Raw genomic sequence first — 72,089 nt, 5'->3', positions numbered from 1 at the left:
GGGTTGGTTGAACGTTTCCCTGTTTTTGGACTGCTCTTTGTGCTTGGGGTGGCTATGGTTTCTGTGGAGCCTCAGGAGCAAGGAAGGCCTGAAGGAAAACAGGCGGGTGGGAGTGCTGGGCGTGGTTTCCCAGGGGCCCAGAGCAGGAGATGATCCCTTCTTCCCAGGGCTTAAGCTGATAAGCCTGGCCCCGGAGGACTGTGCTGAAAGGGTGAAGGTCTTGAGATCATATTGTATATAGAGTTTTGAAACAGGAGTGGAGAATGGCCTTGGAGACTTGGAGAATGGCCTTCCTACAGATTTGTCAGGAGGGGCTGGTGAGGAGAAAGAAGAAGCAGACAGTGGCTCCCGAAATATTGATCCAGACGGATCAGGAGACTGTCTGCATGGGAACTTTGGAAAGCTGAAAGCCCTGAGCTGCCTTGGAGCTGACTTCGGTGAGAGGCTTGAAATGGTGGAGAATCGCTTACGTTCCAGAAGACTCCAGGTGAGGCCAGCTGGAGTTGGAACCCAGGAGCTTGGAACTCAGCCCTGGGGCAAGATGGAAACTTTGCAGCAAGAAGCTGAGTGTGCTTCTTCCCTGCCTTCCCCAGCCAGAGCAGAGAACTTTGAGGTGAGCAAAAAGGTGGAGAATCACCTATACTGCAACCCATATTCTGGCAGAAGCCAGGAGAGGCCAGCCGGAACTAGGCACTAGGAAGCCAGAGGCTTGGAAGTCAGCCCTAGGGCAAGATGGAAACTTTGCAGCAAGGCACTAAGTCTGCCTTTTTGGTCCCTTCAGCTTGGGCTGCTTGGGATCCAGGAGGGAGACATGGATTTGTTTTTGTTGGGGTGAGGGAAGTGCCTTGGAGCCCCCGGGGACCCCACTCCATTGGCTTTTATCGTCTAGTCGCCCCTCAGGACTTGGGAACCGGGGACTGGGACATAATGGAGAGAACAGACCCTAAAACAACTTTGGACTCTTCCTTTGAAATTGGGACTTTGGGTGCCACGTGGAAGCCTGCAATGGCAGTTCGGGGAGGAGACATGCCCAAGAGATCTCTTTTTGTTAGTTTGTTTGCTTTAGGACTTTACTAATTAAAGCATGCCTGTGCCTTAGGGTACTGGGGAAAAGCCTGGGATGGCAGTGTGCTGCTGAAGAAGTACTTTCTTTGGACACTTTGTATTAGCTAAAGAGGTTAACTTGTTTTACCTTAGGGGTGGACGTTTGAATTGTTTACAAGTATTTTGGGAATGATTGGTAGAAGAGATTATCTTGCTGGGTACCTGGGGTTGGTCATGTTTGTACTGTAAACAAATATTTGGGAATGTCACTGAATGATATGTTTTGCTTTGTCGTAAACGACATGTTTTAGTTTCCTGCAGAATTGGATCACAATGTATGTTCCAGGATACATGGCTGATTAGATTTATGCATCCTGGAGCATGGGCTGGAGTGTGTTGGTAAGCAAAATGGGCTCCTTAGCACTTAGTTCAACAAGTGCCCTTGAAGAGTTTGGCTTTTATTTTGAGTAATTCAGTGTATTTCATTGAGTCCTACTAAGTGCTAAGCCCCAGGGCCCCAACCCCTATTAGGTGTACAACCTTAGTGGGTGTGGATTGGCAACTAAGGTGGGGCCCAAGCTGGGGCTAACTCCAGGGAAGGCCTAGTTTGCTTGTCTGGGACAGCAGAGGCTTTTAGACCACGTGGGTTTAAGTCACCTCTTTGTGACGATTCTAGGTCACGTGGATGAGTCGCATGTGTGACTCACCCCTGACGCTGAAAAAGATACAAAAAAGGGGGTTGGCCTCCTCCTCCTTGGCGCTCCTCCCTACAGGCGGGTGGGAGTGCTGGGCGTGGCACGCGACTCTGGGCCAGCCCTTGTTCTGAGCTCCTGGGCTGCACCTAGATGTTGGTAACTATGAATTATATTTGGTCTCTCTGTTGATATTTGTAATTTGTTTGTAATTTGCTCTGAAGTTCAGTGCACTGTTCCCTTCCCCTGAACTAAGTGAATGATATTTGTGCCCTCAATTAAAGTAAGCTTGTCCACCCTTTCACCTTGCTTTCCTCAGTTGAGCAGGTCAAAAGAACCTGTGCTGTTGGCAGCTTTCTGGGTGCTGGCTGTGGGTGGATCTTACACCCCCACAGAAGCTGCTAGCCGGATTGTTGAAACAACACGAGACTCGGCAAGATGCTGAAGTCGTCAATGTGAAAACGGTGCCTATCGACTAAGTTGTCATAACAAAGCATCTCTGTAGCACAGGACAGGCTCGACCAACAAGGGTTATCTCCACATTCCATCTTAAAGTCAAATTAAACGGGCTTCTCCATCGATGTCACGCACACGATTCCAGAAGTTCCCCCCCCTCTAAGAAAACTGACTTTATTAAGTCTCTTTTCTTCAAAACAAACCTGGAGGTGTTTCTGACGCAGTTTGAATGAGGAATTGAATAGCAGCTTGATCCCATGAACCGGTGCCCACCTGTACCCAAAGGTGAACATCATTTGGAATCATGGAAGCGTTGGAGTCTTGGCCAGCAAGTTGCCCTATCTCAGTACGCAGTGATGAGGCGGAAGCAAAGATGGTTATAACTCCGATTTATTGGCAGACGTTATCCAGTTTTATAGGGTTTTGCACTACATAAGCAGAAGCAGGTGTTCAGGGGGATGAAAGCATGGGAAAAAAGGGATGTGCTTCAGTGATGTATTGTTGCGCTTCGATTAGATGTAAGTAGCGATATCTGGTGGGAAGAATCTGGATTATTGTAAACTATGCTGCCTACAAGCGTATGGGAAAACTAGGGCTGTGGTAAGGTGGTTTCCATAGGAGTATGGGAACAGGATGGGGTGCTGTCCTACACCATCTACGGAGGCATGGGAAGGCTCAGGCATGTAGCCAGCTGATATCGGAGCTGTGTGAGCTATGTGAGGCATGGGGCAGGATGCCCTTGTAAAGTATCAAAGAAGTTCCCATTAATTAAAGCATGTTTGTGTTAGGCACTGGTTCAAGAGCGTTAGTTATTGGCCAGCTGTGTTCCTCCTACTGGACTTGTGAGTCCATGGTGGATGAACTCTGCCTACATGAGAAAGGACGGCTACCAGAGCGAGCGGGAGGGGGGCTGTTAGGGACGAAAGTCTTTCCTCCGGGCGCCTACCGTTCCAACTCCTCCTAAGCCTGTCTGGATTTACCCAGGAAACAGGCCAAGCGCTAGGGTCCGAGCAGCCCCGGGGTCGGCACTAACTCCCTACAATTCCCCCCTTTCGATCTGCAACGCAGCACCTCTTGAATGAGGCGAGTGCTCAGCATGTAGTCTCCAAGTAGCATGCTTTAGGGTGGTGACGGAGGATGTCAGCACTATCGAGAGCTGACGCAGGAGACAGGGCAGCAGACACAAAAGTAGAGCTATGCAGCCAGTGACTAAGGCAACACTGATTAAGGTATGTTCCAGCCATCCCCAAGGAGACCAGGGATGCCGGAAGAAATTAAGGAACATTTTAGAAAACTTATCAGGGGACATGTCCTGGAAACTAGCCTCACCGAAGCAAGTAGCAAGCTCATAGAGGTCTGTTATATCTAAGGACACATTAGTGTGACTGATGTAACCCATGTAACTGATTTTTGATCTTATCCCAGCCCCATTCAGTGGCATTATGTTTTGGGGGGGGTGACACAATAGGAGGGGTAGTGATAATCACACTTCAACTGTTGGTTAAGTTCTATCAGCTCTATTTCCTCTCCTAGTTTCATGACTGCCCGTCTAAGGGTGTTAATGGCTGATAAAATGTCCTATCTATATGGGCTTGCGTCTCAAAACCTAAGGAGACGTTATGCATCAGATCCTGGAGAGTGTGTGCTTGGGTAACCTGATTCTGTGTGTTGGATGCAGACAGGGCAGGGAAGTGGAAGAAAGAGGGAGGGTTACCAGAAGTGATATGCCTACAAGCGCGCAGGTACTTCAATATTCCACATAATCCCCTTGCCCCCCCTTTTGATTTTTCATTATTATTATAATTATTTATCTATTTTAAACAGTCAACAATCTGCTTCGTTCATAAGCCTTTTGGAGTTGTTTTAGGTGTTTGAGCCTGCTATTTACTTTTATCAGATACGTCCTGGACCCTTTGATTGCAGGAGCTCTCGAAGTACGGGGTTCGGGGGAAGAATCTTGCTCTCATCGGATTTGACCTGAGGAGGGAATAACATACACACTCAATTGGGTATCTTACCCCACAGGAGTGAAGGAGGAAGGAGATAAAAACGGGGGCACAATAGAAGGGAGGGCAGATATGGGGAGGAGGTAACCAAAAACAAACACTTTCGAAAAGGGACAGGGTCAAGGGAGAAAACTGAGTAAAGGCGGATAGGAGAGGAAGGAGCAAAGTATAGTTAATCTTTCACAACATGAGTATTGTGGAAGGATTTTACGTAACGATATGCATGTGGTCTATGTTGAATTGGTTGCCTTCTTAGGGAGGGTGGGTGGGGAGGGAAGAGGGGAGAGAATTTGGAACTCAAAGTTTTAAAAACAGATGTTCAAATAAAAAGTTTTTACAAGCAACTGGGAAATAAGATATACAGGCACTGGAGCATAGAAATTTATCTTGCCCTACAAGAAAGAAGGGGAAAGGGGATGGGGGGCAGTGGGGTGATAGAAGGGAGGGCTGAGTGGGGCACGGGGCAACCAGAATATATACCATCTTGGAGTGGCAGGGAGGGTAGAAATGGGGAGAAAATTTGTAATTCAAACTCTTGTGAAAATCAATGTTGAAAACTAAAAATATTAAATTAATAAATTAAAAAAATGTTGATATAATTTTAAAAAAAGGATAGACTTAGTACATGGAAAGAGTACCAAAGCTACATGAATTAACTGTTATAATAAATAATTATGCTTTATGCTAATGAACAATACACCCAACTACATGATGATGAAGTTAGTTTTGAGAAACGAAAAAAAAAAAAAGAAGAAAAAGGGTCAACCTCTCCTGAGAGAGAGCCAAATACTTTTAGTCCATAGATTCTGCTGAGGCTAACCCTACTAACAAGCCTCAGAGACCTCCAAGCGCCGGCCTGTATCTCTTCTGAGCCTGGTGCTGACTCCCAAGGGGAGGACGAGGATGCTGCTACACCCACCGCTTTTTTTCTTTGAGGAATGTTTAAGGGGCTGTGCCTGGGACCCTGGCCTGCCCAGAGGCAGACCGTTCCGAATGGACAGAAACAAACCCAAATAGGGCTTTCACCTCATTCCCTCCTCTTCCCATACCTCTTCCTATACCCCAAACCAGCTTTAGGTTTCAAGGCTATGTCAGATATGCATTGACAAAGGCCAGGAAACACATCCTCCTGGTGTCCCTGATTGTGATCCATGAGCTCAGTGGCCTGGCCAAGCGGCAGCAGGGAGCCACGAAGGCTGGGTCACGTTCCTTTGAGCCCCAGCAGGCGGCCCAAAAGTCCATCGACTTCCTGGAGCAGCAGTTTAAACTTTCTAACCCTCACCTCAAGGCCCTTAGCAGCCACGGGGAGGAGCTGGAAAGCATTACCTATCACAAGAGCGACATCGTCAGCCAGCAGGGAAACAACGACGACCAGATCCTAGCCTGCTGCCTCAACTACCAGAGAGCTCGGGCCAGGGGCGCCGGGCCTGCCTGTGAGAACGAGTCACCGCAGCTCGATCCCCGTGACGTGGTTCTGCTCACCGACGATCGGACCCTTCGGGTGAAGGCACTGGCCTCCAATGTGGCCGTGTGGGACAACGAAACATTCCTCAAAGAAATGAAGGGAAGGCGGCGGCAGCATCCTTGTCCTCCTCTTGGGAGAGAGCACCAGGCTCAGAAGAGATCCAGGCTGGTACTCGGAGGTCTCTGAATCTTGTTAGCAGGGTGGGCCTCGGCAGATTCACTGAACTAAACGTATTTGGCTATCATTTAGGAGAACCGTTTAGGAGGACCATTCTTAGCTAAGTTATCTAGGGTTATCTGACATAGCCTTAAAACCCAAAGCTGCTTTGGGGTATGGGGAGAGGTATGGGAGGAGGAGGGAATGAGGTGAAAGCCCTATTTGGGTTTGTTTCTGTCCATTCGGAACGGTCTGCCTCTGGGCAGGCCGGGGTCCCAGGCACAGCCCCTTAAACATTCCTCAAAGAAAAAAAGCGGTGGGTGTAGCAGCATCCTCGTCCTCCTCTTGGGAGTCAGCACCAGGCTCAGAAGAGATACAGGCCGGCACTTGGAGGTCTCTGAGGCTTGCTAGTAGGGTTAGCCTCAGCAGAATCTACGGACTAAAAGTATTTGGCTCTCTCTCAGGAGAGGTTGACCCTTCTTCTTTTTTTTTTTTTTTCGTTTCTCAAAACTCACTTCATCATCATGTAGTTGGATGTATTGTTCATTAGCATAAAGCATAATTATTTATTATAACAGTTAATTCATGTAGCTTTGGTACTCTTTCCATGTATTAAGTGTATCCCTGTTTTAAAATTATATCAACATTTTTTTAAATTTATTAATTTATTATTTTTAGTTTTCAACATTGATTTTCACAAGAGTTTGAATTACAAATTTTCTCCCCATTTCTACCCTCCCCGCCACTCCAAGATGGTATATATTCTGGTTGCCCCGTGCCCCACTCAGCCCTCCCTTCTATCACCCCACTGCCCCCCATCCCCTTTCCCCTTCTTTCTTGTAGGGCAAGATAAATTTCTATGCCCCATTGCCTGTATATCTTATTTCCCAGTTGCTCGTAAAAACGTTTTATTTGAACATCTGTTTTTAAAACTTTGAGTTCCAAATTCTCTCCCCTCTTCCCTCCCCACCCACCCTCCCTAAGAAGGCAACCAATTCAACATAGACCACATGCATATCATTATGTAAAATCCTTCCACAATACTCATGTTGTGAAAGATTAACTGTACTTTGCTCCTTCCTATCCTATCCCCCTTTACTCAGTTTTCTCCCTTGACCCTGTCCCTTTTCGAAAGTGTTTGTTTTTGGTTACCTCCTCCCCATATCTGCCCTCCCTTCTATTGTGCCCCCGTTTTTATCTCCTTCCTCCTTCACTCCTGTGGGGTAAGATACCCAATTGAGTGTGTATGTTATTCCCTCCTCAGGTCAAATCCGATGAGAGCAAGATTCTTCCCCCGAACCCCGTACTTCGAGAGCTCCTGCAATCAAAGGGTCCAGGACGTATCTGATAAAAGTAAATAGCAGGCTCAAACACCTAAAACAACTCCAAAAGGCTTATGAACGAAGCAGATTGTTGACTGTTTAAAATAGATAAATAATTATAATAATAATGAAAAATCAAAAGGAGGGGCAAGGGGATTATGTGGAATATTGAAGTACCTGCGCGCTTGTAGGCATATCCCTTCTGGTAACCCTCCCTCTTTCTTCCACTTCCCTGCCCTGTCTGCATCCAACACACAGAATCAGGTTACCCAAGCACACACTCTCCAGGATCTGATGCATAACGTCTCCTTAGGTTTTGAGACGCAAGCCCATATAGATAGGACATTTTATCAGCCATTAACACCCTTAGACGGGCAGTCATGAAACTAGGAGAGGAAATAGAGCTGATAGAATTTAACCAACAGTTGAAGTGTGATTATCACTACCCCTCCTATTGTGTCACCCCCCCAAAACATAATGCCACTGAATGGGGCTGGGATAAGATCAAAAATCAGTTACATGGGTTACATCAGTCACACTAATGTGTCCTTAGATATAACAGACCTCTATGAGCTTGCTACTTGCTTCGGTGAGGCTAGTTTCCAGGACATGTCCCCTGATAAGTTTTCTAAAAAGTTCCTTAATTTCTTCCGGCATCCCTGGTCTCCTTGGGGATGGCTGGAACATACCTTAATCAGTGTTGCCTTAGTCACTGGCTGCATAGCTCTTCTTTTGTGTCTGCTGCCCTGTCTCCTGCGTCAGCTCTCGATAGTGCTGACATCCTCCGTCACCACCCTAAAGCATGCTACTTGGAGACTACATGCTGAGCACTCGCCTCATTCAGGAGGTGCTGCGTTGCAGATCGAAAGGGGGGAATTGTAGGGAGTTAGTGCCGACCCCGGGGCTGCTCGGACCCTAGCGCTTGGCCTGTTTCCTGGGTAAATCCAGACAGGCTTAGTAGGAGTTGGAACGGTAGGCGCCCGGAGGAAAGACTTTCGTCCCTAACAGCCCCCCTCGCGCTCGCTCTGGTAGCCATCCTTTCTCATGCAGGCAGAGTCCATCCACCATGGACTCACAAGTCCAGTAGGAGGAACACAGCTGGCCGCTACCTAATGCTCTTGAACCAGTGCCTAACACAAACATGCTTTAATTAATGGGAACTTCTTTGATACTTTACAAGGGCATCCTGCCCCATGCCTCACATAGCTCATACAGCTCTGATATCAGCTGGCTACATGCATGCCTGAGCCTTCCCATGCCTCCGTAGATGGTGTAGGACAGCACCCCATCCTGTTCCCATACTCCTATGGAAACCACCTTACCACAGCCCTAGTTTTCCCATACGCTTGTAGGCAGCATAGTTTACAATAATCCAGATTCTTCCCACCAGATATCGCTACTTACATCTAATCGAAGCGCAACAATACATCACTGAAGCACATCCCTTTTTTCCCATGCTTTCATCCCCCTGAATACCTGCTTCTGCTTATGTAGTGCAAAACGCTATAAAACTGGATAACGTCTGCCAATAAATCGGAGTTATAACCATCTTTGTTTCCGCCTCGTCATTGCGTACTGAGATAGGGCAACTTGCTGGCCAAGACCCCAACACTTCCATGATTCCAAATGATGTTCACCTTTGGGTGCAAGTGGGCACCGGTTCATGGGATCAAGCTGCTATTCAATTCCTCATTCAAACTGCATCAGAAACACCTCCAGGTTTGTTTTGAAGAAAAGAGACTTAATACAGTCAGTTTTCTTAGAGGGGGGGGGGAACTTCTGGAATCGTGTGCGTGACATCGATGGAGAAGCCCGTTTAATTTGACTTTAAGATGGAATGTGGAGATAACCCTTGTTGGTCGAGCCTGTCCTGTGCTACAGAGATGCTTTGTTATGACAACTTAGTCGATAGGCACCGTTTTCACATTGACGACTTCAGCATCATGCCGAGTCTCGTGTTGTTTCAACAATCCGGCTAGCAGCTTCTGTGGGGGTGTAAGATCCACCCACAGTCAGCATCCAGAAAGCTGCCAACAGCACAGGTTCTTTTGACCTGCTCAACTGAGGAAAGCTAGGTGAAAGGGTGGACAAGCTTACTTTAATTGAGGGCACAAATATCATTCACTTAGTTCAGGGGAAGGGAACAGTGCACTGAACTTCAGAGCAAATTACAAACAAATTACAAACATCAACAGAGAGACCAAATATAATTCATAGTTACCAACATCTAGGTGCAGCCCAGGAGCTCGGAACAAGGGCTGGCCCAGAGTCGAGTGCCACGCCCAGCACTCCCACCCGCCTGTAGGGAGGAGCACCAAGGAGGAGGAGGCCAACCCCCTTTTTTGTATCTTTTTCAGCGTCAGGGGTGAGTCACACGTGCGACTCATCCACGTGACCTAGAATCGTCACAAAGAGGTGACTTAAACCCACGTGGTCTAAAAGCCTCTGCTGTCCCAGACAAGCAAACTAGGCCTTCCCTGGAGTTAGCCCCAGCTTGGGCCCCACCTTAGTTGCCAATCCACACCCACTAAGGTTGTACACCTAATAGGGGTTGGGGCCCTGGGGCTTAGCACTTAGTAGGACTCAATGAAATACACTGAATTACTCAAAATAAAAGCCAAACTCTTCAAGGGCATTTGTTGAACTCAGTGCTAAGGAGCCCATTTTGCTTACCAACACACTCCAGCCCATGCTCCAGGATGCATAAATCTAATCAGCCATGTATCCTGGAACATACATTGTGATCCAATTCTGCAGGAAACTAAAACATGTCGTTTACGACAAAGCAAAACATATCATTCAGTGACATTCCCAAATATTTGTTTACAATACAAACATGACCAACCCCAGGTACCCAGCAAGATAATCTCTTCTACCAATCATTCCCAAAATACTTGTAAACAATTCAAACGTCCACCCCTAAGGTAAAACAAGTTAACCTCTTTAGCTAATACAAAGTGTCCAAAGAAAGTACTTCTTCAGCAGCACACTGCCATCGCAGGCTTTTCCCCAGTACCCTAAGGCACAGGCATGCTTTAATTAGTAAAGTCCTAAAGCAAACAAACTAACAAAAAGAGATCTCTTGGGCATGTCTCCTCCCCGAACTGCCATTGCAGGCTTCCACGTGGCACCCAAAGTCCCAATTTCAAAGGAAGAGTCCAAAGTTGTTTTAGGGTCTGTTCTCCCCATTATGTTCCAGTCCCCGGTTCCCAAGTCCTGAGGGGCGACTAGACGATAAAAGCCAATGGAGTGGAGTCCCGGGGGGCTCCAAGGCACTTCCCTCACCCCAACAAAAACAAATCCATGTCTCCCTCCTGGATCCCAAGCAGCCCAAGCTGAAGGGACCAAAAAGGCAGACTTAGTGCCTTGCTGCAATCTTCCCATCTTGCCCTAGGGCTGAATTCCAAGCCTCTGGCTTCCTAGTGCCTAGTTCCGGCTGGCCTCTCCTGGCTTCTGCCAGAATATGGGTTGCAACATAGGTGATTCTCCACCTTTTTGCTCACCTCAAAGTTCTCTGCTCTGGCTGGGGAAGGCAGGGAAGAAGCACACTCAGCTTCTTGCTGCAAAGTTTCCATCTTGCCCCAGGGCTGAGTTCCAAGCTCCTGGGTTCCAACTCCAGCTGGCCTCACCTGGAGTCTTCTGGAATGTAAGCGATTCTCCACCATTTCAAGCCTCTCACCGAAGTCAGCTCCAAGGCAGCTCAGGGCTTTCAGCTTTCCAAAGTTCCCATGCAGACAGTCTCCTGATCCGTCTGGATCAATATTTCGGGAGCCACTGTCTGCTTCTTCTTTCTCCTCACCAGCCCCTCCTGACAAATCTGTAGGAAGGCCATTCTCCAAGTCTCCAAGGCCATTCTCCACTCCTGTTTCAAAACTCTATATACAATATGATCTCAAGACCTTCACCCTTTCAGCACAGTCCTCCGGGGCCAGGCTTATCAGCTTAAGCCCTGGGAAGAAGGGATCATCTCCTGCTCTGGGCCCCTGGGAAACCACGCCCAGCACTCCCACCCGCCTGTTTTCCTTCAGGCCTTCCTTGCTCCTGAGGCTCCACAGAAACCATAGCCACCCCAAGCACAAAGAGCAGTCCAAAAACAGGGAAACGTTCAACCAACCCAGTACCCCGAAATGCCATGCTTTCCTGTTAAAGGCAGGTCTTGCCGACTACGCCATTTGTTTCAACCATCACAGTTGTGGTGGAAGTTCACTGAGTAACTTTTGGGCAAATTCATTTGTGCATCAGAGGTCATCATCTAGTAAAAAGTGTTCTGGACCCTATGTTTTTGTGTGAGCCTTAGAGCTTTCTCTGTCTCTGCCGCTACCAAGGAGGGCATTGAATAATGGAAGGGAAGTGGAATCCATTTAAATTAAGTGGCATTTACAGTTGGAGGTCCAGGACCATTAAAGGAAAATGGTAAAGGAAACGACTGAGTAAAGATGTTCCGAGAAGAGCAAGATCCAGGACCCATGGAGTTTGGAGGGGACTTTGGCCTATTGCCAGGTGATGTTTGCTGACGGTTGGTGACTTTGGGGATCCGTGGGTGGTGCAGGCATCCACCCTTGGGGGTTGGGTTGGGGGGGAGGGCTTGGGATGGAGTTGTGCAGGGAGCGCCCTTGGTTGTCATTCCGTCTGCTCCAATCCGGTGGCCCCAGGTTGCGTCATTTCCTGGTGGGTGGGTCCTGGGGTCCTAGCCCTTAAAAGGAGGGCAAGTGGGTGGGTGGGAAGGCTGTCGGCCACGGAAACTCCCTCGGAGCAGAAGTGCCGAAGCTCTCCTGATCTGGACTTTCTCTACTTTGGCGTTTTAAGCATAAAGTGACAGAAAGCTCATCTCAGGAAATCACCGACTCGTGGCGACCACTCGTTAGCAGCCATATCTCTGTTTTGAACCTTCCCCTTCTGCTCTTCCTGTCCTCGAGGAACTCTCTTCACCAAAACACATCCAGGAAGGCTCCACAACTCTTGCCTGCATCACTGTCTAGTCATACTGTTTCCACTGCCCATCTTGAAGAGGAACGGATGGAAGGCTGAGAAGAAGTCTAGCAGCATGGCTCCGCTCAGCGAGAGGCAGAGGAAGAAAACCCCATGCCAGCGGGAACTTCGGCCACTTGGCCCTCGAATCTCCCCCCTTCCCGGCCAGGCACAAGCCCCGCCTCCGAACGCAGCAGCACCCCCGGAATCGACGCCCTTGGGATCCTCGACACAGGGCTGGAGCAACGCTGGAACAGAAGACTCTGCCTCGGTGCAGCGACCCCTTTCCCCCCAGAAACCAGAAGAGCGTGGCCGCGACAGCCAGCGGCAGGTCCTTTGCCTGATTCTTTCTTCGGCCAGGGAGCAAGAAGTACAGCTCAGCAGCCTGCTGTCTAAAGACCCAGTCAGTCCGGAGGACCTGGAGAAGGTGGCGCAGCAAAGAGCAGGGCTGCTGGGCCACTACGAAAGAGTCATCCTCTCTGACGTAGGGTTCTCGGAAGTGCAGAACGTGAGCCAGGCCCTGTGGAAGAATGCCTTCCATCAGGTGATTGAGAGGTGGGGGCAAGTCCTTCGGCACCCAAAGACTAGGAATCCAGAGCACGTTCACAACAGGCTCTTGGCTGTCCTCGACGAGGGCACTGCCTTCTTCCAGAGTTTGCTTGATAAACTGCAGAAGCGATACAGGTTTCAGCTGGCCGACCGTACAGATGGATTGACCCTTGGCAACGAGCCATTAGAAGAACCCTTGAAGTATGCCTTGGCCTGTGCCCAGAAGTCTATGATTTGCCTAGGAGATATTGCCCGGTACCGGGAGCAAACCAGGGGCGCAAGAAACTTTGGGCAAGCACGGAGCTGGTACCTCAAAGCCCAGCAGATTGATCCCTCGGACGACCGGCCTTACAACCAGCTGGCACTTTTGGCAGTGTACACCAAGAGGAAGCTGGAGGCAGTGAGTTACTTCATGAGAAGCTTAGCTGCCGCAAGCCCGAGTGTCTCCAGCGAGAAGAACCTCACGAAGCTGTTTGAAGCAAGCAGACGCAAGGCAGAAGAGAGAGTCGAGCTGGCGACCAGCAGCAGTCTCGGCGCCGGGGATCTTCAGCAAAGTTTCATCCGCGGTTTTCTCCAAGTTCACGGGCAGCTGTTTACGGGGATCGGAATGGAGACATTTCCCGCAGTGGCCGTTGAGGTGCTCACGGCGTTCCAGCTCCTCCTCCAACAAAGTCCCGCTTCGCTGGGAAATCAGCAGATGCTATGCCTCGTGACCATCAGCATCTTCGCAGTGCACTACTCCCAGAGGCAGGAGGCTTCCTCAGAGCCACGGTGTCCTTCGGCCCACGGAGCAGCTGCCGCAGCGCTGGGACTGGCCATGTTTGACGTGCTGGCGAGGTGCTGCACCTACTGGCTTCAGCAGGGCCCTAGAGCTCCTGTGTCCCCTGCGGAAGATGAGGGCAAATCTCGTCGAATCATGGCTTCCTCCTTCAGCCCCGCCCTCAAGGCACTGTTCCCCAGTGTGAAAATTTGGTCAGAATGGATGCTCATCTCTCGGTCCACCTGGAACCCTCCTCCCGAGACCCTGAAGCCTTACCCAGAGGTTTCCAGGGACGTGCGGGGGACTCTAGACCATCTGCGTCAAGCACTGATGACGGTGGATGCTTCGGAGGTGCCCCTGTACACGAAGCCGGGGAAGGAACGCAGCCTTCTCATCCTGGAAGAGGATCGGTTCTTCTCGGGCTTCTCGCCCTTCAGGGCTGCTCCCCGAGCCCCCTGCTATCTGAAGACAAACTCAGACGAGGTGGTCGCGGGTAACTGCAGGAGAGTGAAGGTCCTGAAGGATTTGCTAGAGGCCCTCTGCGGGCAAGAGGAGCCCCTCCGGGAATCCGAGGATGGGCGTTGCAAGGGCGGGGCAGCCCCTGCGGACTCGGCCAAGAGCGAAATGCGAAGACAACAGCAGAGAAGACCCGGAGGTCCGGAAGATCGGAAAGAATTCGCAGAAGACTTGCTCGTGGAAGGTGCGGGAGCGCTGGCCTGTGACATCAGGGAGCTGGAGGCCAAGAAGCGGGTCCTGGCCGCAAAGATAGCAGACGAGCGGCATCGTCAAGGGAGAATCGAGGCCATTCTGCAGGCCGCGACTCAGGACAGGCAGAGGGAGGGAGAGGTCAGAGCCAGCTTCCTGGTACTAGACACCAACAGCTTCATTCAGCACCTAGAGAACCTGAGCCAACTGTTGAAGGCCAGGAAGCACATCCTCCTGGTGCCCCTGATTGTGATCCATGAGCTCAGTGGCCTGGCCAAGCGGCAGCAGGGAGCCACGAAGGCTGGGTCACGTTCCTTTGAGCCCCAGCAGGCGGCCCAAAAGTCCATCGACTTCCTGGAGCAGCAGTTTAAACTTTCTAACCCTCACCTCAAGGCCCTTAGCAGCCACGGGGAGGAGCTGGAAAGCATTGCCTATCACAAGAGCGACATCGTCAGCCAGCAGGGAAACAACGACGACCAGATCCTAGCCTGCTGCCTCAACTACCAGAGAGCTCGGGCCAGGGGCGCCGGGCCGGCCTGTGAGAACGAGTCAGCGCAGCTCGATCCCCGTGACGTGGTTCTGCTCACCGACGATCGGACCCTTCGGGTGAAGGCACTGGCCTCCAATGTGGCCGTGTGGGACAACGAAACATTCCTCAAAGAAACGAAGGGAAGGTGGCGGCAGCATCCTCGTCCTTCTCTTGGGAGAGAGCACCAGGCTCAGAAGAGATCCAGGCTGGTACTCGGAGGTCTCTGAATCTTGTTAGCAGGGTGGGCCTCGGCAGATTCACTGAACTAAACGTATTGGGCTATCATTTAAGAGAACCGTTTAGGAGGACCATTCTTAGCTAAGTTATCTAGGGTTATCTGACATAGCCTTAAAACCCAAAGCTGCTTTGGGGTATGGGGAGAGGTATGGGAGGAGGAGGGAATGAGGTGAAAGCCCTATTTGGGTTTGTTTCTGTCCATTCGGAACGGTCTGCCTCTGGGCAGGCCGGGGTCCCAGGCACAGCCCCTTAAACATTCCTCAAAGAAAAAAAGCGGTGGGTGTAGCAGCATCCTCGTCCTCCCCTTGGGTGTCAGCACCAGGCTCAGAAGAGATACAGGCCGGCACTTGGAGGTCTCTGAGGCTTGTTAGTAGGGTTAGCCTCACCAGAATCTATCGACCAAAAGTACTTGACTCTATCTCAGGAGAGGTTGACCCTTCTTCTTTTTTTTTTTTTCGTTTCTCAAAACTCACTTCATCATCATGTAGTTGGATGTATTGTTCATTAGCATAAAGCATAATTATTTATTATAACAGTTAATTCATGTAGCTTTGGTACTCTTTCCATGTACTAAGTCTATCCTTTTTTTAAAATTATATCAACATTTTTTTAAATTTATTAATTTATTATTTTTAGTTTTCAACATTGATTTTCACAAGAGTTTGAATTACAAATTTTCTCCCCATTTCTACCCTCCCCGCCACTCCAAGATGGTATATATTCTGGTTGCCCCGTGCCCCACTCAGCCCTCCCTTCTATCACCCCACTGCCCCCCATCCCCTTTCCCCTTCTTTCTTGTAGGGCAAGATAAATTTCTATGCCCCATTGCCTGTATATCTTATTTCCCAGTTGCTCGTAAAAACGTTTTATTTGAACATCTGTTTTTAAAACTTTGAGTTCCAAATTCTCTCCCCTCTTCCCTCCCCACCCACCCTCCCTAAGAAGGCAACCAATTCAACATAGACCACATGCATATCATTATGTAAAATCCTTCCACAATACTCATGTTGTGAAAGATTAACTGTACTTTGCTCCTTCCTATCCTATCCCCCTTTACTCAGTTTTCTCCCTTGACCCTGTCCCTTTTCGAAAGTGTTTGTTTTTGGTTACCTCCTCCCCATATCTGCCCTCCCTTCTATTGTGCCCCCGTTTTTATCTCCTTCCTCCTTCACTCCTGTGGGGTAAGATACCCAATTGAGTGTGTATGTTATTCCCTCCTCAGGTCAAATCCGATGAGAGCAAGATTCTTCCCCCGAACCCCGTACTTCGAGAGCTCCTGCAATCAAAGGGTCCAGGACGTATCTGATAAAAGTAAATAGCAGGCTCAAACACCTAAAACAACTCCAAAAGGCTTATGAACGAAGCAGATTGTTGACTGTTTAAAATAGATAAATAATTATAATAATAATGAAAAATCAAAAGGAGGGGCAAGGGGATTATGTGGAATATTGAAGTACCTGCGCGCTTGTAGGCATATCACTTCTGGTAACCCTCCCTCTTTCTTCCACTTCCCTGCCCTGTCTGCATCCAACACACAGAATCAGGTTACCCAAGCACACACTCTCCAGGATCTGATGCATAACGTCTCCTTAGGTTTTGAGACGCAAGCCCATATAGATAGGACATTTTATCAGCCATTAACACCCTTAGACGGGCAGTCATGAAACTAGGAGAGGAAATAGAGCTGATAGAATTTAACCAACAGTTGAAGTGTGATTATCACTACCCCTCCTATTGTGTCACCCCCCCAAAACATAATGCCACTGAATGGGGCTGGGATAAGATCAAAAATCAGTTACATGGGTTACATCAGTTACACTAATGTGTCCTTAGATATAACAGACCTCTATGAGCTTGCTACTTGCTTCGGTGAGGCTAGTTTCCAGGACATGTCCCCTGATAAGTTTTCTAAAAAGTTCCTTAATTTCTTCCGGCATCCCTGGTCTCCTTGGGGATGGCTGGAACATACCTTAATCAGTGTTGCCTTAGTCACTGGCTGCATAGCTCTTCTTTTGTGTCTGCTGCCCTGTCTCCTGCGTCAGCTCTCGATAGTGCTGACATCCTCCGTCACCACCCTAAAGCATGCTACTTGGAGACTACATGCTGAGCACTCGCCTCATTCAGGAGGTGCTGCGTTGCAGATCGAAAGGGGGGAATTGTAGGGAGTTAGTGCCGACCCCGGGGCTGCTCGGACCCTAGCGCTTGGCCTGTTTCCTGGGTAAATCCAGACAGGCTTAGTAGGAGTTGGAACGGTAGGCGCCCGGAGGAAAGACTTTCGTCCCTAACAGCCCCCCTCGCGCTCGCTCTGGTAGCCATCCTTTCTCATGCAGGCAGAGTCCATCCACCATGGACTCACAAGTCCAGTAGGAGGAACACAGCTGGCCGCTACCTAATGCTCTTGAACCAGTGCCTAACACAAACATGCTTTAATTAATGGGAACTTCTTTGATACTTTACAAGGGCATCCTGCCCCATGCCTCACATAGCTCATACAGCTCTGATATCAGCTGGCTACATGCATGCCTGAGCCTTCCCATGCCTCCGTAGATGGTGTAGGACAGCACCCCATCCTGTTCCCATACTCCTATGGAAACCACCTTACCACAGCCCTAGTTTTCCCATACGCTTGTAGGCAGCATAGTTTACAATAATCCAGATTCTTCCCACCAGATATCGCTACTTACATCTAATCGAAGCGCAACAATACATCACTGAAGCACATCCCTTTTTTCCCATGCTTTCATCCCCCTGAATACCTGCTTCTGCTTATGTAGTGCAAAACGCTATAAAACTGGATAACGTCTGCCAATAAATCGGAGTTATAACCATCTTTGCTTCCGCCTCGTCATTGCGTACTGAGATAGGGCAACTTGCTGGCCAAGACCCCAACACTTCCATGATTCCAAATGATGTTCACCTTTGGGTGCAAGTGGGCACCGGTTCATGGGATCAAGCTGCTATTCAATTCCTCATTCAAACTGCATCAGAAACACCTCCAGGTTTGTTTTGAAGAAAAGAGACTTAATACAGTCAGTTTTCTTAGAGGGGGGGGAACTTCTGGAATCGTGTGCGTGACATCGATGGAGAAGCCCGTTTAATTTGACTTTAAGATGGAATGTGGAGATAACCCTTGTTGGTCGAGCCTGTCCTGTGCTACAGAGATGCTTTGTTATGACAACTTAGTCGATAGGCACCGTTTTCACATTGACGACTTCAGCATCATGCCGAGTCTCGTGTTGTTTCAACAATCCGGCTAGCAGCTTCTGTGGGGTGTAAGATCCACCCACAGCCAGCATCCAGAAAGCTGCCAACAGCACAGGTTCTTTTGACCTGCTCAACTGAGGAAAGCTAGGTGAAAGGGTGGACAAGCTTACTTTAATTGAGGGCACAAATATCATTCACTTAGTTCAGGGGAAGGGAACAGTGCACTGAACTTCAGAGCAAATTACAAACAAATTACAAACATCAACAGAGAGACCAAATATAATTCATAGTTACCAACATCTAGGTGCAGCCCAGGAGCTCGGAACAAGGGCTGGCCCAGAGTCGAGTGCCACGCCCAGCACTCCCACCCGCCTGTAGGGAGGAGCGCCAAGGAGGAGGAGGCCAACCCCCTTTTTTGTATCTTTTTCAGCGTCAGGGGTGAGTCACACGTGCGACTCATCCACGTGACCTAGAATCGTCACAAAGAGGTGACTTAAACCCACGTGGTCTAAAAGCCTCTGCTGTCCCAGACAAGCAAACTAGGCCTTCCCTGGAGTTAGCCCCAGCTTGGGCCCCACCTTAGTTGCCAATCCACACCCACTAAGGTTGTACACCTAATAGGGGTTGGGGCCCTGGGGCTTAGCACTTAGTAGGACTCAATGAAATACACTGAATTACTCAAAATAAAAGCCAAACTCTTCAAGGGCATTTGTTGAACTCAGTGCTAAGGAGCCCATTTTGCTTACCAACACACTCCAGCCCATGCTCCAGGATGCATAAATCTAATCAGCCATGTATCCTGGAACATACATTGTGATCCAATTCTGCAGGAAACTAAAACATGTCGTTTACGACAAAGCAAAACATATCATTCAGTGACATTCCCAAATATTTGTTTACAATACAAACATGACCAACCCCAGGTACCCAGCAAGATAATCTCTTCTACCAATCATTCCCAAAATACTTGTAAACAATTCAAACGTCCACCCCTAAGGTAAAACAAGTTAACCTCTTTAGCTAATACAAAGTGTCCAAAGAAAGTACTTCTTCAGCAGCACACTGCCATCGCAGGCTTTTCCCCAGTACCCTAAGGCACAGGCATGCTTTAATTAGTAAAGTCCTAAAGCAAACAAACTAACAAAAAGAGATCTCTTGGGCATGTCTCCTCCCCGAACTGCCATTGCAGGCTTCCACGTGGCACCCAAAGTCCCAATTTCAAAGGAAGAGTCCAAAGTTGTTTTAGGGTCTGTTCTCCCCATTATGTTCCAGTCCCCGGTTCCCAAGTCCTGAGGGGCGACTAGACGATAAAGCCAATGGAGTGGAGTCCCGGGGGGCTCCAAGGCACTTCCCTCACCCCAACAAAAACAAATCCATGTCTCCCTCCTGGATCCCAAGCAGCCCAAGCTGAAGGGACCAAAAAGGCAGACTTAGTGCCTTGCTGCAATCTTCCCATCTTGCCCTAGGGCTGAATTCCAAGCCTCTGGCTTCCTAGTGCCTAGTTCCGGCTGGCCTCTCCTGGCTTCTGCCAGAATATGGGTTGCAACATAGGTGATTCTCCACCTTTTTGCTCACCTCAAAGTTCTCTGCTCTGGCTGGGGAAGGCAGGGAAGAAGCACACTCAGCTTCTTGCTGCAAAGTTTCCATCTTGCCCCAGGGCTGAGTTCCAAGCTCCTGGGTTCCAACTCCAGCTGGCCTCACCTGGAGTCTTCTGGAATGTAAGCGATTCTCCACCATTTCAAGCCTCTCACCGAAGTCAGCTCCAAGGCAGCTCAGGGCTTTCAGCTTTCCAAAGTTCCCATGCAGACAGTCTCCTGATCCGTCTGGATCAATATTTCGGGAGCCACTGTCTGCTTCTTCTTTCTCCTCACCAGCCCCTCCTGACAAATCTGTAGGAAGGCCATTCTCCAAGTCTCCAAGGCCATTCTCCACTCCTGTTTCAAAACTCTATATACAATATGATCTCAAGACCTTCACCCTTTCAGCACAGTCCTCCGGGGCCAGGCTTATCAGCTTAAGCCCTGGGAAGAAGGGATCATCTCCTGCTCTGGGCCCCTGGGAAACCACGCCCAGCACTCCCACCCGCCTGTTTTCCTTCAGGCCTTCCTTGCTCCTGAGGCTCCACAGAAACCATAGCCACCCCAAGCACAAAGAGCAGTCCAAAAACAGGGAAACGTTCAACCAACCCAGTACCCCGAAATGCCATGCTTTCCTGTTAAAGGCAGGTCTTGCCGACTACGCCATTTGTTTCAACCATCACAGTTGTGGTGGAAGTTCACTGAGTAACTTTGGGCAAATTCATTTGTGCATCAGAGGTCATCATCTAGTAAAAAGTGTTCTGGACCCTATGTTTTTGTGTGAGCCTTAGAGCTTTCTCTGTCTCTGCCGCTACCAAGGAGGGCATTGAATAATGGAAGGGAAGTGGAATCCATTTAAATTAAGTGGCATTTACAGTTGGAGGTCCAGGACCATTAAAGGAAAATGGTAAAGGAAACGACTGAGTAAAGATGTTCCGAGAAGAGCAAGATCCAGGACCCATGGAGTTTGGAGGGGACTTTGGCCTATTGCCAGGTGATGTTTGCTGACGGTTGGTGACTTTGGGGATCCGTGGGTGGTGCAGGCATCCACCCTTGGGGGTTGGGTTGGGGGGGAGGGCTTGGGATGGAGTTGTGCAGGGAGCGCCCTTGGTTGTCATTCCGTCTGCTCCAATCCGGTGGCCCCAGGTTGCGTCATTTCCTGGTGGGTGGGTCCTGGGGTCCTAGCCCTTAAAAGGAGGGCAAGTGGGTGGGTGGGAAGGCTGTCGGCCACGGAAACTCCCTCGGAGCAGAAGTGCCGAAGCTCTCCTGATCTGGACTTTCTCTACTTTGGCGTTTTAAGCATAAAGTGACAGAAAGCTCATCTCAGGAAATCACCGACTCGTGGCGACCACTCGTTAGCAGCCATATCTCTGTTTTGAACCTTCCCCTTCTGCTCTTCCTGTCCTCGAGGAACTCTCTTCACCAAAACACATCCAGGAAGGCTCCACAACTCTTGCCTGCATCACTGTCTAGTCATACTGTTTCCACTGCCCATCTTGAAGAGGAACGGATGGAAGGCTGAGAAGAAGTCTAGCAGCATGGCTCCGCTCAGCGAGAGGCAGAGGAAGAAAACCCCATGCCAGCGGGAACTTCGGCCACTTGGCCCTCGAATCTCCCCCCTTCCCGGCCAGGCACAAGCCCCGCCTCCGAACGCAGCAGCACCCCCGGAATCGACGCCCTTGGGATCCTCGACACAGGGCTGGAGCAACGCTGGAACAGAAGACTCTGCCTCGGTGCAGCGACCCCTTTCCCCCCAGAAACCAGAAGAGCGTGGCCGCGACAGCCAGCGGCAGGTCCTTTGCCTGATTCTTTCTTCGGCCAGGGAGCAAGAAGTACAGCTCAGCAGCCTGCTGTCTAAAGACCCAGTCAGTCCGGAGGACCTGGAGAAGGTGGCGCAGCAAAGAGCAGGGCTGCTGGGCCACTACGAAAGAGTCATCCTCTCTGACGTAGGGTTCTCGGAAGTGCAGAACGTGAGCCAGGCCCTGTGGAAGAATGCCTTCCATCAGGTGATTGAGAGGTGGGGGCAAGTCCTTCGGCACCCAAAGACTAGGAATCCAGAGCACGTTCACAACAGGCTCTTGGCTGTCCTCGACGAGGGCACTGCCTTCTTCCAGAGTTTGCTTGATAAACTGCAGAAGCGATACAGGTTTCAGCTGGCCGACCGTACAGATGGATTGACCCTTGGCAACGAGCCATTAGAAGAACCCTTGAAGTATGCCTTGGCCTGTGCCCAGAAGTCTATGATTTGCCTAGGAGATATTGCCCGGTACCGGGAGCAAACCAGGGGCGCAAGAAACTTTGGGCAAGCACGGAGCTGGTACCTCAAAGCCCAGCAGATTGATCCCTCGGACGACCGGCCTTACAACCAGCTGGCACTTTTGGCAGTGTACACCAAGAGGAAGCTGGAGGCAGTGAGTTACTTCATGAGAAGCTTAGCTGCCGCAAGCCCGAGTGTCTCCAGCGAGAAGAACCTCACGAAGCTGTTTGAAGCAAGCAGACGCAAGGCAGAAGAGAGAGTCGAGCTGGCGACCAGCAGCAGTCTCGGCGCCGGGGATCTTCAGCAAAGTTTCATCCGCGGTTTTCTCCAAGTTCACGGGCAGCTGTTTACGGGGATCGGAATGGAGACATTTCCCGCAGTGGCCGTTGAGGTGCTCACGGCGTTCCAGCTCCTCCTCCAACAAAGTCCCGCTTCGCTGGGAAATCAGCAGATGCTATGCCTCGTGACCATCAGCATCTTCGCAGTGCACTACTCCCAGAGGCAGGAGGCTTCCTCAGAGCCACGGTGTCCTTCGGCCCACGGAGCAGCTGCCGCAGCGCTGGGATTGGCCATGTTTGACGTGCTGGCGAGGTGCTGCACCTACTGGCTTCAGCAGGGCCCTAGAGCTCCTGTGTCCCCTGCGGAAGATGAGGGCAAATCTCGTCGAATCATGGCTTCCTCCTTCAGCCCCGCCCTCAAGGCACTGTTCCCCAGTGTGAAAATTTGGTCAGAATGGATGCTCATCTCTCGGTCCACCTGGAACCCTCCTCCCGAGACCCTGAAGCCTTACCCAGAGGTTTCCAGGGACGTGCGGGGGACTCTAGACCATCTGCGTCAAGCACTGATGACGGTGGATGCTTCGGAGGTGCCCCTGTACACGAAGCCGGGGAAGGAACGCAGCCTTCTCATCCTGGAAGAGGATCGGTTCTTCTCGGGCTTCTCGCCCTTCAGGGCTGCTCCCCGAGCCCCCTGCTATCTGAAGACAAACTCAGACGAGGTGGTCGCGGGTAACTGCAGGAGAGTGAAGGTCCTGAAGGATTTGCTAGAGGCCCTCTGCGGGCAAGAGGAGCCCCTCCGGGAATCCGAGGATGGGCGTTGCAAGGGCGGGGCAGCCCCTGCGGACTCGGCCAAGAGCGAAATGCGAAGACAACAGCAGAGAAGACCCGGAGGTCCGGAAGATCGGAAAGAATTCGCAGAAGACTTGCTCGTGGAAGGTGCGGGAGCGCTGGCCTGTGACATCAGGGAGCTGGAGGCCAAGAAGCGGGTCCTGGCCGCAAAGATAGCAGACGAGCGGCATCGTCAAGGGAGAATCGAGGCCATTCTGCAGGCCGCGACTCAGGACAGGCAGAGGGAGGGAGAGGTCAGAGCCAGCTTCCTGGTACTAGACACCAACAGCTTCATTCAGCACCTAGAGAACCTGAGCCAACTGTTGAAGGCCAGGAAGCACATCCTCCTGGTGCCCCTGATTGTGATCCATGAGCTCAGTGGCCTGGCCAAGCGGCAGCAGGGAGCCACGAAGGCTGGGTCACGTTCCTTTGAGCCCCAGCAGGCGGCCCAAAAGTCCATCGACTTCCTGGAGCAGCAGTTTAAACTTTCTAACCCTCACCTCAAGGCCCTTAGCAGCCACGGGGAGGAGCTGGAAAGCATTGCCTATCACAAGAGCGACATCGTCAGCCAGCAGGGAAACAACGACGACCAGATCCTAGCCTGCTGCCTCAACTACCAGAGAGCTCGGGCCAGGGGCGCCGGGCCGGCCTGTGAGAACGAGTCAGCGCAGCTCGATCCCCGTGACGTGGTTCTGCTCACCGACGATCGGACCCTTCGGGTGAAGGCACTGGCCTCCAATGTGGCCGTGTGGGACAACGAAACATTCCTCAAAGAAACGAAGGGAAGGTGGCGGCAGCATCCTCGTCCTTCTCTTGGGAGAGAGCACCAGGCTCAGAAGAGATCCAGGCTGGTACTCGGAGGTCTCTGAATCTTGTTAGCAGGGTGGGCCTCGGCAGATTCACTGAACTAAACGTATTGGGCTATCATTTAAGAGAACCGTTTAGGAGGACCATTCTTAGCTAAGTTATCTAGGGTTATCTGACATAGCCTTAAAACCCAAAGCTGCTTTGGGGTATGGGGAGAGGTATGGGAGGAGGAGGGAATGAGGTGAAAGCCCTATTTGGGTTTGTTTCTGTCCATTCGGAACGGTCTGCCTCTGGGCAGGCCGGGGTCCCAGGCACAGCCCCTTAAACATTCCTCAAAGAAAAAAAGCGGTGGGTGTAGCAGCATCCTCGTCCTCCCCTTGGGTGTCAGCACCAGGCTCAGAAGAGATACAGGCCGGCACTTGGAGGTCTCTGAGGCTTGTTAGTAGGGTTAGCCTCACCAGAATCTATCGACCAAAAGTACTTGACTCTATCTCAGGAGAGGTTGACCCTTCTTCTTTTTTTTTTTTTTTCGTTTCTCAAAACTCACTTCATCATCATGTAGTTGGATGTATTGTTCATTAGCATAAAGCATAATTATTTATTATAACAGTTAATTCATGTAGCTTTGGTACTCTTTCCATGTACTAAGTCTATCCTTTTTTTAAAATTATATCAACATTTTTTTAAATTTATTAATTTATTATTTTTAGTTTTCAACATTGATTTTCACAAGAGTTTGAATTACAAATTTTCTCCCCATTTCTACCCTCCCCGCCACTCCAAGATGGTATATATTCTGGTTGCCCCGTGCCCCACTCAGCCCTCCCTTCTATCACCCCACTGCCCCCCATCCCCTTTCCCCTTCTTTCTTGTAGGGCAAGATAAATTTCTATGCCCCATTGCCTGTATATCTTATTTCCCAGTTGCTCGTAAAAACGTTTTATTTGAACATCTGTTTTTAAAACTTTGAGTTCCAAATTCTCTCCCCTCTTCCCTCCCCACCCACCCTCCCTAAGAAGGCAACCAATTCAACATAGACCACATGCATATCATTATGTAAAATCCTTCCACAATACTCATGTTGTGAAAGATTAACTGTACTTTGCTCCTTCCTATCCTATCCCCCTTTACTCAGTTTTCTCCCTTGACCCTGTCCCTTTTCGAAAGTGTTTGTTTTTGGTTACCTCCTCCCCATATCTGCCCTCCCTTCTATTGTGCCCCCGTTTTTATCTCCTTCCTCCTTCACTCCTGTGGGGTAAGATACCCAATTGAGTGTGTATGTTATTCCCTCCTCAGGTCAAATCCGATGAGAGCAAGATTCTTCCCCCGAACCCCGTACTTCGAGAGCTCCTGCAATCAAAGGGTCCAGGACGTATCTGATAAAAGTAAATAGCAGGCTCAAACACCTAAAACAACTCCAAAAGGCTTATGAACGAAGCAGATTGTTGACTGTTTAAAATAGATAAATAATTATAATAATAATGAAAAATCAAAAGGAGGGGCAAGGGGATTATGTGGAATATTGAAGTACCTGCGCGCTTGTAGGCATATCACTTCTGGTAACCCTCCCTCTTTCTTCCACTTCCCTGCCCTGTCTGCATCCAACACACAGAATCAGGTTACCCAAGCACACACTCTCCAGGATCTGATGCATAACGTCTCCTTAGGTTTTGAGACGCAAGCCCATATAGATAGGACATTTTATCAGCCATTAACACCCTTAGACGGGCAGTCATGAAACTAGGAGAGGAAATAGAGCTGATAGAATTTAACCAACAGTTGAAGTGTGATTATCACTACCCCTCCTATTGTGTCACCCCCCCAAAACATAATGCCACTGAATGGGGCTGGGATAAGATCAAAAATCAGTTACATGGGTTACATCAGTTACACTAATGTGTCCTTAGATATAACAGACCTCTATGAGCTTGCTACTTGCTTCGGTGAGGCTAGTTTCCAGGACATGTCCCCTGATAAGTTTTCTAAAAAGTTCCTTAATTTCTTCCGGCATCCCTGGTCTCCTTGGGGATGGCTGGAACATACCTTAATCAGTGTTGCCTTAGTCACTGGCTGCATAGCTCTTCTTTTGTGTCTGCTGCCCTGTCTCCTGCGTCAGCTCTCGATAGTGCTGACATCCTCCGTCACCACCCTAAAGCATGCTACTTGGAGACTACATGCTGAGCACTCGCCTCATTCAGGAGGTGCTGCGTTGCAGATCGAAAGGGGGGAATTGTAGGGAGTTAGTGCCGACCCCGGGGCTGCTCGGACCCTAGCGCTTGGCCTGTTTCCTGGGTAAATCCAGACAGGCTTAGTAGGAGTTGGAACGGTAGGCGCCCGGAGGAAAGACTTTCGTCCCTAACAGCCCCCCTCGCGCTCGCTCTGGTAGCCATCCTTTCTCATGCAGGCAGAGTCCATCCACCATGGACTCACAAGTCCAGTAGGAGGAACACAGCTGGCCGCTACCTAATGCTCTTGAACCAGTGCCTAACACAAACATGCTTTAATTAATGGGAACTTCTTTGATACTTTACAAGGGCATCCTGCCCCATGCCTCACATAGCTCATACAGCTCTGATATCAGCTGGCTACATGCATGCCTGAGCCTTCCCATGCCTCCGTAGATGGTGTAGGACAGCACCCCATCCTGTTCCCATACTCCTATGGAAACCACCTTACCACAGCCCTAGTTTTCCCATACGCTTGTAGGCAGCATAGTTTACAATAATCCAGATTCTTCCCACCAGATATCGCTACTTACATCTAATCGAAGCGCAACAATACATCACTGAAGCACATCCCTTTTTTCCCATGCTTTCATCCCCCTGAATACCTGCTTCTGCTTATGTAGTGCAAAACGCTATAAAACTGGATAACGTCTGCCAATAAATCGGAGTTATAACCATCTTTGCTTCCGCCTCGTCATTGCGTACTGAGATAGGGCAACTTGCTGGCCAAGACCCCAACACTTCCATGATTCCAAATGATGTTCACCTTTGGGTGCAAGTGGGCACCGGTTCATGGGATCAAGCTGCTATTCAATTCCTCATTCAAACTGCATCAGAAACACCTCCAGGTTTGTTTTGAAGAAAAGAGACTTAATACAGTCAGTTTTCTTAGAGGGGGGGGAACTTCTGGAATCGTGTGCGTGACATCGATGGAGAAGCCCGTTTAATTTGACTTTAAGATGGAATGTGGAGATAACCCTTGTTGGTCGAGCCTGTCCTGTGCTACAGAGATGCTTTGTTATGACAACTTAGTCGATAGGCACCGTTTTCACATTGACGACTTCAGCATCATGCCGAGTCTCGTGTTGTTTCAACAATCCGGCTAGCAGCTTCTGTGGGGGTGTAAGATCCACCCACAGCCAGCATCCAGAAAGCTGCCAACAGCACAGGTTCTTTTGACCTGCTCAACTGAGGAAAGCTAGGTGAAAGGGTGGACAAGCTTACTTTAATTGAGGGCACAAATATCATTCACTTAGTTCAGGGGAAGGGAACAGTGCACTGAACTTCAGAGCAAATTACAAACAAATTACAAACATCAACAGAGAGACCAAATATAATTCATAGTTACCAACATCTAGGTGCAGCCCAGGAGCTCGGAACAAGGGCTGGCCCAGAGTCGAGTGCCACGCCCAGCACTCCCACCCGCCTGTAGGGAGGAGCGCCAAGGAGGAGGAGGCCAACCCCCTTTTTTGTATCTTTTTCAGCGTCAGGGGTGAGTCACACGTGCGACTCATCCACGTGACCTAGAATCGTCACAAAGAGGTGACTTAAACCCACGTGGTCTAAAAGCCTCTGCTGTCCCAGACAAGCAAACTAGGCCTTCCCTGGAGTTAGCCCCAGCTTGGGCCCCACCTTAGTTGCCAATCCACACCCACTAAGGTTGTACACCTAATAGGGGTTGGGGCCCTGGGGCTTAGCACTTAGTAGGACTCAATGAAATACACTGAATTACTCAAAATAAAAGCCAAACTCTTCAAGGGCATTTGTTGAACTCAGTGCTAAGGAGCCCATTTTGCTTACCAACACACTCCAGCCCATGCTCCAGGATGCATAAATCTAATCAGCCATGTATCCTGGAACATACATTGTGATCCAATTCTGCAGGAAACTAAAACATGTCGTTTACGACAAAGCAAAACATATCATTCAGTGACATTCCCAAATATTTGTTTACAATACAAACATGACCAACCCCAGGTACCCAGCAAGATAATCTCTTCTACCAATCATTCCCAAAATACTTGTAAACAATTCAAACGTCCACCCCTAAGGTAAAACAAGTTAACCTCTTTAGCTAATACAAAGTGTCCAAAGAAAGTACTTCTTCAGCAGCACACTGCCATCGCAGGCTTTTCCCCAGTACCCTAAGGCACAGGCATGCTTTAATTAGTAAAGTCCTAAAGCAAACAAACTAACAAAAAGAGATCTCTTGGGCATGTCTCCTCCCCGAACTGCCATTGCAGGCTTCCACGTGGCACCCAAAGTCCCAATTTCAAAGGAAGAGTCCAAAGTTGTTTTAGGGTCTGTTCTCCCCATTATGTTCCAGTCCCCGGTTCCCAAGTCCTGAGGGGCGACTAGACGATAAAAGCCAATGGAGTGGAGTCCCGGGGGGCTCCAAGGCACTTCCCTCACCCCAACAAAAACAAATCCATGTCTCCCTCCTGGATCCCAAGCAGCCCAAGCTGAAGGGACCAAAAAGGCAGACTTAGTGCCTTGCTGCAATCTTCCCATCTTGCCCTAGGGCTGAATTCCAAGCCTCTGGCTTCCTAGTGCCTAGTTCCGGCTGGCCTCTCCTGGCTTCTGCCAGAATATGGGTTGCAACATAGGTGATTCTCCACCTTTTTGCTCACCTCAAAGTTCTCTGCTCTGGCTGGGGAAGGCAGGGAAGAAGCACACTCAGCTTCTTGCTGCAAAGTTTCCATCTTGCCCCAGGGCTGAGTTCCAAGCTCCTGGGTTCCAACTCCAGCTGGCCTCACCTGGAGTCTTCTGGAATGTAAGCGATTCTCCACCATTTCAAGCCTCTCACCGAAGTCAGCTCCAAGGCAGCTCAGGGCTTTCAGCTTTCCAAAGTTCCCATGCAGACAGTCTCCTGATCCGTCTGGATCAATATTTCGGGAGCCACTGTCTGCTTCTTCTTTCTCCTCACCAGCCCCTCCTGACAAATCTGTAGGAAGGCCATTCTCCAAGTCTCCAAGGCCATTCTCCACTCCTGTTTCAAAACTCTATATACAATATGATCTCAAGACCTTCACCCTTTCAGCACAGTCCTCCGGGGCCAGGCTTATCAGCTTAAGCCCTGGGAAGAAGGGATCATCTCCTGCTCTGGGCCCCTGGGAAACCACGCCCAGCACTCCCACCCGCCTGTTTTCCTTCAGGCCTTCCTTGCTCCTGAGGCTCCACAGAAACCATAGCCACCCCAAGCACAAAGAGCAGTCCAAAAACAGGGAAACGTTCAACCAACCCAGTACCCCGAAATGCCATGCTTTCCTGTTAAAGGCAGGTCTTGCCGACTACGCCATTTGTTTCAACCATCACAGTTGTGGTGGAAGTTCACTGAGTAACTTTTGGGCAAATTCATTTGTGCATCAGAGGTCATCATCTAGTAAAAAGTGTTCTGGACCCTATGTTTTTGTGTGAGCCTTAGAGCTTTCTCTGTCTCTGCCGCTACCAAGGAGGGCATTGAATAATGGAAGGGAAGTGGAATCCATTTAAATTAAGTGGCATTTACAGTTGGAGGTCCAGGACCATTAAAGGAAAATGGTAAAGGAAACGACTGAGTAAAGATGTTCCGAGAAGAGCAAGATCCAGGACCCATGGAGTTTGGAGGGGACTTTGGCCTATTGCCAGGTGATGTTTGCTGACGGTTGGTGACTTTGGGGATCCGTGGGTGGTGCAGGCATCCACCCTTGGGGGTTGGGTTGGGGGGGAGGGCTTGGGATGGAGTTGTGCAGGGAGCGCCCTTGGTTGTCATTCCGTCTGCTCCAATCCGGTGGCCCCAGGTTGCGTCATTTCCTGGTGGGTGGGTCCTGGGGTCCTAGCCCTTAAAAGGAGGGCAAGTGGGTGGGTGGGAAGGCTGTCGGCCACGGAAACTCCCTCGGAGCAGAAGTGCCGAAGCTCTCCTGATCTGGACTTTCTCTACTTTGGCGTTTTAAGCATAAAGTGACAGAAAGCTCATCTCAGGAAATCACCGACTCGTGGCGACCACTCGTTAGCAGCCATATCTCTGTTTTGAACCTTCCCCTTCTGCTCTTCCTGTCCTCGAGGAACTCTCTTCACCAAAACACATCCAGGAAGGCTCCACAACTCTTGCCTGCATCACTGTCTAGTCATACTGTTTCCACTGCCCATCTTGAAGAGGAACGGATGGAAGGCTGAGAAGAAGTCTAGCAGCATGGCTCCGCTCAGCGAGAGGCAGAGGAAGAAAACCCCATGCCAGCGGGAACTTCGGCCACTTGGCCCTCGAATCTCCCCCCTTCCCGGCCAGGCACAAGCCCCGCCTCCGAACGCAGCAGCACCCCCGGAATCGACGCCCTTGGGATCCTCGACACAGGGCTGGAGCAACGCTGGAACAGAAGACTCTGCCTCGGTGCAGCGACCCCTTTCCCCCCAGAAACCAGAAGAGCGTGGCCGCGACAGCCAGCGGCAGGTCCTTTGCCTGATTCTTTCTTCGGCCAGGGAGCAAGAAGTACAGCTCAGCAGCCTGCTGTCTAAAGACCCAGTCAGTCCGGAGGACCTGGAGAAGGTGGCGCAGCAAAGAGCAGGGCTGCTGGGCCACTACGAAAGAGTCATCCTCTCTGACGTAGGGTTCTCGGAAGTGCAGAACGTGAGCCAGGCCCTGTGGAAGAATGCCTTCCATCAGGTGATTGAGAGGTGGGGGCAAGTCCTTCGGCACCCAAAGACTAGGAATCCAGAGCACGTTCACAACAGGCTCTTGGCTGTCCTCGACGAGGGCACTGCCTTCTTCCAGAGTTTGCTTGATAAACTGCAGAAGCGATACAGGTTTCAGCTGGCCGACCGTACAGATGGATTGACCCTTGGCAACGAGCCATTAGAAGAACCCTTGAAGTATGCCTTGGCCTGTGCCCAGAAGTCTATGATTTGCCTAGGAGATATTGCCCGGTACCGGGAGCAAACCAGGGGCGCAAGAAACTTTGGGCAAGCACGGAGCTGGTACCTCAAAGCCCAGCAGATTGATCCCTCGGACGACCGGCCTTACAACCAGCTGGCACTTTTGGCAGTGTACACCAAGAGGAAGCTGGAGGCAGTGAGTTACTTCATGAGAAGCTTAGCTGCCGCAAGCCCGAGTGTCTCCAGCGAGAAGAACCTCACGAAGCTGTTTGAAGCAAGCAGACGCAAGGCAGAAGAGAGAGTCGAGCTGGCGACCAGCAGCAGTCTCGGCGCCGGGGATCTTCAGCAAAGTTTCATCCGCGGTTTTCTCCAAGTTCACGGGCAGCTGTTTACGGGGATCGGAATGGAGACATTTCCCGCAGTGGCCGTTGAGGTGCTCACGGCGTTCCAGCTCCTCCTCCAACAAAGTCCCGCTTCGCTGGGAAATCAGCAGATGCTATGCCTCGTGACCATCAGCATCTTCGCAGTGCACTACTCCCAGAGGCAGGAGGCTTCCTCAGAGCCACGGTGTCCTTCGGCCCACGGAGCAGCTGCCGCAGCGCTGGGATTGGCCATGTTTGACGTGCTGGCGAGGTGCTGCACCTACTGGCTTCAGCAGGGCCCTAGAGCTCCTGTGTCCCCTGCGGAAGATGAGGGCAAATCTCGTCGAATCATGGCTTCCTCCTTCAGCCCCGCCCTCAAGGCACTGTTCCCCAGTGTGAAAATTTGGTCAGAATGGATGCTCATCTCTCGGTCCACCTGGAACCCTCCTCCCGAGACCCTGAAGCCTTACCCAGAGGTTTCCAGGGACGTGCGGGGGACTCTAGACCATCTGCGTCAAGCACTGATGACGGTGGATGCTTCGGAGGTGCCCCTGTACACGAAGCCGGGGAAGGAACGCAGCCTTCTCATCCTGGAAGAGGATCGGTTCTTCTCGGGCTTCTCGCCCTTCAGGGCTGCTCCCCGAGCCCCCTGCTATCTGAAGACAAACTCAGACGAGGTGGTCGCGGGTAACTGCAGGAGAGTGAAGGTCCTGAAGGATTTGCTAGAGGCCCTCTGCGGGCAAGAGGAGCCCCTCCGGGAATCCGAGGATGGGCGTTGCAAGGGCGGGGCAGCCCCTGCGGACTCGGCCAAGAGCGAAATGCGAAGACAACAGCAGAGAAGACCCGGAGGTCCGGAAGATCGGAAAGAATTCGCAGAAGACTTGCTCGTGGAAGGTGCGGGAGCGCTGGCCTGTGACATCAGGGAGCTGGAGGCCAAGAAGCGGGTCCTGGCCGCAAAGATAGCAGACGAGCGGCATCGTCAAGGGAGAATCGAGGCCATTCTGCAGGCCGCGACTCAGGACAGGCAGAGGGAGGGAGAGGTCAGAGCCAGCTTCCTGGTACTAGACACCAACAGCTTCATTCAGCACCTAGAGAACCTGAGCCAACTGTTGAAGGCCAGGAAGCACATCCTCCTGGTGCCCCTGATTGTGATCCATGAGCTCAGTGGCCTGGCCAAGCGGCAGCAGGGAGCCACGAAGGCTGGGTCACGTTCCTTTGAGCCCCAGCAGGCGGCCCAAAAGTCCATCGACTTCCTGGAGCAGCAGTTTAAACTTTCTAACCCTCACCTCAAGGCCCTTAGCAGCCACGGGGAGGAGCTGGAAAGCATTGCCTATCACAAGAGCGACATCGTCAGCCAGCAGGGAAACAACGACGACCAGATCCTAGCCTGCTGCCTCAACTACCAGAGAGCTCGGGCCAGGGGCGCCGGGCCGGCCTGTGAGAACGAGTCAGCGCAGCTCGATCCCCGTGACGTGGTTCTGCTCACCGACGATCGGACCCTTCGGGTGAAGGCACTGGCCTCCAATGTGGCCGTGTGGGACAACGAAACATTCCTCAAAGAAACGAAGGGAAGGTGGCGGCAGCATCCTCGTCCTTCTCTTGGGAGAGAGCACCAGGCTCAGAAGAGATCCAGGCTGGTACTCGGAGGTCTCTGAATCTTGTTAGCAGGGTGGGCCTCGGCAGATTCACTGAACTAAACGTATTGGGCTATCATTTAAGAGAACCGTTTAGGAGGACCATTCTTAGCTAAGTTATCTAGGGTTATCTGACATAGCCTTAAAACCCAAAGCTGCTTTGGGGTATGGGGAGAGGTATGGGAGGAGGAGGGAATGAGGTGAAAGCCCTATTTGGGTTTGTTTCTGTCCATTCGGAACGGTCTGCCTCTGGGCAGGCCGGGGTCCCAGGCACAGCCCCTTAAACATTCCTCAAAGAAAAAAAGCGGTGGGTGTAGCAGCATCCTCGTCCTCCCCTTGGGTGTCAGCACCAGGCTCAGAAGAGATACAGGCCGGCACTTGGAGGTCTCTGAGGCTTGTTAGTAGGGTTAGCCTCACCAGAATCTATCGACCAAAAGTACTTGACTCTATCTCAGGAGAGGTTGACCCTTCTTCTTTTTTTTTTTTTTTCGTTTCTCAAAACTCACTTCATCATCATGTAGTTGGATGTATTGTTCATTAGCATAAAGCATAATTATTTATTATAACAGTTAATTCATGTAGCTTTGGTACTCTTTCCATGTACTAAGTCTATCCTTTTTTTAAAATTATATCAACATTTTTTTAAATTTATTAATTTATTATTTTTAGTTTTCAACATTGATTTTCACAAGAGTTTGAATTACAAATTTTCTCCCCATTTCTACCCTCCCCGCCACTCCAAGATGGTATATATTCTGGTTGCCCCGTGCCCCACTCAGCCCTCCCTTCTATCACCCCACTGCCCCCCATCCCCTTTCCCCTTCTTTCTTGTAGGGCAAGATAAATTTCTATGCCCCATTGCCTGTATATCTTATTTCCCAGTTGCTCGTAAAAACGTTTTATTTGAACATCTGTTTTTAAAACTTTGAGTTCCAAATTCTCTCCCCTCTTCCCTCCCCACCCACCCTCCCTAAGAAGGCAACCAATTCAACATAGACCACATGCATATCATTATGTAAAATCCTTCCACAATACTCATGTTGTGAAAGATTAACTGTACTTTGCTCCTTCCTATCCTATCCCCCTTTACTCAGTTTTCTCCCTTGACCCTGTCCCTTTTCGAAAGTGTTTGTTTTTGGTTACCTCCTCCCCATATCTGCCCTCCCTTCTATTGTGCCCCCGTTTTTATCTCCTTCCTCCTTCACTCCTGTGGGGTAAGATACCCAATTGAGTGTGTATGTTATTCCCTCCTCAGGTCAAATCCGATGAGAGCAAGATTCTTCCCCCGAACCCCGTACTTCGAGAGCTCCTGCAATCAAAGGGTCCAGGACGTATCTGATAAAAGTAAATAGCAGGCTCAAACACCTAAAACAACTCCAAAAGGCTTATGAACGAAGCAGATTGTTGACTGTTTAAAATAGATAAATAATTATAATAATAATGAAAAATCAAAAGGAGGGGCAAGGGGATTATGTGGAATATTGAAGTACCTGCGCGCTTGTAGGCATATCACTTCTGGTAACCCTCCCTCTTTCTTCCACTTCCCTGCCCTGTCTGCATCCAACACACAGAATCAGGTTACCCAAGCACACACTCTCCAGGATCTGATGCATAACGTCTCCTTAGGTTTTGAGACGCAAGCCCATATAGATAGGACATTTTATCAGCCATTAACACCCTTAGACGGGCAGTCATGAAACTAGGAGAGGAAATAGAGCTGATAGAATTTAACCAACAGTTGAAGTGTGATTATCACTACCCCTCCTATTGTGTCACCCCCCCAAAACATAATGCCACTGAATGGGGCTGGGATAAGATCAAAAATCAGTTACATGGGTTACATCAGTTACACTAATGTGTCCTTAGATATAACAGACCTCTATGAGCTTGCTACTTGCTTCGGTGAGGCTAGTTTCCAGGACATGTCCCCTGATAAGTTTTCTAAAAAGTTCCTTAATTTCTTCCGGCATCCCTGGTCTCCTTGGGGATGGCTGGAACATACCTTAATCAGTGTTGCCTTAGTCACTGGCTGCATAGCTCTTCTTTTGTGTCTGCTGCCCTGTCTCCTGCGTCAGCTCTCGATAGTGCTGACATCCTCCGTCACCACCCTAAAGCATGCTACTTGGAGACTACATGCTGAGCACTCGCCTCATTCAGGAGGTGCTGCGTTGCAGATCGAAAGGGGGGAATTGTAGGGAGTTAGTGCCGACCCCGGGGCTGCTCGGACCCTAGCGCTTGGCCTGTTTCCTGGGTAAATCCAGACAGGCTTAGTAGGAGTTGGAACGGTAGGCGCCCGGAGGAAAGACTTTCGTCCCTAACAGCCCCCCTCGCGCTCGCTCTGGTAGCCATCCTTTCTCATGCAGGCAGAGTCCATCCACCATGGACTCACAAGTCCAGTAGGAGGAACACAGCTGGCCGCTACCTAATGCTCTTGAACCAGTGCCTAACACAAACATGCTTTAATTAATGGGAACTTCTTTGATACTTTACAAGGGCATCCTGCCCCATGCCTCACATAGCTCATACAGCTCTGATATCAGCTGGCTACATGCATGCCTGAGCCTTCCCATGCCTCCGTAGATGGTGTAGGACAGCACCCCATCCTGTTCCCATACTCCTATGGAAACCACCTTACCACAGCCCTAGTTTTCCCATACGCTTGTAGGCAGCATAGTTTACAATAATCCAGATTCTTCCCACCAGATATCGCTACTTACATCTAATCGAAGCGCAACAATACATCACTGAAGCACATCCCTTTTTTCCCATGCTTTCATCCCCCTGAATACCTGCTTCTGCTTATGTAGTGCAAAACGCTATAAAACTGGATAACGTCTGCCAATAAATCGGAGTTATAACCATCTTTGCTTCCGCCTCGTCATTGCGTACTGAGATAGGGCAACTTGCTGGCCAAGACCCCAACACTTCCATGATTCCAAATGATGTTCACCTTTGGGTGCAAGTGGGCACCGGTTCATGGGATCAAGCTGCTATTCAATTCCTCATTCAAACTGCATCAGAAACACCTCCAGGTTTGTTTTGAAGAAAAGAGACTTAATACAGTCAGTTTTCTTAGAGGGGGGGGAACTTCTGGAATCGTGTGCGTGACATCGATGGAGAAGCCCGTTTAATTTGACTTTAAGATGGAATGTGGAGATAACCCTTGTTGGTCGAGCCTGTCCTGTGCTACAGAGATGCTTTGTTATGACAACTTAGTCGATAGGCACCGTTTTCACATTGACGACTTCAGCATCATGCCGAGTCTCGTGTTGTTTCAACAATCCGGCTAGCAGCTTCTGTGGGGGTGTAAGATCCACCCACAGCCAGCATCCAGAAAGCTGCCAACAGCACAGGTTCTTTTGACCTGCTCAACTGAGGAAAGCTAGGTGAAAGGGTGGACAAGCTTACTTTAATTGAGGGCACAAATATCATTCACTTAGTTCAGGGGAAGGGAACAGTGCACTGAACTTCAGAGCAAATTACAAACAAATTACAAACATCAACAGAGAGACCAAATATAATTCATAGTTACCAACATCTAGGTGCAGCCCAGGAGCTCGGAACAAGGGCTGGCCCAGAGTCGCGTGCCACGCCCAGCACTCCCACCCGCCTGTAGGGAGGAGCGCCAAGGAGGAGGAGGCCAACCCCCTTTTTTGTATCTTTTTCAGCGTCAGGGGTGAGTCACACGTGCGACTCATCCACGTGACCTAGAATCGTCACAAAGAGGTGACTTAAACCCACGTGGTCTAAAAGCCTCTGCTGTCCCAGACAAGCAAACTAGGCCTTCCCTGGAGTTAGCCCCAGCTTGGGCCCCACCTTAGTTGCCAATCCACACCCACTAAGGTTGTACACCTAATAGGGGTTGGGGCCCTGGGGCTTAGCACTTAGTAGGACTCAATGAAATACACTGAATTACTCAAAATAAAAGCCAAACTCTTCAAGGGCACTTGTTGAACTAAGTGCTAAGGAGCCCATTTTGCTTACCAACACACTCCAGCCCATGCTCCAGGATGCATAAATCTAATCAGCCATGTATCCTGGAACATACATTGTGATCCAATTCTGCAGGAAACTAAAACATGTCGTTTACGACAAAGCAAAACATATCATTCAGTGACATTCCCAAATATTTGTTTACAATACAAACATGACCAACCCCAGGTACCCAGCAAGATAATCTCTTCGATCAATCATTCCCAAAATACTTGTTAACAATTGAAATGTCCACCCCTAAGGTAAAACAAGTTAACCTCTTTAGCTAATACAAAGTGTCCAAAGAAAGTACTTCTTCAGCAGCACACTGCCATCGCAGGCTTTTCCCCAGTACCCTAAGGCACAGGCATGCTTTAATTAGTAAAGTCCTAAAGCAAACAAACTAACAAAAAGAGATCTCTTGGGCATGTCTCCTCCCCGAACTGCCATTGCAGGCTTCCACGTGGCACCCAAAGTCCCAATTTCAAAGGAAGAGTCCAAAGTTGTTTTAGGGTCTGTTCTCCCCATTATGTTCCAGTCCCCGGTTCCCAAGTCCTGAGGGGCGACTAGACGATAAAAGCCAATGGAGTGGGGTCCCGGGGGGCTCCAAGGCACTTCCCTCACCCCAACAAAAACAAATCCATGTCTCCCTCCTGGATCCCAAGCAGCCCAAGCTGAAGGGACCAAAAAGGCAGACTTAGTGCCTTGCTGCAATCTTCCCATCTTGCCCTAGGGCTGAATTCCAAGCCTCTGGCTTCCTAGTGCCTAGTTCCGGCTGGCCTCTCCTGGCTTCTGCCAGAATATGGGTTGCAACATAGGTGATTCTCCACCTTTTTGCTCACCTCAAAGTTCTCTGCTCTGGCTGGGGAAGGCAGGGACGACGCACACTCAGCTTCTTGCTGCAAAGTTTCCATCTTGCCCCAGGGCTGAGTTCCAAGCTCCTGGGTTCCAACTCCAGCTGGCCTCACCTGGAGTCTTCTGGAACGTAAGCGATTCTCCACCATTTCAAGCCTCTCACCGAAGTCAGCTCCAAGGCAGCTCAGGGCTTTCAGCTTTCCAAAGTTCCCATGCAGACAGTCTCCTGATCCGTCTGGATCAATATTTCGGGAGCCACTGTCTGCTTCTTCTTTCTCCTCACCAGCCCCTCCTGACAAATCTGTAGGAAGGCCATTCTCCAAGTCTCCAAGGCCATTCTCCACTCCTGTTTCAAAACTCTATATACAATATGATCTCAAGACCTTCACCCTTTCAGCACAGTCCTCCGGGGCCAGGCTTATCAGCTTAAGCCCTGGGAAGAAGGGATCATCTCCTGCTCTGGGCCCCTGGGAAACCACGCCCAGCACTCCCACCCGCCTGTTTTCCTTCAGGCCTTCCTTGCTCCTGAGGCTCCACAGAAACCATAGCCACCCCAAGCACAAAGAGCAGTCCAAAAACAGGGAAACGTTCAACCAACCCAGTACCCCGAAACGCCATGCTTTCCTGTTAAAGGCAGATCCTGCCGACTACGCCATTTGTTTCAACCATCACAGTTGTGGTGGAAGTTCACTGAGTAACTTTTGGGCAAATTCATTTGTGCATCAGAGGTCATCATCTAGTAAAAAGTGTTCTGGACCCTATGTTTTTGTGTGAGCCTTAGAGCTTTCTCTGTCTCTGCCGCTACCAAGGAGGGCATTGAATAATGGAAGGGAAGTGGAATCCATTTAAATTAAGTGGCATTTACAGTTGGAGGTCCAGGACCATTAAAGGAAAATGGTAAAGGAAACGACTGAGTAAAGATGTTCCGAGAAGAGCAAGATCCAGGACCCATGGAGTTTGGAGGGGACTTTGGCCTATTGCCAGGTGATGTTTGCTGACGGTTGGTGACTTTGGGGATCCGTGGGTGGTGCAGGCATCCACCCTTGGGGGTTGGGTTGGGGGGGAGGGCTTGGGATGGAGTTGTGCAGGGAGCGCCCTTGGTTGTCATTCCGTCTGCTCCAATCCGGTGGCCCCAGGTTGCGTCATTTCCTGGTGGGTGGGTCCTGGGGTCCTAGCCCTTAAAAGGAGGGCAAGTGGGTGGGTGGGAAGGCTGTCGGCCACGGAAACTCCCTCGGAGCAGAAGTGCCGAAGCTCTCCTGATCTGGACTTTCTCTACTTTGGCGTTTTAAGCATAAAGTGACAGAAAGCTCATCTCAGGAAATCACCGTCTCGTGGCGACCACTCGTTAGCAGCCATATCTCTGTTTTGAACCTTCCCCTTCTGCTCTTCCTGTCCTCGAGGAACTCTCTTCACCAAAACACATCCAGGAAGGCTCCACAACTCTTGCCTGCATCACTGTCTAGTCATACTGTTTCCACTGCCCATCTTGAAGAGGAACGGATGGAAGGCTGAGAAGAAGTCTAGCAGCATGGCTCCGCTCCGCGAGAGGCGGAGGAAGAAAACCCCATGCCAGCGGGAACTTCGGCCAAGCAAGAAGTACAGCTCAGCAGCCTGCTGTCTAAAGACCCAGTCAGTCCGGAGGACCTGGAGAAGGTGGCGCAGCAAAGAGCAGGGCTGCTGGGCCACTACGAAAGAGTCATCCTCTCTGACGTGGGGTTCTCGGAAGTGCAGAACGTGAGCCAGGCCCTGTGGAAGAATGCCTTCCATCAGGTGATTGAGAGGTGGGGGCAAGTCCTTCGGCACCCAAAGACTAGGAACCCAGAGCACGTTCACAACAGGCTCTTGGCTGTCCTCGACGAGGGCACTGCCTTCTTCCAGAGTTTGCTTGATAAACTGCAGAAGCGATACAGGTTTCAGCTGGCCGACCGTACAGATGGATTGACCCTTGGCAACGAGCCATTAGAAGAACCCTTGAAGTATGCCTTGGCCTGTGCCCAGAAGTCTATGATTTGCCTAGGAGATATTGCCCGGTACCGGGAGAACACCAGGGGCGCAAGAAACTTTGGGCAAGCACGGAGCTGGTACCTCAAAGCCCAGCAGATTGATCCCTCGGACGACCGGCCTTACAACCAGCTGGCACTTTTGGCAGCGTACACCAAGAGGAAGCTGGAGGCAGTGAGTTACTTCATGAGAAGCTTAGCTGCCGCAAGCCCGAGTGTCTCCAGCGAGAAGAACCTCACGAAGCTGTTTGAAGCAAGCAGACGCAAGGCAGAAGAGAGAGTCGAGCTGGCGACCAGCAGCAGTCTCGGCGCCGGGGATCTTCAGCAAAGTTTCATCCGCGGTTTTCTCCAAGTTCACGGGCAGCTGTTTACGGGGATCGGAATGGAGACATTTCCCGCAGTGGCCGTTGAGGTGCTCACGGCGTTCCAGCTCCTCCTCCAACAAAGTCCCGCTTCGCTGGGAAATCAGCAGATGCTATGCCTCGTGACCATCAGCATCTTCGCAGTGCACTACTCCCAGAGGCAGGAGGCTTCCTCAGAGCCACGGTGTCCTTCGGCCCACGGAGCAGCTGCCGCAGCGCTGGGACTGGCCATGTTTGACGTGCTGGCGAGGTGCTGCACCTACTGGCTTCAGCAGGGCCCTAGAGCTCCTGTGTCCCCTGCAGAAGATGAGGGCAAATCTCGACGAATCATGGCTTCCTCCTTCAGCCCCGCCCTCAAGGCACTGCTCCCCAGTGTGAAAATTTGGTCAGAATGAATGCTCATCTCTCGGTCCACCTGGAACCCTCCTCCCGAGACCCTGAAGCCTTACCCAGAGGTTTCCAGGGACGTGCGGGCGACTCTAGACCATCTGACATTCAAAGATCCCCAAAGATGTTTAATAGAAATCATAGAGGGAGGCACATAGAGGATTCCAATAGATATACAATAAAGTAACCCAGAAAACTCGAACATGTACACCATGAAACAAAAGGTAAAATGATGATCATCAATATTAAATAACATCAAGTCTCATTTTATCCTGGTAAGCCAATCCCAATGTTTATTTAATCATTTCATTTTGTCGTGAGCCCCAGATGTAGTCATCTCGTCCTTGGATATCTTCTAGTGGACATTTTGGAATAGGCCTGATTCTCAGAGCAGCTCTGTTTTCCTGGTTGCAAATCACTTGTAGAGTTTTCTACATAATTTTGCAACAGTCTCCTAGTAACCACACTGCTTACCCCCAAAAATCTTTTCTCTGCTTCTAGGAATTGTTTCATAAGTGCATTTCTCTGAATTAAATGGGTACTGATAGGAGCAAGAATAAAATTTCTTTAAACATAATGGAAGTAAATTCAAAGGTCCTGAATACAGAGTGAGATAGATTGGTATGTATTAAATACAATTAACTAAGACTAATTAATTAAAATAAGACAATTAACCAAGATACAAAATCAGATAATTGGATTTCTAATTGGAAGAAAGATTAAGGACTTTCCAAGTTGGGAGAGGGAGAGATAACAGCTATAATTACATAAAAATAGAAGAAGAAGCATCCTCCCCACCCCATGTATCCGTGAACAAAAGAACATTGAAAGAATAACTGATTGATCAGTATGGGAACAGTTTTCAGATAAGACGTATGAGTTACTTAAGATGTACAATTGTGAGAAAAATCCTTGCACCAATCTTTGGATATGGCTGGGTTTCTGATCATCATAACCTAGGTCCTTAGTTAAGGATCTCTAAGCATAGGTGGTCCAGGTATAGATATAGGTGGTCCAGCTTCCCAGCTATGCAGGACTAGGTTCAAACAATGCAATGAAGTTTTCTCACAATTCCCATAATCGATTAAAGTTTCCTCACAAGATAAAAATTGGACTAGACCCCAAACTGAAGAGAATTGGACTGAGCTAGATCCAGAATTGAGTCACAAGATGGAGTCAGTGTGGTTCACTCAATTCCCACACCATCCTCTTGGGGAAGATGTTGATATGTGGGCTAGATGCAAATACAGTTAGGTGAATTTAGACTGCTTAAATGACTGAACACAAAGATGTCATTAAAACTTGATGTCAACTTAGAGGGAGGAATTCAGTGGAATACTCCAGAGATTCAACCTTGGACCTGTGATATTTAAAATTTATATTGATGACTTGGATGAATAATTAATGGCATGCTTTTCAAACCTGTAGGAGGCAGGAACCTGGGAATGACAGCTAATATGCTGGGCGGCAGAATCAGATAAATCAGATAACACCCGACAGAGAAATGTAAAGTCTTACACCAGAGTTCAAAAATCACCTTCACAGGTATATGATGCAGGAAGCATAGATGGATAATAGTGAAAAATGATATGAATTTTAGTGGATTTTATGAATCACCCATAAAGTGTGACAGCCTAAGAGGCCGCAAATGCTATCCCAGACTACGTTAAGAGAACCAGGTTTCTTAGAACAAAGGAGATGAGAATTCTGTCTGTCATGTTCTGCTCTGATCACACCACATCTAAAGTGCTGTGTTCAGTTCTGAGCAACCAATTTTAGCAGAGATATTAACAGGTGAACGGGATGGTAAAGACGTTTGAAATCTAGCCATATGAGGAGTAAAGAATCCTAAAGAATACTAAGGGTTAGCTTTCTTCCAATATGTGAAAGATAGTAGAATACAGGTTACATTTTTTTCTACATCACCCCAAGAATTAGAACTAGGAAAATCGATGGAAGTTAGAGAAAGAGAGAGAGACAGAGAGACAGAGACAGAGAGACATTTGGGCTTGCTTTAGGTAAAATCTTCCTGGATTCCCCAGGAGGAACTGGATTTATTCTCTTTAGATATTTTCAAGGTTATGTTAGGTGACTACATGTCCAGAATTTTCACGTATAAGTTGAAGTAAATGTCCTCTGAATTCCCTTTAAATTCTGCGGTTATATAATTCTGTCCTCTGAAAAGGGTGACATCCATAATTCAGATGTTTTTTGAAACTTTTCAAATCCCCATCAACTCCCAAAGCAGCTGAGAGTGGAAGTTTCTAGTTGCTGACTAGATGTGGGGCCGGTGAAAGGGTAAAGAGAAGTAGAGTGCCTGTAAGAAAGGGAGCTCATTGGAATAGGTGTCACTGAAGAGGTAAAACATATTTTGCAAAATCTCTCATCCACAGTTTCTCATAATTTCCTATGTGTAGTTTTTAGAATGTAAAATTCTTTGCAGTAAAAATTAAAATTGACTTTTATGTTCCTTGAGTGTAGCTTAAGAGTGGGAGTGGTGTAATTATTCAGTTACAATTAATCTTGATACTTTCTTTTCCACATCAGAGGGCCTCTTGAAGCTATGCTACTAAGGGCCATCCTGAGAGGAATCAGATGATTGTCAATGACTACATCAGAGTGTGGGAAATGATGCTATTCATTTCTGACAGAGCTAACACTGCTAAACATAACACACTTTGATTTTTCTAAAACCTCACTAAGTTCACAAAGCCTATAGTTTTATCCTGGAGTGAATATTCCTCAAGGTTCATGCCTAAGGATCTCTACTTTCCTTATGCTCTCTATCTCCCTTGGTGATTTCATCTGTTCTCACGGCATCAAGTATCAGCCTTATGTAGGTAACTCACAGTTTGATATTTCTAGCTTCTAAACTCTTCCCAGAGCTACAATGCCACATTTCTTGTTGTCTCATGGGAAAGTCTACCAGCCCCTCTAAATGAATGTATTTGAAAGTGAACCTATAACCTACCTCTCTGATCTGGCCACTTACCAATATCTCTATTTCTGCTGATGACACTGTTGTTTTTCAACTCTCCCAGGCTTGGAATCTTCTTGGACTTTTCCATTTTCTCACCTCACATATTTACTTAGGTGTCATGTTCAGTCATTTGTATCTCCTCAATGTTTCTCCCATATAGTTCCTCCTCTCTGTTTCACCTGAAACTTAATTCTGGCCCTTGTTTCTCCTTACCCAGACTATTGTAGTAATCCTGAACTAATTCTCTTGTACTGATTCTCATTTGCTCTAATACTTCCCCTATATCACTTTTAATAATAATTTTTTAAGCTAATACCATTAGAAGGTAGATGACAATTCAGTCATCTAGGCAAAAATTTCAGTGGTTCCTTGCCGCTAAGTCAATAAAATATAAAATTGTGTTAATTTGCGTTTGAGGGTGCAATCTCCCTGCATTTTACCTGTACTGTCTTCTCAATGTATTTCATGACCTAGATGAACTGAACTACACCTCATCCTTATGTTATTATCATCATTACTACCTCGTCACAATTATAAAAACAGTCTGGTACTGGAAAAATTGAGAAGTATGGATTGTAGAATGGATTACATAAGCAAAAGAAGGAAATGTGTACAAGTCATCTAATTCTTTATAAACACAAGAACACAGAGTGATGAGGTGGGGATTCTTTCACAGTTCACAAGAACTGTGAAAATAAGATAGATATTTGGGAGAAAATGTGTTTAGGCCTGCACCTTACACCATGTATCTCAATAACTTAAAAAAGGATTAAGAAAAAAGAATAGTGTTATTTTTCATACAATTGTAGGGGATACCTATGTAATCAATCAGACATAATAGGTGATATTTTTAGCTAATATTTTAAAAAGCGAATAGACCACCACTCATAAATTTTTTAAATGATATTATACAAATAAAATAAATATAACTGGAATAAAAAGAAAGATAGGACTAAGACATATATTTGCAGTTGAACACAGGAACTGATACAAATTTATAAGAGACATTTTCTAATACATACACATTCAAAATGGAGTTGGACTAGTTTTGGATTATGCAAATAAATTCCTGGATTAGAATCTAACTGTTCTGATAGATCAATTCCAGGAAATGCTAAGCAATCCAGTTCAGATCAAGTACAACTTGTCTGAAATGTCTGAGTAGAATCTTTCTTGGGATTATTAACCAATACCTGATCTCAAAGACTGGTGCTCTTTGATGATTTCTACTTCACTTGGTCACCTCTAGCATGAAGTGGTATGCTTGCCTTGGAGGCTCTGCATAGGGTCATTTCAATTTTTTATGATTTCACTCAGCCTGATTTCATGTTCTTGTTGGATTGAGATGCTGATTTTGAAGAGGAGAATGTCAAATACACAGTCTGACATTATTTCCACTTATTTTTAGGTAATCTCTCACAATCCTCTGGATGGTGTGGAGATGATATATTCTGGATTATTGTCCATCGATGTGGCATTATTCTAAGTTGAAAGAGTATTATAAATAGCTTAATATCAACCCATAGAGGAGTCTTATGTGGCACAATGTAGAATTTTTTCCTAGAGCTTATGCTCCTTGATACGTTTGTCAGTGACTTAGATGAAGACATAGAAGATATGTATATCAAATTTGCACATACTAGAAAAAAGAGGAAGCTATCTAGTCAAGTCAAATCAACAAGTATTCATTAAGCATTTACTCTGTGCCAGACACTGTGTTAACTGCTGGTATACAAAATCAAAAATGGTCTCTGCTCTCACAGAGCTCAGAATGTGGTAGAATAAGTATTTGGAGTTATATAAACTGGCTGAAATGGTACACCAAAATTACCAAAAATAAATATAATATCTTGCATTGTTTCCAAAAATTAATCTAACTTATCATAGTGGAAAAATACATTGTGTAAAGAATGAATATTGACATTAAGGTTGGCTATAAGCTTATAGAACATACTCATGGGAAAATATTGACAGCAATATTTTTGAAAGTTAGTACAGCTGTGTCCCTCAGAAAATATTTTGTCTACTGCCAGCTTGTGTTTCCATGACATCTCACAGCCTCACTTTGGGCAAAATTGTCCTGGTGGTCTCAAGACACAAGGTCTAACCTTAAAACAAGCCTTTCCCAATTTGGATGAACATTGGATTGATATAGCCTATTGATGTTTAAAACACCCAAGCTCAAGTGATATGACATCACATAAAGAAGAATATTATATTATCATACCATCAGTCTCAGCCTCTTATGTAGTAGGGATAACAGGTTCCAACTAATCCTAACTCATACTTTATGGTAAGGTAGGTTGGAGTCAGATTGTGAAGTCAAGTTGCAAGACAGAGAATATGGTATTTAATACCAAAAATCATAAATCCTGTAAGGGAATTATATGGTCAGACCTGGGCCTTAGGAAAATAACCTTCATAGCTGTGAGGGAGAAGAATGGAGATGAGAGAGGTTCTGACATTGTCTTTGTCATCGTGGGCCAGTAACTTAATCTTTCTCTCTTGGCAGAGTTTCCATCACAGATCTTTGACTTACAGATGTGAGGTCCTGTTTATTTTCTATTTAATTTAGTACATATAAATTTAAAGCATCATTTTAATTATTTTGTGGTTTTTTAGAATTATGTAACACTGATTATGTGTAATATGTGATCATATAATACTTACAAAATAGAGTGTGAGAGAGCATGTGCCTAGAAATAAAGACCTGATTTCAAGTCTCACGTCTAACACTAAGTGTGTAGACAAGTTATTTAATCTCCTCGTTCCTCAGGAGTATCTACTAAGTTACATATGAGTTGGAATCACAAAGTCTCTTTTTATTATGATCACCTTTTAATTTAAATTCTGCTTCATACGATGTCATAATTGAAACACCTGCTGTTCTTGAATTTGTGTTCACATCATATTGTTTTAGCATAGCAGCAGCTTATGTAACTTAGCATATCAATAACATCTTGCTTTCAATGTGCTTTTCATGGACATGACACTCATATTTTTATTTGTAATTTCATTTACAACCCACTTTGTATAGTCCTAGTTAGCCTTTTCACATTTAATTCTTATTATTGTCATTGATTTTTCTTTTTTGATGAAATACAGTTTATTATATTCTATAGATTTTTTCCTTTTAAGTGTTGTAGAGGAATTTAGTATTTTTGTTAATATTTGACCTATAGCTATTCTTAAACCTAATGAATCTAAACAGAACAGTATTATTTTATTATGTTCTTAGCTATTGTGCACTTTTACCTGAATTTTGATTGGTGGTGTAGCAAAGATTAGGGTTGTGCTCAGGCATTGACTTCATTGTCCTTAACTTTTGGCCTATCCTTATTATTTTGTCTTAGTTTATAGAAACAATGCCTTATTGTTATTGTCTTTCTTCTCCACAATCATTTTCAACTAATGTTCTAGAACAATGAATGAAAAAAGTAAAAAGGTGAGGACTATTCAGAGCTAAGCATTGATATCACATGGATAGTGAAAGTGTAAGGGTTATGATTAAGGATAAGAGATTCTAGATTCCTTTGTGTGGGCAACAATAAATAGTTTATCATGGAATCTGGGCTCCACAGAGTTGAATATAGCCAGAAAGAAAGTAACGGACTTGATAAGTTGAGGGGGATCGAGTGTCCAGAGATCCCACTAAAAACCAAAAGCCATTTCAGAGGTTAGGGAACATGGAGTAGGAAAGGTGAGAGGAAAGGAATGTGTGCAAACAAAATCTTTGTTCAAACAAAATATGAGATAATCAAAGAAGGTTGGAGGTCCAGGGTGTGGTTCTTTTGGTGAGTAGCCAATGAGGCCTGGTTTAAGATTGATGATGATAGATTGTGGAAAGGAAGAGCTGGTCTTTTAGGAGGTAAGAGAATGAGACAGTAGAGAACAATAGCAGGTATCTGATGATAGCTGGAGGAATGGTTAATGTAGATTCAATGAAGAGAAGTAAAAAAATGTGGCTATTCAAAGGTCTGTCGGGAATATCGGGGAGTAATGAATAGGTTAAAGATTAGGTTATAGTGCAAATTGTGTGATAGCTTTGAAAAAGTGAATTTTTTCAGAGGAAAGGTTTACACTTGGCTCTTAAATTTCATTCAATAGTTCAATTTACAAGTGTCTACTGCTTGTGGAATGAGGTGCCGATGGAGATAAAAAACTTATATAAGACATATTCCTTGCCTTAACAAGCTTATAGCAAGAAATTCACACACAGAGAGAAACTCTGGTATTTAAAAAATGCTAAGTACATTTGAGGTAATGATTGAGTAGTCTTTTGAGGTCTGAAGGACCAAGGTTGCTATCATATGGGGAGATTAGGGAAAATTTCTTGGATGAGATAGTATTTAAGCTATACTTTAAAGGATGGGTGGAAGGGAGAGGACATTCCAGGCATAGAATATCAAGGAGTAGAAGAATACAGGATGTCTTTGAGGGTAAGACAGGAGTTTAATTTGACTTTTGTATATGATGCATAGAAAAGAGTAGTACAGTGCAAATTAGGGGTAGCTCCAAATTGTGGAGGGTCTTGAATGCTTGACAAAAGAGTTTTAATTTTACTTGTTAGGCAATAAGAAACAACTGAAGATTTTTAGCCTGGAGAAGAGCCCTAAATTTTCATGTTTGTTTTAATTCTTGAGTGACCTATGTATTAAAAAGAATTTTCTCAGATTCCATTGTTCTTTTTGTTTGTTGATTATGAAAAAGGATTTGACTTGGTAGAACTAAATGCTTGGTAGAACCACATATTTACATGATTCAAACTAAGACTGTTCAACAACCCTTGCATGACAAACATGATGAGAGGCATAAAATATACAGATTATGCTTGCTAAAGGTGTTCACATATGTGATAGATAAGATCCAATACGGAGTACAAGTAAAAGAGAGATTCTTTGTGCATGGTGAGGTCCTCCAGATGCACCTAACCATGAATGATATTGTGCTGATTAAATCAACCAGAACATTGCAAGATATCTTGGAAGAGATCTGTAATCTAGCCACATAGTAAAGATCAACACAGCCCAACCATCCACACAGTAAAGATCAAGTGTATGAGAAACATTTATTGCCTAGAGTTCAACATGCATTTGGATGGATAACCTATAGAAAACTTACTATCATGATGGGTATCTGCTGGTTGGTTGTTGTCCTTCATACTCGAAAAGAACCAAAATGACATCACTATGTCAATGCCATAGTGACATAGTGACATCACTAGTCAAGTTTCAGTGTGTTCAGCTGTGGCTGATCAGACTGATACAAGTTCAGAACATTCAACCACAGATCAGGCACAAATATCCTGTGTGACCATTTGGGGTGGATTCTCTAAATTTGTGTATCTTGTGCTTATTCTGAGCTATTTCACTTCTGCTTTGTTCATAGAGCACAGGACCTTCTCTGATGTGGGCACACCATGCTGAGCAGTCCTGTGCCAGCATCACTCATGTCACACAATCATTTCCAAAGTTCTTCAGAGAGACCTTGAGAGTGTTCTTGTATTGCTTCTTCTGACCACCATATGAACACATGTCCTGTGTGAGTTCTCCATAAAATAGTCTTTTTGGCAAGTATACATTTTGTATTCGAACAACATGGCCAGCCCATTGGAGTTGCTCTCTCTAAAGCAGAGTTCGAATGCTTGGCAGTTTAGTTCAAGAAAGGACCTCAATGTCTGATACCTTATCCTGCCACTTGATCTTCAGAATCTTCCTAAAACAATTCAAATGGAAGTGATTCAGTTTCCTGGCATGGTGCTGGTATATTGTCCATGTTTCACAGTTATACAATAATGAGGTCAGCACAGCAGCTCTGTAGACCTTAAGTTTGGTAGTCAGTCTTTTCTCTCCCATAAGTTCCTTTGGAGCCTCCCAAACATTGAGCTAGTTCTGGCAATGTGTGTGTCAACCTCTTTATCAATGTGTACATCTCTGCAAAATACACTACCAAGGTAAATTAACTTATCCACAGCATTCAAAACTTCTCCATTTGCTGTAACCAATGGTTTCATGTATGGATGGTCTGGTGGTGACTGATGGAGCACCTGTGTTTTCTTGGCATTAATTGTTAGGCCAAAATTGGTGCAAGCAGCAGCAAATCAATCCATACTTTGTTGCATCTCAGCTTCAGAGGCTGCATTGAGTGCACAATCATCTGCAAACAGAAAATCATGCACCAATATTCCATCCAGTTTGGTCTTGGCTTGTAGCCTTTTCAAGTTGAAGAATTTACCATCAGTGTGGTAGCTGACCTTAAGGCCGTGTTTGTCCTCATTAAAAGCATTTGACAACGTGACTGAAAATATCATGCTAAAAAGCATGAGAGCAAGCAAACAGCCTTGTTTCACTCCATCGGTGACTGGGAAAGCACACCTGGGCAAATATGCCATCATGAAATTGACATACAATACTGATGAACTTCTCTGGGCAACCAAATTTTGACATAATTTTCCATAAGCCCTCATGACTGACAGTATCAAAGGCCTCAGTCAGATCGATGAACATTGTGTACAGACCTCTGTTCTGCTCCTGGCATTTCTCCTGGAGTTGTCAGGCAGCAAACACCGTATTGACCATTCCTCAGCCCTTTTTGAAGCCACACTGGCTCTCAGGTAGATGACCATCTTTCTGGTGAAGGATCAGCCTATTAAGGACAATAGAGGTATTCTTGAACTCCTGAGGGATAACTTCCTCTTGTCATATAACCTGCAAAATTTCAGTCAGCTTTGCATGAGCAATGGACACCCTACTTTGTGAATCTCAGCTGGAATAGAATCGGCACCAGGTGCTTTGCCACACAAAAGGAACCTAATGGCATTCAAAACCTCTTCTTCAGTTGGAACTTCAGGTAGGAAGGGATTGACTTCAACCTGAGGCATATGATCAATGGCCTCAGTATTGATTGATGATGGTCTGTTGAGAACACTATAGAAATGCTCAGCCCATCTCTCTAGGATCATGTCCTTATCACTAATCAATGTGGCTCCATCAGCACCGAGTAGTTGAGATACATCATAGGCCTTTGGCCATAAATAGCTTTCAGTGGATCATAAAAGTGCTTTGTATTGTTACTATCAGCATAAAACTGAATTTTCTCAGCCTTTTTACTGAGTCAGGAATCCTGCATCTCTCTAAGATTTGCTTGTGCTTAATTTTGATGGAATGAAATGTTGCTTCTTAGAGATGGATGAACTATCCTGTTAGTCAACCCTGTGGAGTTATCATTTTTCATTTAGCAGCTTCTGAATTTCTCCATCATTTTCATCATATCAGTCTTGATGTTTGTGAATGTTCTGATCCACATGAACAAATCCAGTGCTATACATCAAATCTCTGAAAGCTGCCCACTCCTTTTCTACTCCACTTTGCCAACTATGTGTTGGCTCAACTTTCCCTCCAAGTTAGCAACATACTGTTCCCACTCAGATGAAGAGTTCTAATCTGTTGACATTAATTCTTCTGGTAGTCATTTTGCCTTGAGGATGTTGCTTTTGTTGAATGCGAATATTTAGCTTGGAGAGGATAAGTCCATGATCAGTCCAGCACTCTGCACCATACATTGCCTTTGTCACTCTCACATCCTGTCTTTCTCTTCTCTTTGCAATCACATAGTCCAATAAATGCCAATTTTGCTGAAAGGGTACATCCACAAAGTTTTATTGTGTTTAGGTATATGGAAGACAGTGTTGGTAATGAGGTCATGAGATGCACAAGTCTTCGGTAGTAAGTGACCATTGCTGTTTCCAATTCCATTCCTCCCTAGGACTCCATGCCAAGTCTGGTCATCTAAGCCTACTCTAGCATTAAAGTAACCCAGAATTATAAGCTTGTCCTCTTTTGGCACATTGATGATAAGGGTCTCTGGGTCTTCATAAAATTTTTCTTTGACTTCATCAGAGTTCATCATGGTGGAACATAGGCATTGATGATGGTGGCATGATGTTTTCCCTCAAGTGGCAATCACATTTTCATGAGCCTGTTGTTCACTCCTTTTAGTAGGTACATAAGCTTGTTGACTAGATTAGTTTTGATTACAAAGCCTACCCTGGCTTCACATGCTCCCCTTCCCTGCAGCCAGTCCATCTAGCTCCAACTTCAGTAAACTGGCCTTCATTTTCCAGCCTTATTTCTCTCAGGGCTGCTATTTGGATGCAATACGTCTCTTAAGAAAAGCTGTTCATCTTTCAGGTCTACTGGATTTTGTGTTGTCTATAAGTGTGTTTGCATTCCATGTGCCAATGATGAGTGGTATCCCATTTGCAGAAATTTTTGTACATTTCTTGTGTGTTTTGACCACAGAGTGGGATTCCCACCTACCCCAGTAATCAGGCCAGGGTTGGGTAAGCAGACAATTTTAGGGCACCTTTTTGAGCCCCTTTCTCACACCAGGAGTTGAGCAGTGTGATCCTTAAAAGGCTGCTCAGACAACCAGAGGGGTGCCAAAATCCACTGATACTTCCAGTGGTAAAAAACAACCCTATGGCCTGGGCTGCCTGTGTATAGCATTGTGACTACAGCTCCCAGTGTATCTGCACCTGCTGCTTCATCATTTGCCTTTTGCTACAGGACTATATATAGGTAAAATGGCATAGGTGATATCTTTTGATTCGTGGGTAAATTGGATTTAAGTGAGGCAGAGTTGCGTGAAGTCGTCAGCCTTACTCTCTCCTCCAGAGTCATCACAGTCCAGTGGCATGACAGAATCAAAATGACTGGTGATGGCTCAAGATGTGGTGAATGACCTTGGCATATTCAATGTTTATCCAAGCTCTAAGCACCCCGCAGTGCCTGCTTCAGCTGCCTTCATGGCCGTTGGAACAAATTGTTCTCATCTGCCCATTCCACCAGAGGAAGTCTTTACATGCTTGGGGTAGACACCCCCCCAACTCACCAATGGACTTGAGACCCCTCAGTTACCCTCAACCTGGTTTAGTCCATGTGCCAAAATGGTTTATCAGGGTGTGGCTGCTGCACATGCTACAGCTTCTTGGAGCCACGGGTGAGACTTAGGTGAAACAGGTGGACACTAAAGATGAAAAGCAGACCTAAAAAGGGCTCAGCAGCCTTCACATCAGAGGTGCTAGTCTTCCTTGAATACACCCTACATCCTGGGTATCTGCTACTGGCAGTACTAACAGACAATCAGTTAGATACAGAACTGAACATGAGGAAAATAGAGTGGACAGCTTTTAGGAAACTGCAAAGCTCCTTTACTGACTTCAGACTTTCCATGAAAGTAAGGACCCACCTTTATTAATACCAACATGCTACTGATATTACTATATGGAAACAAGACATGGAACACAAACATCTCTGAAAAAAATTAAACGAATATCACATAGAGGCCAAAAGAGAGGTACATGGTGTGTGTGAGTAAGACAAATGAGGAGCTATAAAGAAGAACAGGAATAAACTATGTCATCACAGAATTATTTGATAGACAGGGGAAACTTATCATAGGTGACATGGTGAGAGCAAAGTCTGATAAGCATTCCACTGGTACCTTCAGTGTGTTGGGAGAAAGAGAGGAAGGCTTTCAGCACTTTGGGTTGGTCTCCTGTGATAAATATTAGAGATAGACTTGGACAGGAGTCACTAAGGGTGGGCAGCCATGGATATCCATTTAGACCTGTATCATTGGATGGAATTTTTGAATGAGTGAAATTGCAGATACATTGAGTAAAGCCAAGTATTTGTAATATCTGTGATCATCCTTCTTAATGTGTGTCCAGGTATGTGATTTCATTGGTGTGAATGAACTCCTGGTGTGGAAACTCCTTCTATCAATGCAAAGAAGCTAATCATCTATAATGTATGATCTTAGAAAGTAGCACTGAGAAGTTAAATGAGTGGCTCATGACTTCATTACCAATGTGTATCATGGGCACCACTTAGGCCCAGGTTTTCTTGATTCCAAAGGAGGCTGTCTACTCTGCTTCAGCATGTTGCCTCTCTTTTATTTTTTCATAAAATCTATTTCTTATAGGTTTTTAGTAATTAACATTTAGATAACAGTAATACATTTTAAAAACCTGCATTGCATAGCATATATGTGTGTATGTTTATAGGTACACATATTTCAGATTTAGAGATATAATTATCACATAGTATTATAGATTCAGAGCTGGATGGGGCCTCAGAGGCTATCTATTCCAAGCCAATTTTACAGAGGGGGCCGTGAGTTTATGTGAATTGCCCGAGGTCATTCAGATAGTAAGTTGCAGAGCTGGGACTCAGAATTTTTATACTATGAATTATATCAGACATGGTATTATAGGAAGGCATATTCACAGAAGTAGCCCAAGTAGACTTAAACTCAATCAGACCCAGATCAAAACATCTTGTTGCAAATTGGGGCATATTTATTATTGATACTGTTGATATAATTCCTTTCAATTCATTTGAAATTTGTTTAACCTAAAATTAGACTTGGTCTTGGATTAGGAAGGCTTTTGGTAGCTTACTATAATAGTTCCCTAGGGAATAGGGTAGTATTTGCTGATAGTAAACCTGTATGTGCACCTTGAGTTTTAACATTAGCTTAGAGATTTAACATCTATATTTTAGCTATCAAATGAAGTATAGACACTAGCATAAAACCCTGTGGATTAATGAGTAAAACACAACAAAACAAAACAAAAACTTTGCCCCTTGTTTCATTCCAAAGCCCCCCCCCCGAAATGAGACTGACAGAACATCTAAGTCAAGGGTAATGCTGTTCCCCAGGTAGTGTATGTTAGAGACTCTTGAGTTTTACCAGAAATAACAAGGGAAGGGAACACTCATTAACAAGGGAACAACTCATTAATTCTTAACATTATATATTCAAACAACTGAATATAAATACTGGAGCAATACAGTTTTTTGGAGGGGGTCCTGAAGCTGCCTATCTCTTTTTAATACAACACAATTGATAATTTTGATGCCATTTCTGAAATCATTATCATTTGCCTTATGGGCAATTGGTAAGTAGTTTACTGATTTTGTAGCAAATCCTGTAAGCAAAAGGGGAGAGGGATTTAACCAGTAAGTTTTCATTTGGAAATTTTAAAAGGATGTGGAAATTTACTTACTTTGCCAATTAGAAGTTTAAATAGTATCAAGGAAAGCATAAGATACTGTGGGAGTAGTGACGGTGAGATTCAGTGGCAGTGGCAAATTATTGTTTCATTTCCATAGGAAACTCCAAACAGTGAATTAGAGAAATGTTAAAAAGCTTTCAAACTGTGGGTTTTTTCACTTGCACAATTTGGTGGAGATTCCATTTGCAGAACAATTATAAACGAATCAAGTTGTTATTTCATATCCTTGATTTACATGGTATGACCTATCCTTCCCCCTTTAAACATTCAGAAAGATTGACTCAATTTTTATATTATCCATTGAGTTAAATGCCTCATATAATTAGTTTCACTTTACAGTACAGAATGATTTTTTTCTCCTAGACATTTTTGGTAGAATGGAAATTGGACTTTTGAATTTTTTTCCTTTACTTAACAAAAAGCAATATTTTACATTTATCTTTAGATGAATCACTTGTGGAAGACCTGAATAGCTGACTTAAAATGGTAGGTTACTAGCAAGTATACAAAACAAATGAAAATGGTGGGAAAATTAGAATGAAAGATTATGAAAATGGTTGGAAAGTGAGTTTATAATGATATACCTGAGCTGAAAAAAGAAAGATCATCCACTCCATGTTCACGTGATTTCAATTTACCGAAAGAACTCTGAGCATAGTAACTATAACCAGAAGAGGTTCTTAGTGAATGTTTTTTAATTAATAATTGTCACTTATATTATGATTTTTGGTTTGCAAAGCAATTTACATAAATAATCACATTTGATCATCACAACAATCCTGCGAGGTAGATGTTTATTATTACCATTTATATATGAGATCACTGACACTCCAAGTAATTAATTTTCTTAGCAATGGTCATACAGCTATAATGAATATCTGAGAGATACTATGATGCCAGCTCCTGGCTCCAAATCCAGCATTTTCCTTAATACATCATTCTGCCTCTTCAATAAATCATGGGATGTATAATCAATGGAGCCAAATCTATCATTTCTCAGGAAACCTTAATTCCTAGAAATCACATCATTATTCCCAATTAAAAAACCTGAAAAGGACCTAGAGAATGTTGTAGGGATCAAGTAGTATAAATGTTCAATACTTTGTATTATTTAGTATTGGTGTTCTCCTTTTAAAAGTATGCAGAAAGTGTCCCACTTCCTTCTTACTTGAATATATTTCTTAGAATACTTAATTATGCCATTAAACACATCATCAAAATTTTCTCATCTCAAAGTTTACAAGAAATTTCAAAAATCGACCTAGTAACAAATTGTGAAAACTTTGGAGACAGTTTAAGGATTAGTACTGAGTAGAAGGCCTACCAACAGTGATGAACACAAGTGATGGGGAAAAGCAGGCCATGTAAGATATGACAAAGAAAAGAGACTCCAATAGGACAGCTTTCAGCTTGCAGAGGGGAGGTGTATTTTCAGAGCTCTTTGGAAATGTTAAAAAAAATGAGAACAAAGATTCTAAGTACAGTCCCTCAAATCTGTTGCCTGAAAACAAAATTGAAATGTAGGGCAGCTCACTGCGAATACTAAGCCAAATTGCTCCGGCTGGGAACTTTTTCCTCATTTTGTCTTGTTTCCATATGTTTTCAGAGGAGAAAAGTCAAAGAATGAAATGGCTGGAGAAAATCAGAGCCCAACCTTAGAGTTCCTGCTCCAAGAGTTCCTGTTGGATGGAGAACAAGAAGTTCTCTTTTTGTTGTTCTATGCCATAATTCTTATGAGAGAATTGGGTCCAATCTTGCAGCTATGCCAGTATATCCCCTGTGTTCAGCACTGTTTCCTCAGCTCTAGCTTTTATGTGGATCTCTGCTATTTCTCCCAAATACTTTCTACTTTGGCACTGAGCTGGGCGGCCGTTAAGTTTGTTCATAGGTATTTCCCAAGTGCTTCCAGTCCCACTGAACAGTTTTCCCAGGTATCGATGATTTATGACCCTCATGTATCTGTCTGTCAACCTCTTTGCTACTATTCATTAATTATGTCCAAGAGAGCCTGCAGTCACCTGGCAATGCCCTTTTTTGCCCATGGTTTTCTCAGCACAATAATATACTCTGTTTCAACTTCTCAGTTATTTTTCTTTGACTCCAATATCCTCCATGTCTTGTCTTGCCCTGACCCAAAGATACTCACCCTAGCCTCTTTGGACACTTGCCCTCAAGGAAATCAGCTATTTATTATTGGGACAGTGAGTTTTGCCAGCTCTCTCCTGACTGTCCTCATCTCCTTTGTTTGTATCCTGACTGTCTTCTTCAAGATCCTGTCCTCCAAAAGGAGGTTCAAAGCTTTCTCTAGCTGTGTCTCTCACCTCTCACTCGCCTCTTTATTCTGTGAGACTTCCTTCTTTGAGTGGGTAATACAGTTCATTTCAACCTCTCCTCTGAATTGTGATCAAATTGAATGAGTATTGTATTAATGTTCAATGTCTTGATGCTCAGTCTGGGTCCCTGTAAGGCAGGGGCTCTTAACTGCTCCATGCAACTGTTTTTTAAATATATTTTGACATAATTGGCTTCTTTTGTAACTCTATGTATTTTATTTGCTGCACTTTAAAATACTATTCTGAGAAATGATCCAAAGGTTTCACCAGACTACCAAAAGACTCCATGAAAAGAATCCCTGATCTAAGGGGGGAAATGTCATGAGGATATGGAATTAATGACATACTTTGTATATAATAAAATTAGTAGTGAGAGTAACACCTGTTCTTTAAGTTCTATAAGTAATTAAAATCTAATTCAAATGATGCCCATTGTGCTGGGAAACTTTGAGATTATATATAATAATTGACACATAGGATGCTCCCAATAATTACATGTTGATAAATAGTTGGTTTGAATGGTCAAAAAAAATGGCAAAGCATATGAAAACTGTTAGAACAAAGGCAACACAGAAAATAAAATAATAATGATAGTTGGTATTCATGTAGCAATCTATGGTTACAAAGTGGATTCCATATATAATGTCATTTGGTACTCACAATAACCCTATGAAGTAGTTAGGTCAAGTATTATTATCCACATTTTAAACAGGGATAAATTGAGGCTCAAAGAATTTAAAGGACTTACTCCAGCTAGCATACTTGAACCCAGGTGTCCTGACTCCAGATCCACTGTTGGCCCATTTTAGCTTTTCAACAAATGGTCCTCCCATGTCTGGAATACATTCTCCTCTCCTCCTTCTTTGAAAACCCAGAGCTTCTTTCAAAGCATGGCCCAGTTCCACCAACACAAAACCTTCCATTTTCTTTCAATTATCAGTGGTCTCTCCCTCTTGAAGTTGCTTTGTATTGCTATGCACAGATTTGTATTTTTCACTTGTGTGTGTGTTGTGACTCCCCAGTAGAGTGTAAACTCATCAAAGGCAGGAATCACTTTGCTTTTGTCTTTGTAATTCCAGTGTCCAGGACAGTGTCTGGCACTTATTAGACACTTAATAAACATTGGTTGAACTGAGTTGTTGAATGAAGAAAAAAAACTGTGACCATGTTCTTCATTATTTAAAGAAACAAACTTTCTTTAAGTGGTTTCCTTTCACTGGCTCAAACTCATGGGAACTGTTGATAAGTATAATTGAGAAGTTATGATTGTTTTCACTGATCATGATATACACATTGTATACATGAAGGTTTTGGGGAAAAGTATGTAATAACCATCACTAATTGTTTTCTAAGATTTCCACACTGCCTTGTCAAATCTTAGGCTCTCCTATTGTTCTATGATTCATTATTAAGTAGGTTTTTTTGCGGGGGGGGGGGGAGCGGGGAATACCACCATACTTCCACCCTAGGGCACTGCACAAACCTACCAGCTGATAATCCAAGTGTCTCACAAACCACTCTTCCCAAATCTAAAACCCCATATCTCAGTTACAGTGACAGCCAGGGGCATCTGAACTACAAAATCCAGAACATTTCCATGTGACACAGTTTCTCTGAATGCCATATCACAAATTTACCCTTGGCCAAATGTTCCCAGGGTAACTATCCTTGAATGGGTAGGTACAGATGGAACACAGAGGACCTAGAGGAAAAGATATAATAATGCAAGTTCTTTGGGGTGTGTGGGATCCCTGATTAAGTACAGATCCTAGCCTCTCTCTGACTTGGTGGCTTTTCTTCAATGACTGATGTGGCTGAATGTCATCAAAGTTGCAGGGCCAATTTTGTTATTAGCTCCTCTGAAGTCAGTGGTCCTCCAGTGACAAAGGTCTAGTGCATTACTGGGCTCATACACAAAAGCATAGGGATAGAACACCTACCCAGAAAATAACTGAGGCAATGTGGTCCACTGGAAAGCACACTGCATTTGGAGAAAGAACACGCTGATTTAAGATCTGATTCTGGAACTTACTAGTTGTACATCTTGGCCAACTCACTTTCCATGCCTGAGGCTCTCAGTTCACTTGTTTGCGAAATGAGAGAACTGGAAAAGTGATATCTAAGATCCCTTCTTGTTCTAAGTCCTTTGAATCAAGAAAACCATTATTTTGCCTCAAATTTCTGCATAGCATGATAAGAATCATGTAACCTGGCAGGAAATTTGCCACAATGCTATGGAATCCTAGACAGGAACCAGAAAGGAACATAGAAGCCATCCAGTCTAACCCTCTCATTTTATAGATAAGAAAGCTAATATCTAGTGAAGTTAAATGACCTCACCCCAAGTCACAAAGGAAGACATATGAAAGGCTGGATTTGAACCAGTGCCCTGTGACTTCACAGCCAGGGCTCTGCCTTTTCAATATTTTCTTACCCTACATTGATATCTTGGAAGTGTCAATCTGAAATTTAATTCCACACTGATTGATCTGTACCTCGGCTCACAATTTATTCTTATGAATTTTCCTTGTATAGGACCAAGGGCATCTACTGCTAATCATAAATACATCTCCCATGCCACAATGACGGATTAGTGTGCTTATGTCTTCCTGAGATTTCTGACAAAATTATTGAACCTGATTAGTTCTTTGGCCATGTGAGAACAAAAATATTATCAATAACCTTGACCTGTGCATTTAAAGAAGTTCACTTTCATGAACCCTTTTCCTGGGAGATAAGAAATAATTATGAAGCAATAAACCATGGCTTTTTCATAAAGAACATCAGTGCCTGAATCCAGTAGTAGTGGTAGTAATAGTAGTAGTAGTAGTAGTAGTAGTAGTAGTTGTAGTAGTAGTTGTAATAGTAGTAGTAGTAGTAGTAGTAGTAGTAGTAGTAGTAGTAGCAGTAGCAGCAGCAGCAGCAGCAGCAGCAAACACATATGTAACCTTTTAACATTTGCAAAGTACTTTACAAACATTTTTGCATAGTTGTTGACTTTCTTTGGACAAAAATTCACTCTATAAATGATTAAAGCTGGTGTTTAAAAACAGCCTTAAAAACATCTCTTCCAAATTTCACCATACTTAGCACCTTACACTCTTCATAAAATCCCTTCTCTTCTAATTTAGTTGAACTGTTGGCCAGGATCTGAACACTGTGTCTGAAATTCCACAAGGCCATTTTTTGGCTTCCGGTTTCACCTTTAATAACTCATAGGAATTGGCTTTCATTGACCACCTGGACAAAGAACAATCTCTGTAAGCTATACATTTCTGTTTTGTCAGACCAACTTGCAGGAACAGGGGCTGTATACCACGCAGTGCTCAAAGCTTGATGGATCTTGCTTTACATACTCCTCCCCGCTGTCATGAATGGTGGATAATTGACATAAATATCACACACACACACACACACACACGCACACACACACACACACACACACACACAAACTCAGCAAACCCATATTATGTTACCATATGACTGGGGCTTGACAATGAAATTTGATGCTCTTTGGATAAGCCCAGGTCTATGAGCTTGCCTTCAGCATTATTGTGTTTTTAACCTGGAAAAATGACAAAGGAGAGTTTCTTCATTTTACCCCTTTTGCCAAAGTTTATTTTAAATAGCTCACATCTTAGTATCTCCAATAATTAGAATTGCATCCATTTCTTCCTAAGGTAATAAACTGCTAAAAACACAGCATTTGCCAATTCATGTTGTTATTGTTCAGTAGTATGAGTCGTGTCTGACTCTTTGTGACCTCGTTTGGGGTTTTCTTGGCAAAGATACCAAAGTAGTTTGCCATTTCCTTCTCCAGATGATTTTGCAGATGAGGAACTGAGGGAAACGGGGTTAAGTGACTTGCCCAGGGTCACACAGCTTGCAAGTGTCTGAGGCCAGATTTGAACTCAAAAAGATAAGACTTCCTTACTTCACCCTCAACACTCTATCCACCATGCTATCTAGCTGTCCTTGCAAATTATGGGCTCTATCAGTAAGAAAATCATCTCTACATTTAATTTTCAAAGTCAAATACTTCCAGGATACCAAATCATCCTCTCCTACCCCCATAATCAACCAATAAGTCAATAAACCATCAAGAACTAATTAAGCATGTACTATATACCAGGCAGTATGGTAGATGCTGGGAATATAAAGACAAAAATGAGACACATCCTACCTGTGTTTGAAGTGAGATTCAAAGTCAGATCTTCCTGACTTCAATTTCAGCACTCTATCCACTGTACTACATGTTGTGTTGAAGACCGCATCTTTACTATGTATTACAGCCAGGCTTTATTAGCCCCCTTTAAATATAAAATTCTTTAGAGATTCTCTTTCTTACTTTCTTTTCTTACTTATCTTCCTCCTTTTCCTCTTCCTTTTTTTTCTCCTTCTCCCTCCCTGACCTCTGTCCCTCTGGCTCTGATGGTTTTTCTACCCATCCCTCCCCCAACTCTTACCCTACCTCAGACCTGAGGGAGAAAGGCAGGTTAAGTGTCTGGAGCACTTTGACCGTGGTTAGTTTTGCAATATGAATTTGCTCTAGCTCCTCCTTGATTTGATATTTTGTTAAACATACACATGGGAAAAATCCTTTATATCTAGTGTTTGGATTTTCATAGTAATACGTAAATTCACAAAAACTTCCTTTTTAGCTATACTTAAAATGCTACCAGAAGTTTATCACTTGGTGGGGGCATCTAAGGAATATCCTCATTCTAGCTTCGTGCCCCAGATCGAAGGTAGGGAAATTTTAGCTTTTAGTTTACATTGGCTTTTTGCAGTCCTCAGTTCAGATTCTTTTACAAATTGTGCTAAAAAACACAAAACTAAGGACTCATGTTTTTATATATCTATAAATATAGGCTTATGGTTGAGCAAAAATGACATTTTTTTCATGGATTTTATAAAAGCTAGATTCTTTCTCTTTTTTCTCATACCAAAGATCATAAAAGTCAGAGCCAGAACTCAAATCTCTAATCTGATTGTCTAGACCCACTGTCAAAAGAGATCTCATGCCATTGAAGAGCCTCGGTACGAATCAACATCTTCCCATGTAATTTATGTATCAGATGCTCACTTGGGAGACCAATTGAGGCTGGAATCAGTGATGCTGCAACTAAGAACTGAAGTCTTATTTCACACAAGCAAATGCAATGTCTATTTGCTTCTCTGGCTTTTCCTATAACTTTAGCAAATGTCAAGGAATGCAACTTTTTTAAAAATTGCTTCTGAAATCCAAAACATTCATTTTGGGGAAAATGAAATTATTTTTTAAAATCTTGTGTACATATTTTTCATTATCCACAGTCCTCTTCAACCTGATAAAAACTCCTTAGAGCAGGGCTCTCCATCTCTTTTGGCTCCTGAACCCCTTGGCTTTTCAGTAAACTCTCCTGTACACCCTATTCAATGAAAGAAAATCAATTCTAGAGACTGTCACGCCTATGCAGAAAAGAAATCAAATGTTTTTCTTCTAAATGTATACCAAATATTTTGTAACTTAATTGATTAGAAATTAGCCCAGAGCATCTGAAATGCTTTAATATATTAATATAGGTTGACAAGTTTCTCCTATATCCTGGGAACAGGTGTACCCTTGGTTGAGAACTCTTGTCCAAGACGGCTTTGGGCCTTGTCATGGAAAAACAAATTTTCTGACCTCTACCTCTATTCCTTTTTCAAATGCACTATTCCATAAGGATTAGGCATCCACCCTCAAGTTCATCTAGGCTCATATTCTTTTCCTCAGGAGCCTGAACTAATAACATTATTCCAAGGTCTTTTTGACTCAGGTCCCAAGGCTGTACATGAATGATGTTAGGATGGTGGTGCAAAAGTATTACTACTGGCTTTGTGCCTCTAGCTGGAGATGATTCAGGGATTTCAATTCCTCAGGGTCTTTTAAACCAAATATAAAATATCCCCAACAAACTCTTAATAAACTGTTCCCTTGGTAGAAAGAAAGCTGTGGAATAACAAACTCATTATATATTTGCCATTACAAATACTCGAGGGCTCTCTTGTGCGTAAGGAACAAATAAAGCTTTCCATTCAGACATGAAGGAGGCAATTTGTTGTGTTGGAATTACACCAAGTGGATGTGCTAAATGCAGTCTGGGAAGCCTGTCTGACTTTCTTCCTATAGGTGGTTGGTGAGTTGTATTCATTCTTATGACACTTGTAACTTGTTGAGGGTAGAGAAAATCATAGGTCAGGAAAGAAAAGCACTTGAGTTCTGGGTTTACTAATAGCAAGAGGACTATTTGGCCCTGGTGCCATTTAGGACAAGTTTTGCTTCTCTTACAACTAGAAGAGAGTAAGGGGATTATAAAGTTGGAATTTTTGACAAGATTTACTCATAGAGCTTTCTAGAGCTGGATGGGATCTTAAAGGTTACTTCATTATAATAATGAGGAAGCACGGTGACTTGCTCAAAGTTATTAAGGTAATGAGCAGAATAACTGGGACTGTACCCCTGATCATCTGATTCTATGCAGTTTTTAAACAATAAAGCCCTACACAAATGTAAATTATTGTTTTCATTATTTTTGCATTATTATTATGATAATTATTAGTGTTCCCATGTCAGAGGCAACACTGATAGAATGGGAACAAACAATGGGCTTGGGGTCAGAAGCCCTGAATTTGAGTCTTGGCTATGACACTTAGTAACTTGTATGAATTTCAGGAAGTTATAACACTTCTCTGAATCTTGGATTCCTTGTCCATAAAATGGGAATGTTTATATATACTACCTAACTTGAAGGGTTGTTGTGAGGGGAGTACATGGTAAACCGAAAAGTGCTATAGAAGGTTAACTATCATTATTCCATTAAAAAGGCAAAATCTATCCTTCCCTTTGAAAAAAAACACAAGGAGAAAAGGCCATGGGAGTATGCCTTTTCTCTCTGCCATGCTGATTTGTGGGAGGCAGACAAGGTACTTTTAGTTTGACTAACTAAATAAAGCTTAAAGAGTAATCATCAAATGGTGTTGAATGGGATTCATGAGTAGGATAAATATATTTATGAAGGCAGAGGTCAATGAGTGTTGGCAAATACACTAAAATTGGAAAGTTCAACACTATTTGTTAGCTAGTCCATGTCTAGCAGTGTAAGAGTAGCTTTATAATCAGGCAACATTGTCACTTCATAGATTTACTTCTTGGATGGAATGTTTGAACAAAAAATCAAAATCATGAAATGAAAGAATAAAGAATAGAGTCCTAGATTCAGATCTGGAAGGGATCTCAGGGGCCATCCAAGTTAAGCCCCTCATTTTAAAGAGGAAGAAGATAAGGTCCAAAGCTGAGAAGTGACTTCTCCAAAGTCATACAAGTCAAAATTACAAGGGGCATAATTTGAACCCAGCTCCCCTAACTCCAAATTCAGTTAACTCACCACTGAAGAAATGAAATGACTGAAAAATGAATTGCAAATAAGAGCAAATGTGTATGTACACATCAGCAACAAGTGCCATCGGATTCAACTAAACAAAAATGAACACTTAGTATGTTCTGGGCACTTTAAGCAGTTGATTTTCAAAAATATATAAAAATTGTAGTCTGTGTTTTTATAGCACTTTATAATTTATAAAGCACTTTACACAAATTACCTTATTTGAGTCTTCCAGGAATTCTCTGAGGTAGGTGTTAACATTACCTTCATTTTTTTTACAGATAAGGAAACTGAGTTTTAGAGAAGCTAAGTGGTTGTATCAAGCCATGTTCTCCATGGCAAAAAACTGATAATTTAACAAAAAGTGATCATTCAAAAGTGATCCTTGCAAGTATGTCTAGTTCTGAGAAATCAGTCATTTGGTGTTAATATACTCCAAGGCAGACCATGAAGAAAGGTACCTACTAATGAACTCTGGTAGATATTTTCCATAAAAGAAGAATTGATTGGAAATTCTTCCATATTTTGTGTGGAAGAAATGTTTCTTTTTATATACCATAAAATGATTAACATAATCAGCATTATCATAGTTAAATTACAAAGCATTTTCCTCTCAACAGCCTTTTGAAGTAGGTCATGCTAGTATTATTTCCATTTTTCAAATAAGTAAACTGAGTGTTAGAGAAGCTGACTAACTCAGGATCACACATCTAGTAAGCAAAAGGAGGAACTCAATAAATATCAGTTGATTGGTTGCTTGATTGAAAAAAATAATTTTTTAAATGGACATGAGAATTTTAAAAATTTTCACACACTTCTCATGAATGTGGTTAGCCAAACACAAACATTTGGGATTTGGCCAAATTGCCCCATCTCAAATTTTAGTAAAATATTTTTTTAATATTAATGCTAAGGAACAGAGAAAATACACACATTCTAGACTTAACCATAATTCTGGGATAAATATACCATGCAGCAGCATGCCTATGAGAAGAGGGAAATGATTTGATCTATATTATCTAAGAAACAGTAGAAGATGAAAAGATTTCTGATTTTTTTTGAGAGACCTAGATGTTTTCTCTTCATGTCCCCAGCACTTAGCATGGTGCCTGGCACATAGTAAGTGCTTAAGAAATCTTATTGGCTCACCTGTTATTTCTTCAGAATAAGGAGCTTCCAGTAGGGAGCCTACTGTACTGACATGGAATTCAAAACATGTATAACTTAGTAGAGCAATCCAAGTAAGTTGTCTGAGTTGTAGACATTGCTTCAGTCAAACTGAGACCTGCTGAAGACCTTAGCTTTAAAAGGCCAAGGTCTTCTATTGCATCCGGGGGCATCTCCAGTCATCCTGATATGTATCTGGCCACTGGACCCAGATAACTTCAGAGAATAAAGTGAGGCAGGAGACTTTGCACAATCTTCCCTCACTTAAATGCAATTCACTTGCATGTCATGGCATCACCTCCATGATGTCATGGTCTTCTTCAAGAACAAAGGACAAACAACAATAGCAACAACAGGGAGATGAAATGATTTCTCCAGGGTCACACAATTTTAAGTAATCAGTAAAGGTAGAATTTGAAACTGAATCTTCCTGATTTTAAACATGGCATTCTATCTTCATTTTCTTGGATTTCAGTGGTATAAAATAAAGAACATATTCACTGAGGAAAAATACTTTTAGATCATTACACAGAGTTAAATTCTTCATCTCAAGCCTCTGAATATCTCATGGTTTTTAGAAAAGCTATTAGTACAAGAGGAAAATAAGAAAATAAAATCAGGCTCTATTAACCATAAACAAGACATGCCCAAAGAGTAGGCGACTGTAGTTATTTTGAAAGATATTTGCTGTTTCTTATTGTAAAATCTCTAGAGATTTTTCTCCATTTACTATGGTCCAGAATCTTTGCCCCTGCATGCTTAGAAATGCTCTAAATGCTTTTGAGTGCCTATTTTAAGTGAAGATTATCTATGAAGCCTCCATCTGGTACTAAAATTACAGCAATAAATACCTAGCAAAGAAAAAACTTCTCTTCCCCAGCAAAAATTTAAATTCAATTCAATAGATACTTCGTAACCACCTACCTGATATTTGAAAGGTGTTATACTGTGTTCTGAAGGAGATATAAAAGATTCTTTTAAAAAATTATATTGTGTCCTGTTCTCAAGAAGCTTGTAGTCCAGCAAGGGGGATGGAGAATGAGATATACATAAATAAATATAATAAAGTTAAAAATATAATGAAGTGCATAAGAGAGGCAGCAACAACATTGACCTTGAAGAAAGAAGGCATGAGTTCAAGCCCCATTGAGCCCGGTGAGCAATAAGACTCTCTAATTATGTAACTTTGGGCAAATTACTTGACCTTTCTGTGTCTCAGTTTCTTCATCTGAAGAACAGCTGTGATATTTATATTACCCACTTCACAGTGTTTTGAGGAAAGTACTTTGTAAACCTTAATTTCCTACACAAATAAGAATTGTTATTATTAATATAAATATGGGAAATATAGTATAAGCCAAACAGAATGGCTTGAGAGATTGGGGGATCAGAGAGGACTTCAAAGAGGCATGGCACCTGAGCCAAGTCCATGAACAAATAACAGAGATGAGGGAGTCTATAAGTAATGGAGTGCATGTTGTTGTTGTGTTTGTCCTTTGTTCTCGAAGAGGACCATGACATCAGGTAAATGATGACATGACTTGCAGTTGACTTTGATTTGAGTGAGGGAGGGCTGATTGCATGTATGTACAGACATAGGAGAGGACAGGGTTGTATTGATTAATGGTAAATAATCTAATTTAGTACAAAGAAACGTAGTATTGAGTATTGGAGACAGATTATGGAGGGCTTTTGCTACCTAGCTACAGCATTTGTGTTTTCTTCAGTTAACAATGGGGACCTAGTAAAGATTTTTGATCAGCAGAGTGATGTGGTCTGATCTCTGACCTATGTATTGAGAATATTTCTTTGACAAGAATCAGAAAAAAATTAAGTTTCTGAAGGATATGGCAGGAGGGAGGGGGAGAGAGAGAGAGAGAGAGAGAGAGAGAGAGAGAGAGAGAGAGAGAGAGAGAGAGGAGAGAGGAGAGAGAGAGAAAGGCAAGGTATTGTGTAGTGGATAGAGATTCAGTCCTGGTTCCAAGAAGATCTGGGTTTAAGACCTGCATTTGACACATCCAGTCTCTATAACCCTGTACTTTAGGCAGTTCTCTGGCTATAAATGGCAAAGAAGGTGTGCACCTGAATTGAAAGAATGAATTTCCTAATCCAGAAATACCCTCTACCAGTCCCTACATTTGAAGAATGAGATAGACTAACCCATGGTATTTTGGAGGGTCTTCTAATCCTTAACTTTTGGCACTGACATAGAGTAAAAAAGTAAAATCATTTTTCAGCATCTTTTACTGATAGAATATATTTAAAGACAAATTTCTTCTTTTTGACAACAGAGAAAAGTTCCGGAAAAAGATGGCCCGAGGAAATCGTACCACTGTGACAGAATTTGTCCTCATGGGATTTACAGATCGTCCAGAGCTACAGGGTCCCCTCTTTGTAGTGTTTCTAGCAATTTACCTCATCACTCTCATTGGAAACCTTGGAATGATTCTCCTAATCAAGCTTGATTCACGACTTCATGTTCCCATGTATTATTTTCTTAGCCACCTTGCCTTCATTGATCTCTGTTACTCATCTTCAATTGGGCCCAAGATGCTACAAAACTTAATTGTGAGAAAGAAAACCATTTCCTTCTCAGGATGCTTTGCTCAGCTGTACTTCTCAAGTGCTTTTGCCACAACAGAATGTTTCCTCTTGGCCACAATGGCCTATGATCGTTATATGGCTATTTGCAACCCTCTGATTTACACAGCCATCATGACCAAAAGGGTCTGCAGTGAGCTGGTGATTGGTGTATATACCTATGGTTTCCTGAACTCAATAATACAGACCATCCTGACTTTCCAGTTATCCTTTTGTGATTCCAACATTATCCATCACTTCTACTGTGCTGACCCACCACTCCTGGCACTGTCTTGTTCAGACACTCACTCTAAGGAGAAACAGCTCTTGATCTTCTCTGCTTTGAATCTCACTAGTTCCCTTCTGACTATTCTTGTTTCCTATATTTGCATCCTGGTTTCCATCCTGAAGATTCATTCCTCCGAGGGTAAGTGCAAAGCCTTCTCCACCTGTGCCTCCCATCTGACAGTGGTCATCATCTTCTATGGGACTCTCTTCTTCATGTACCTCCGGCAGCCAAAAGCAGGAAATTCCTGGAAATACAACAAAGTGGTTTCTGTGTTTTATAGCCTTGTCATTCCCATGCTAAACCCAATGATCTACAGTTTCAGGAACACAGAAGTGAAGGATACTCTGAAAAAAATCCTAGAGGGAAAAAGGTCATAATGAATGCATTCTGTCAGTCCATAATAGTGGGACAGAATAGCATGCAAAGAGAGTAGGCCTACATAACAGGTTTAATTGACACTGTGACTGCAGTTGGATATAAGCTCCTAGAGGGCAAGGAGGTTTCATTTCGAAATTTGTATCCCTAGCACTTAGTGCTTTGCTTTGGACATAATAGTTGCTTAAGAATATTTGTTCAATTTAATCAACAATTCACAGAGCAGTTACTAAGAAATCAGAGAAACAACGGCAGTTATACCTCAGCAACCAAAATAACAGGACCCCTCGCTCTCTAACAAGTAGTCTATTCAATCATATAAATAATCCCTTTTCTTCAAAAGAATCAAAGATTTGGAGATCCTAAGTATAAATGATACCTTTTATCTCAGTAAAATTTTCCAAAAAGAAAATAATAGAGAATACTTAACGTCTATAATAATCCCATGTCCATCTGAAGTTCTGCAATAAGCTAGATAGATGATTGACTCTAAGCACAAAAATATTATAGAAGACAACATACAAAATAATGAAGCTAATTTCTTAAGCAATGTATGAAAACGTGCTTTGATATATCAATAGACCTGTAATCTCACTGATGCAAGTACTCCCTTTAGGGGCGCATGCTGAAACACATTGTAGCTTTCTCATTCTATGTGGATCTTGCCCATTCCATCTCCCAAATCTTTCATAGGGAGTCTACCCTGTGTGCCAGAGGACTGCTTCTTAGATTTCTTAAGACTACATGGGTCCACATGGAGGTTCCCTGATGATTATCCCTTCTTCTATTTCTTTGCGCCTCTCCCTATTGCTTTCCCACTTGTGCAACTCTTTTAATATCTTTTAAGCTCCTTCTTGTGCGTAATTTTTGTTACTTCTCTGCTTTTGCTTACCATGCATCTTTCTATTGCCCCTTGGCTGACCTACAATTTAGATCTTTCAGAGATGGTGATCTTCAATGATTCACAGGCGTATTCCCTCCCTGGAAGAATATTGGTGTTAATAAGATGGGTTTGGGGGGCAGCTAGGTGGTGCAGTGAGTAAGCACCAGCCCTGGAGTCAGGAGGACCTGAGTTCAAATCCAGCCTCAGATACTTCACACACTTACTAGTGGTGTGACCTTGGGCAAGTCACTTAACCTCAATTACCCTGCCTTCCCCCTCCAAAAAAAAAAAAACAAAAAATAACATGAGTTTTGTTTCAGAGGAAGCTTGTGGGTAATTGGAAGCATTGTCTGATTTCTTAAATGAATTACAGCCTACTACCTACTTCCTTCTGAATTCAGAGCCTCATGCATTCTCTATCTGTAGATTCTGTACAAGATACATAGTGCATAAGTCAAAGTGCCTTGCCCATAGCAGATGCTTAATAAACACTAGTGTAAATGAATTAAAATAGACCATCTCTATGCATATTATGGTCTGGTCTGGACTATAGGTTCCCAAAGTGAGTCATACTGACCCCTGGAGATCACTGGAATGATCCAGGGGGGTGCTAGTAGCCTCGGGTGATGCAAAATTTTTTAAACCATTAAAGGGTTAAAGAAAGTAGATTTCAGGTGGGGGGGGGGGGGAGACTGAGTAATTTTTTTAAAAGGGAAAAGTAGGCCAAATAAGTTTGGGAACCTCTGGAGAGCCAACCTTAATCCATTTGTTTTTTTCTGAGTAGATAATTACTTCCAACCCTTCTGAGTTTTTATGGATCACGCAACCACAAAGGTTTAGTTGTCATCTACTCAGAGCTCCTTGTTTTGCAAAGAAAACTGAGTCTCCAAAACATAAAGTGATTTATCAAGGTCAAACAGCTACATAGTAGCTGGATTGTGATAGACATCTCCTAATTTCTATGCCAGACCACTTTTTACCCTCCCTAACTGGAATTTTAATGACAAACATTTTTCAATTACAAACAGTTTGTATTCCAAAATTTCAGTTGTCATTCAGTTGCTTAGAAATAAGATCACATTACTTTTCTCCCCACAAAAGCAATATCAGATCTTGTATTTCAATTCTGAGGCCAGATGATGAAATGCTTTATTATCCCATAATATATAATTAGTATATTTCTTAATGGAAAAACAGTAGAAAACAATACTATTGCAACATAGACAAACTAGATGTGTAATATAATTAAATAAGAAAAAAATTTACAAATTTCATTTGAAATGCTCAAGACTAGGTATATTAAAATATATAAGTTAGAAGATGAGAAGGTTCATGGACATTTTATATTACATGATTAGGGGCTTCTGTGTACTTTTCAAAGTCTTTAGAGATTTATGGAACTTTAAAAATTATGTCTATGTTCATTATAGAAAGTAGGGTTTTCTTCTTACTAGATACAGAAGCAGGACAGGAAAATAGCTCATTCCTATCATTAGCATGAACTCAGTCACAATTAAGGGTTATTTTTGTTTTGGTTTGGTTTGTTTACTGTTGGAACACAGAGAGTAACAAGTGGTGTTAGGGGAAAAGAGATTTTCCTGTTTGAAGTGGACAAAAATTGAAAATGGGAGAGAGAGAAGAGACTAACAAGGAAAGGCTTCAGGCATCTTGAGTAGATGCTTTGCATAGGATTTTTTTGAACACATGGATAGTAATTGTGCAGTATGAGAAGTATGGCATAGTGGCAATTGGCAATGATATAGAGTACTCATATTAATAATATCATGGATCTACCAAACCATTAGAGTCCCCAAGTACATGAAATACAGAGATGTAGAAACAGGGAGGAGTCTAAATTCACTGGATAGTGACCTTTATTCTCTGCTCTATTTTCCTTTGGAAAATTAGCTGGGTTTACCTCCAGGATTATTTCTTTTCCCTAAGCCAGTTTATGGGGTGCAGTTGCATATGTGAATTGGGAAGGAGTGAACTACTGTGCTTTGCATGTAATTGATATATAATAAAAGGTTGTTGAAATCAATTGAATTGAAAGATGAAAATCTGAAAGTGGATTCTTAAATCAGTTTTGTTAAAATGTTTTCAAAAACATAAGCACATGCACATTGCAAATGTTACACATTACTATAATTAGTATCGGGTGGTTTGTGCATTATAGTTTATTTATAGATTAGAAATAGTTATATTCATAACTGAATTTTGAGAAACAATGTAGTATAGTGACAAAAGCTTTGGTCTCAGGCTCAGAAAATCTGGGCTTTCTTTTAGGATCTGACACTGTGGGGAAGTCACATAACTTCTTAGATCCTCAGTTTCTGCATTTGTGTAATGGGGACGATCATTCTACTGTACTACCTATCTCATAGGCTTGTTGTAAGAAAAGCACTTTGGAAATTGTAAAGCACTTTATAAAATTGAGCTATTGTTAGGCTCATTATTCAATAAAAATGAAAAATAAAAAGTTCTCTATATTATTTCCCTGGAAAATTA

The 72,089-nt window shown here is 44.7% G+C and overlaps 2 protein-coding genes across 2 annotated transcripts; both read left to right on the top strand.

Moving 5' to 3' along the window:
- Positions 1 to 52,412: 52,412 nt before the first annotated feature.
- LOC118854929 (olfactory receptor 8H2-like) lies at positions 52,413 to 56,965 on the top strand. Its single transcript, XM_036765110.1, has 2 exons — positions 52,413 to 52,465; positions 56,155 to 56,965. Exons 1-2 carry the CDS (start codon positions 52,413 to 52,415, stop codon positions 56,963 to 56,965), a joined length of 864 nt encoding a protein of 287 aa, XP_036621005.1.
- Positions 56,966 to 67,764: 10,799 nt separating this feature from the next.
- On the top strand, positions 67,765 to 68,700 carry LOC118855538 (olfactory receptor 1030-like). The gene has a single exon (XM_036765660.1). It carries the CDS (start codon positions 67,765 to 67,767, stop codon positions 68,698 to 68,700), a length of 936 nt encoding a protein of 311 aa, XP_036621555.1.
- Positions 68,701 to 72,089: the final 3,389 nt, after the last annotated feature.

Source organism: Trichosurus vulpecula, chromosome 6 (assembly GCF_011100635.1).
Source record: "Trichosurus vulpecula isolate mTriVul1 chromosome 6, mTriVul1.pri, whole genome shotgun sequence".
In the NCBI taxonomy this organism is placed as follows: Eukaryota; Metazoa; Chordata; class Mammalia; order Diprotodontia; family Phalangeridae; genus Trichosurus; species Trichosurus vulpecula.
This window is presented reverse-complemented; position numbering and strand designations above follow the sequence as displayed.

Coding starts and splice junctions, on each gene's coding strand:
- LOC118854929 (XM_036765110.1), top strand. CDS start 52,413: ATGGTTTATCAGGGTGTGGCTGCTGCACATGCTACAGCTTCTTGGAGC. Junction 52,466..56,154: donor ACAGCTTCTTGGAGCCACGG/GTGAGACTTAGG, acceptor ATATGTTTTCAG/AGGAGAAAAGTCAAAGAATG.
- LOC118855538 (XM_036765660.1), top strand. CDS start 67,765: ATGGCCCGAGGAAATCGTACCACTGTGACAGAATTTGTCCTCATGGGA.